Raw genomic sequence first — 72,089 nt, forward strand, 5'->3', positions numbered from 1 at the left:
GGATAGAATTTAACAAATACAGTCATGATGTTGGTTGACTCTATTCCCTGTGATTGGAAAAACAAAATCCAAAGTTATTTTGAAGAGGAAGTTGATTTGGATGACGTTCATTCTTGTCATCGTCCTTCGTACTCTTTCGAACTTATTTGTAAAGGCACTGATGACCATATTATTTTGAATTGTCCCTTGTATAAATTTGAAAAGGGTAGCATTTATAAATTCTTGATTATGTCAAATTTTCATAGGAACAATAAACGTCAAGATACAGTTTGGAGAGATCTGCTTTCACTTACGGAAAATATCAAACCTTTATTCACTTCTTGTTATCTCAGTCCAATTCCCAAAAAAGAAGATCTTCAATGGCGTCTTCTCCACGGTGCGTACGCAACTGGCTCGTTTATGTTCCATTCTGGGTATAGCTCATCCTCTGATTGTATTTTCTGTAGTGCCAGAGATGACCTTTTACACATATTTTTAGAATGCCCTCGTCTTTCTCCCTTGTTCATTCTCCTTCGTAAACTCTGTCACCTTTTTCTTGGTCAGGAATGCAAGATTTTATTCTGGTGGTTTGTTTTAGGCCCATCCTTTGATAAATCATACATGGACAAGAATACTTTTGCGCTTTTAAATTTCCTTTTTACGACAGCTAAAATTGCAATTCATGTAACAAGACGAAATGCAATTAATGGTCATGATCCCTCAATCAGTAATATGCTTGTTTCTGTTTTTAAAAGGCGAGTTTGTGCTCGCATTTTAGAAGAATATAATTACTTCACGCTCAATTCAAACATAAGTGCTTTCAAAAACATTTGTGTATTAATAACGTCATTGCTTCTGTAGACATTGATGGAACTTTTACTATTGATTCAATTTTGTTGTAAAGAAAATGCTTTCACCTCTAAGCACACTTTCCCTTTTGCCAAATCCTATCTCGTCCTGGGCACCGTACTCCTCACGGAATGGAAGGGGGTGGTCAGTTGGGAGGATTCTTCGTAAGCATGTACATGCCAACGAAAAGTTTTCTCAATATACCCTTCTCATTGGCGGTTAGGTGGCTTTTTCTGCAAGATGTAAGGTGTTCCTGTCCTTTTTCCTCGCAATTTTCTGTCACTTTTTCTTGTTTCGGATGTTTGTTTCGCTTTCTCCTATTCAGTGGAGATTTTTCATGCACCTCGCATCTTGCTTTTGTCATTAACAAAATTGTGCTTTTTTTCAGATTTAATTGGTTTCCTTCCCCATGTTGCAAGTGATATAGCTACCTGTTTGACTTTTCACCAGTTCTCTCCGTCTCGCTCCAGCATCAGTATCATAGCCATTTTGCAGTTTTTGCTGATTTTTTACAGTCCAATTTTGTTTAGTTAGTACAAAGCCCTATGGGGCTTGTCCCCTATTGTATTTACTCTGGATCACTTCTTCTTCTTCTTCTTCTTCCGCCATATTGGATAGACGTACAGAAGAAGGGCTCCTACTTGTTTTGATTTTCTACCAGTGAGAAGTGCCATCCTTCGTCAATTGTCATCTGTTTATGTTGTGAGTAGTGTTAAGTTCTTTGGGGTCTTGTTTCCGGTCCGGTTTCATCTTCGACAAGGCGGATTTCCTTCGATTTTATTTTTTGTCATTTGTTAACCCGTGGTCGGCAATATGGCCGCCCGGGAGGACAAGCCATTTCGGAATCTGACACGCAAACATGCTGTCAGGTGTACTAATATTGAAGGTGTTCCCGTTGAAAGCTATGTTGAAGAGATTGCAAAGAAAGTCGGAAGTGAAAATGTTATTGCTGCATCTAGAATGAATAAGTCCGTTGTTGTGTTCTTAGCAACACTCGGTAATGTTGAAAGTATTGTTGAATCCAAGTTTGCTTTGTTTGATGAATTAGTCGATGTGGAACACATGGTGAAACCGGCCTCAAAATTAATTCTGTCAAATGTTCCTCCTTTCATTCCTGATGAAGTTTTGGAGGAACATTTATGGAAACTTGGTAGAGTTGTTGGACATTTAAGAGCAATCCCTCTTGGTTGTAAAATGCTTCGCTGAAACATGTGAAGTCGTTTAGACAACAAGTTCATGTTTTGTTACACAATGAGAACATCAGTGGTGTAATTCAGATCAAATATGATGACCGTTTTTATTCCGTTTACGTTTCTGTAGATGAACTGCGTTGTTTTCATTGTGGACTAAAAGGTCATATCCGTATACGTTGTCCTAACTATCATGATCATAGATCGTCAGAAAACAACGATAATGACACTGAAAATGTTCAAAAAGACAATAATTGCGTGGATGAAAACTCAGGTTTAATGGATGTTCTCGAAAGTGAAGCAAATGCAAATGAAGGTGTTAATCAGCATATCAATACCACAGAAATTAACACCTCAACTTCAAGTAACGCCTCAACGTCAACTCGCTTTGTCGAAAACAATGAGGCACAATCAGAGTCAGCTCACAAAGTCACATCTGTTGATGAAAATTCTGTTGATCAAAGACCTCTCACCAGTAAAAACAGTCAACCCACTGACGCTCAAGAGAACTTAGAAAAAAGTGTTAATTCTGCTGCAAACGTTAACGTCCATGCCGATGAAGACAGGGTACGAACCCCTGCTTCGCCTTCGTATTCTCCGCTCCCCTCTACTCCCGTTTTATCATTCGACCCCCCTTCTTCGTCATCATCTTCACTTATTGAGTCTCAATCACTTGAGTTTCCCGAGACTCCTTTTTCAGATATCAATGTTAATGAGTCTCAGGATTTGTTTATTTCTCAGTCACAGTCTCCAAGAAAAGCTTCTCAAATCAGCTTATTTGGTCAGGAGTGAAAACATCAAACTCCTTTGATGTTCTCAGCGAAATGTCTGATCATGACAATGAGTCTGTTGCGTCTGAAATGTCTGACTTATCAGAATTCAAGAAAAGCTACAAATCAAGCCGTCTAATTTGCTTGAGTTTTTAGAAGACATTAAAGGCTCTAAAAATATGATAGAAAAATGTAAAGATTACTGCTCAGATTTTAAGGTTCTCATAAAGTCATTTGCTAACTTACGCAGGTCAGATATTGTCACTAGTCAACAAAAAGTTCGTATCCATAAACTTGTGGCAAAGTTACAACAACATGTTAGACAATGTAAAAGCTTGGCTATTACGAAACATGGGAAGTAAAATCGTTCTTGTTTTTGCTTGTCTAGTGATGGCAAGTTTCATTTCTTGGAACGTAAATGGTTGCCGTGATTCTTTGAAACGGAATAACATTTTGTCTTCGTTGAAGTCCAATCATTATGCTGATTTTTATTTTTTACAAGAAACCCATTCTACAGTAGCTAATCAGGCGCAGTGGCAAGTAGTTTGGCGCGCGCCTATTTATTTCTCTCATGGTACTAGTAATTCTGCTGGGGTTGCAGTGCTGTTTCCACGTAACAAAAATATTGATGTTGTTTCTGTAAAAAGTGTCGTCCAGGGTCGTCTACTTCATTTGCATATTAAAATGGATGACACTTCCTTTCATTTGCTTAATATTTATGCTCCTTCAAGTGGAGATGATCGTTTTATTTTCTTTGAAAGTCTTCGTAAATTTCTCCTTGATTTTGATCTTGATAATGAAAATATTGTCATAGGGGGCGACTTTAATTGTACTCTTGTTCCTGATTTAGATAGGTCGTCTCATATTGAACCACATTTAAAGTCTTCGCAGTTTTTGCTTCTCTTGTTCATCGCTGTAAGCTTTCTGATGCCTGGCGTTATTTTCATAAGCAGACTCAAAATTTTACGTGGCAGAGAGGAGAGCAAAAAAGTCGCATTGATACTTTCTTCATCAACAAGAGGTTGACTTCGAAAATTAAATCTGTGTCTATTGACTCTCCTACTGATTTATCTGATCACTCTCTTGTTTCTCTTGTTTTAACTATGAATTCGAGTGTCAACAAAAATCCAGTTTGGTGTCTCAATACTAGTCTTCTTAACGATGAAAATTACTGTGCTTTAATTAAGGAATTCTGGGAAGGTTGGCGTAATGAGAAGGATAGGTTTTCTTCTCTTCAGTCTTGGTGGGATATAGGAAAACAAAAGATTAAAGAATTGAGTCAGCAGTACAGCGCTGAACGTGTTCATCACTTTAAACGTTCAAAACAAAAGCTTATTGAGGAAATTCGTACTTTGGAAACATTGATTCATACTCAGCCTTCTCTGGAAACAAGATATCATCAGCAAAAAGACTTGTTAGACAGTTTTCAGAAACTTGATACCAGAGGTGCAGTTATTCGTTCTCGTTTTCAACAGCTTAATGATTCTGATACTAATTCACAGTTTTTCTTTTCTCTTGAAAAATACAAAGGCTGTCGTAAATCCATTACTCATCTCCAACGTGAAGATCATACAATTACTGAAAATCAGAGAGAAATTCGTCAACTTACTCGCCAGTTTTATCAAAACCTGTTTACTGCTGAGCCTGTTTCGCCTGAAGCACAAAATACTTTGCTTCATGATCTCCCTCAATTACCTGCTGACAAAGTTACGCAACTTGATGAACCCATTAGTCTTGATGAGTACACCTTTGCACTCAAGAACATTGCGAATGGTAAAACACCTGGTGTTGATGGCATTCCTTGTGAATTTTATAAAAAATTCTGGTCTCTATTGGGGAACGATTTTCACCAGGTTTTTCAAAAGTCAATTTCCGATGGCCTGCTTCCAACGTCCTGTCGTAGAGCTGTTATCACACTCCTTCCGAAACAAGGTGATAACTCCCTTCTTAAGAACTGGAGACCTATCAGTTTGCTTTGCTCTGATTATAAAATTTTCACTAAAGCTTTATCGCTTCGCTTAAAGCAGGTTTTGCAAGATATCATTCATGTAGATCAAAGTTATACTGTTCCAGGCAGACAGATTTTTGACAATATTCATTTAATTAGAGATTGCATTCATTTTCATAATGACATGAATCTTCCTCTTGGTATTCTTTCTTTAGATCAGGAAAAAGCTTTTGATCGTGTCAGTCATCATTATCTTTTTCAAACTCTGCATGCGTTCGGGTTTGGTGAAAATTTCATCAATTTTATTAAACTTCTGTATACTCAAACTGATAGTCTTGTTCGTGTTAACAGTTCCCTTACTGCTCCAGTTCAGTTTTCACGTGGTATAAGGCAAGGTTGCTCATTATCGGGGCAGCTGTATGCAATTGTTATTGAACCTCTTTTACACAGAATAAGACAAGATGACAGTATTCAAGGTGTTATGATTCCAAATTCAAGTGATCGTAAATGTAAACTTTCAGCTTATGCTGATGACGTTAATACTCTTGTAACTTGTGATACTGATTTTTTGAGGTTTAAATATTGGTTTTCTGTCTATGAGCATGCCAGTAATGCAAAAATTAACTATCGTAAGTCCAAGGTCTTTGGGTCGGCTCATGGCGTGGGCGTGCTGATCATCCGCTTGAAATTCTTTGGAATAGTATTGGTCTCAAAGTCCTTGGTACTTATTTGGGTAACAGTAACGAGTATTTTTCAAAAAACTGGAGTGAGTGTGTTACAAAGATTGACAATAAGTTATCTTGGTGGAATAGATATGCTCCTGCTATGTCATTCCAAGGCCGTGTTATCGTTATTAATCAACTTGCTGCAACTAAACTCTTTCACCGTTTAATTTGCCTCTGTCCTCCTGCTTTTATCATTGATGAAATTCAGCACAAATTTCTTGATTTCTTCTGGCAAGGAAAACATTGGTTGCCAAGTCGTACAATTTTTGCTCCATTGAAGTTAGGAGGGCAAAATCTCATCGATCTCTCTTCACGTGTGAAAGCTTTCAGATTAAATTATCTTCAAAGATACTTGTATTCAGGTCTGGATCATCCTTCATTTTTGTTTGCTGATTTTTATTTTCGGAATGTTGGTAATCTCAAGTACACCTCTCAACTTTTTACAGTGAATTATCAGTCTGTTCCAGATTATCTTCCTAATTTTTATCTTGAACTTTTGAGAGTCTGGAAGTCATGTATTTTCCTGAGAAAAGGTGGACCCCTTTCAATCAAAGATATCTTCCATGAAGCCCTTTTTTTCAACGATTGTGTTAGTTTTACAAACCCTCTTGATAGTACTCTTGTTAATCACTTTATCAGTGCTGGCATTACAAAAGTTGGAGATCTTTTTGACCCTTTCCAAAAATCTTGGCGCTCCCCAAGCTATTTTAAAAACATTGTTCCTATTCATTCGGATAGAATTTTAACAAATACTGTCAAGACGTTGGTCGACTCTATTCCCTGTGATTGGAAAAACAAAATCCACAGTTATTTTGAAGAGGAAGTTGATTTGGATGACGTTCATTCTTGTCATCGTCCTTCGTACTCTTTCGAACTTATTTGTAAAGGCACTGATGACCATATTATTTTGAATTGTCCCTTGTATAAATTTGAAAAGGGTAGCATTTATAAATTCTTGATTATGTCCAATTTTCATAGGAACAATAAACGTCAAGATACAGTTTGGAGAGATTTGCTTTCACTTACGGAAAATATCAAACCTTTATTCACTTCTTGTTATCTCAGTCCAATTCCAAAAAAGAAGGAGATCTTCAATGGCGTCTTCTCCACGGTGCGTACGCAACTGGCTCGTTTATGTTCCATTCTGGCTATAGCTCATCCTCTGATTGTATTTTCTGTAGTGCCAGAGATGACCTTTTACACATATTTTTAGAATGCCCTCGTCTTTCTCCCTTGTTCATTCTCCTTCGTAAACTCTGTCACCTTTTTCTTGGTCAGGAATGCAAGATTTTATTCTGGTGGTTTGTTTTAGGCCCACCCTTTGATAAATCATACATGGACAAGAATACTTTTGCGCTTTTAAATTTCCTTTTTACGACAGCTAAAATTGCAATTCATGTAACAAGACGAAATGCAATTAATGGTCATGATCCCTCAATCAGTAATATGCTTGTTTCTGTTTTTAAAAGGCGAGTTTGTGCTCGCATTTTAGAAGAATATAATTACTTCACGCTCAATTCAAACATAAGTGCTTTCTTTCAAAAACATTTGGTGTATTAATGACGTCATTGCTTCTGTAGACATTGATGGAACTTTTACTATTAATTCATTTTTGTTGTAAAGAAAATGCTTTCACCTCTAAGCACACTTTCCCTTTTGCCAAATCCTTTCTCGTCCTGGGCACCGTACTCCTCACGGAATGGAAGGGGGTGGTCAGTTGGGAGGATTCTTCGTAAGCATGTACATGCCAACGAAAAGTTTTCTCAATATACCCCTTCTCATTGGCGGTTAGGTGGCTTTTTTCTGCAAGATGTAAGGTGTTCCTGTCCTATTTCCTCGCAAATTTCTGTCACTTTTTCTTGTTTCGGATGTTTGTTTCGCTTTCTCCTATTCAGTGGAGATTTTTCATGCACCTCGCATCTTGCCTTTTGTCATTAACAAAATTGTGCTTTTTTTCAGATTTAATTGGTTTCCTTCCCCATGTTGCAAGTGATATAGCTACCTGTTTGCCCTTTCACCAGTTCTCTCCGTCTCGCTCCAGCATCAGTTTCATAGTCATTTCGCAGTTTTTGCTGATTTTTTACAGTCCAATTTTGTTTAGTATTTTCAGTAATTGACCATCATTTGCTAAATTGAAGCATTTGTCAGATTTCATTTTTGCTTTTTGTCTCAAAATTTGAATTGTTTTGATATGTACTTGTCTGTACAGGAGACTAATTTTAGTAATAAACGTTTATTTGAAAAAAATCTTCTTCTTCTTCTTCTTCTTTTTCCTCTTCTTCCGACAATTCTTTGCAAAGCTAGATCTCCAAAACCGTTGCGCGCAGCCTTTTCAAATTTGCAGGGCATATTAAGCATACTGAGTACTGGTGCACCTGACCCTTCATATTTTGATTGGACACATGACCTGGCTGTTATTAATTATTAAAAATTTTAATTTCACCTAATTTGCATAAAAATTGAAAAATCGAAAATCTGTTAAGAAACTTTTTAGACCATACTACCTAGATGCTACATACCAAATTTCAGGAATTTTCACCTTGCCGTTTATGAGAAGAAGATTTTTAAAGTATTATTTTTCTGATTTTTCAATAACCTTTGACCTCCCTATACCTCTGCAGCTAAGCTATACCAATGGCTTATTCTGGCCTATGTGAGAGTCGTGGGGGGCCGGGGCTAGTGACTACTGAACAATGACCTACAGGGGATCAAACTGCAAATCAATATTTTGAGGATGAACTTGACCTATGACCCTGGCATGTTTCTCTACCACATTGATTATGCACATATGTAATTCCAGCCTTCAAACTAGTGCTAGAGTTCTGATTTTTGGTACACAAGGACATGTATCAGTGTTACGGTTTTTTAACAAAATGTCACATGACCAGCTCATCCTATACCTCATTGATTATGCACATATCTAATTCTGGGCAAGCCAAAAGACCTGGAGGTCTGATTTTTGGTATATAGTGATAACCATTGAAAACAATTTTTTTCACAAAATGTCACATGACCTTGTTGACCCTTGACCCCAAATATACATAGCTGTCCATAACTCAGTAACCACAAGGGCTGCACACTTCATATTTGGTATGATGGGAGACCTTATGATACCATAGGTCATGCCTCATTAAATATGCACATATCTAATTTTGGGCAAGCCAACAGAGCTTGAGGTCTGATTTTCGGTATATAAGGATAACTATGGGATACAATTTTTTTGACAAAAAGTCACGTGACCTCGATGACCTTTGACCTCAATTATACATATCTGTCCATAACTCAGTAACCACAAGGGCTACACCCTTCATATTTGGTATGATGGGACACCTTATGGTACCATAGGTCATGCCTCATTAAATATGCACATATCTAATTTTGGGCAAGCCAACAGAGCAAGAGGTCTGATTTTTGGTATATAGGGATAACTATGGGATACAATTTTTTTGACAAAATGTCACATGACCTCGATGACCTTTGACCTCAAATATACATATCTGTCCATAACTCAGTAACCAAGAGGGCTACACCATTCATATTTGGTATGATGGGAGACCTTATGGTACCATAGGTCATGCCTCATTAAATATGCACATATCTAATTTTGGGCAAGCCAACAGAGCTAGAGGTCTGATTTTTGGTATATAGGGATAACTATGGGATACAATTTTTTGACAAATATCACATGACCTCAATGACCTTTGACCTCAAATATACATATCTGTCCATAACTCAGTAACCACAAGGACTACACCCTTCATATTTGGTAAGATGGGATACCTTATGGTACCACAGGTCATGCCTCATTAAATATGCACATATCTAATTTTGGGCAAGCCAACAGAGCTAGAGGTCTGATTTTTGGTATATAGGGATAACTATGGGATACAATTTTTTTGACAAAAAGTCACGTGACGTCGATGACCTTTGACGTCAATTATACATATCTGTCCATAACTCATTAACCACAGGGCTACACCCTTCATATTTGGTATGATGGGAGACCTTATGGTACCATAGGTCATGCCTCATTAAATATGCACATATCTAATTTTGGGCAAGCCAACAGAGCTAGAGGTCTGATTTTTGGTATATAAGGGTAACTATGGGATACAATTTTTTTGACAAAATGTCACGTGACCTCGATGACCTTTGACCTCAAATACACATATCTGTACATAACTCAGTAACCACAAGGGCTACACCCTTCATATTTGGTATGATGGGAGACCTTATGGTACCATAGGTCATGCCTCATTAAATATGCACATATCTAATTTTGGGCAAGCCAACAGAGCTAGAGGTTTGATTTTTGGTATATAGGGATAACTATGGGATAGTTTTTTTGACAAAATGTCATGTGACCTCGATGACCTTTGACCTCAATTATACATATCTGTCCATAACTCAGTAACCACAAGTTATACACCATTCATATTTGGTATGATGGGAGACCTTATGGTACCATAGGTCATACCTCATTAAATATGCACATATCTAATTTTGGGCAAGCCAACAGAGCTAGAGGTCTGATTTTTGGTATATAGGGATAACTATGGGATACAATTTTTTGACAAAATGTCACATGACCTCGATGACTTTGACCTCAAATATACATATCTGTCCATAACTCAGTAACCACAAGGGCTACACCCTTCATATTTGGTATGATGGGAGACCTTATGGTAACATATAGGTCATGCCTCATTAAATATGCACATAACTAATTTTGGGCAAGCCAACAGAGCTAGAGGTCTGATTTTTGATATATAGGAATATCTATTGGATACAATTTTTTTGACAAAATGTCACGTGACCTCGATGACCTTTGACCTCAAATATACATACCTGTCCATAACTCAGTAACAACAAGGACTACACCCTTCATATTTGGTAAGATGGGATACCTTATGGTAAGATATGCTGTACCTCATTAAATATGCACATATCTAATTTTGGGCAAGCCAATAGAGCTAGAGGTCTGATTTTTGTATATAGGATTAACTAAGGGATACAATTTTTTTGACAAAATGTCACGTGACCTCGATGACCTTTGACCTCAAATATACATATCTGTCCATAACTCAGTAACCACAAGGACTACACCCTTCATATTTGGTAAGATGGGATACCTTATGGTACCATAGGTCATGCCTCATTAAATATGCACATATCTAATTTTGGGCAAGCCAACAGAGCTAGAGGTCTGATTTTTGGTATATAGGGATAACTATGGGATACAATTTTTTTGACAAAATATCACGTGACCTCGATGACCTTTTTCCCATAAATATACATATTTGTCCATAACTCAGTAACCAAGAGTCCTATACCCTTCATATTTGGTACGATCTTAGACCTTATGATGCCACATGCAGTACCTCATAATTGTGCACATTTCTAATTTTGAGCTAGCAATAAACCTAGTGTTCTGATTTTTTGTTGACAGATGTAACATAAGGAAAGAAAGTTTTGTTGCAAAAAAGACATGTAACGGTAATGACCTTTGCCCTCTCTGAATACATTTGCCTTCTTTTTCCCACTTGAGATTGCTTTGGCCCCGGCATTGCTGCTTGCAGCTATATTTTTTTCAGTAATTGACCATCATTTGCCATAAAGCATTTGTCAGATTTCTTTTTTGCTTTTTGTCTCAAAATTTGAATTGTTTTGATATGTACTTGTCTGTACAGGAGGCTATTTAGGGACAAAGCCCTATGGGGCTTGTCCCCTATTGTATTTACTCTGGATCACTTCTCTTCTTCTTCTTCTTCTTCTTCTTCTTTTTCCTCTTCTTCCGACAATTCTTTGCAAAGCTAGATCTCCAGTTTGGTGTCTCAATACCAGTTTTCTTAACGATGAAAATTACTGTACTTTAATTAAGGAATTCTGGGAAGGTGGCGTAATGAGAAGGATAGGTTTTCTTCTCTTCAGTCTTGGTGGGATATAGGAAACAAAAGATTAAAGAATTAAGTCAGCATACAGCGCTGAACGTGTTCATCACTTTAAACGTTCAAAACAAAAGCTTATTGAGGAAATTCGTACTTTGGAAACATTGATTCATACTCAGCCTTCTCTGGAAACAAGATATCATCAGCAAAAAGACCTGTTAGACAGTTTTCAGAAACTTGATACCAGAGGTGCAGTTATTCGTTCTCGTTTTCAACAGCTTAATGATTCTGATACTAATTCACAGTTTTTCTTTTCTCTTGAAAAATACAAAGGCTGTCGTAAATCCATTACTCATCTCCAACGTGAAGATCATACAATTACTGAAAATCAGAGAGAAATTCGTCAACATACTCGTCAGTTTTATCAAAACCTGTTTACTGCTGAGCCTGTTTCGCCGAAGCACAAAATACTTTGCTTCATGATCTCCCTCAATTACCTTCTGACAAAGTTACGCAACTTGATGAACCCATTAGTCTTGACGAGTACACCTTTGCACTCAAGAACATTGCGAATGGTAAAACACCTGGTGTTGATGGCATTCCTTGTGAATTTTATAAAAAATTCTGGTCTCTATTGGGAACGATTTTCACCAGGTTTTTCAAAAGTCAGTTTCCGATGGCCTTCTTCCGACGTCCTGTCATAGAGCTGTTATCACTCTTCTTTGGAAACAAGGTGATAACTCCCTTCTGAAGAACTAGAAACCTATCAGTTTGCTTTTCTCTGATTATAAATTTTCACTAAAGCTTTTTCACTTCGCTTGAAGCATGTTTTGCAAGATAACATTCATGTAGATCAAAGTTTTACTGTTCAAGGCAGACTGATATTTGACAACATTTATTTAATCAGAGATTGCATTCATTTTCATAATGACATGAATATTTCTCTTGGTATTCTTTCTTTGGGTCAGGAAGAAGCTTTTGATCGTGTCAGTCACAATTATCTTTTTCAAACTCTGCATGCGTTCGGGTTTGGTAAAAATTTCATCTATTTTATTAAACTTCTGTATACAGAAACTGATAGTCTTGTCCGTGTTAATAGTTCCCTTACTGCTCCAGTTCAGTTTTTACGTGGTATAAGGCAAAGTTGCTTCTTATCTGGTCAGCTTTATGCAATTATTATTGAACCTCTTTTACACAGCATTAGGCAAGATGACAGAATTCAAGGTTTTATGATTCCAAATTCAGGTGATTGTCAATATTAACTTTCAGCTTATGCTGATGACGTTAATACTCTTGTCACTTGTAGTACAGATTTTTTTAGGTTTAAATATTGTTTTCTGTCTATGAGCATGCTAGTAATGCAAAAATTAACTATCGTAAGTCTCAAGGTCTTTGGGTCGGCTCATGGCGTGGGCGTGCTGATCATCCGCTTGAAATTCTTTGGAATAGTATTGGTCTCAAAGTCCTTGGTACTTATTTGGGTAACAGTAACGAGTATTTTTCAAAAAACTGGAGTGAGTGTGTTACAAAGATTGACAATAAGTTATCTTGGTGGAATAGATATGCTCCTGCTATGTCATTCCAAGGCCGTGTTATCGTTATTAATCAACTTGCTGCAACTAAACTCTTTCACCGTTTAATTTGCCTCTGTCCTCCTGCTTTTATCATTGATGAAATTCAGCACAAATTTCTTGATTTCTTCTGGCAAGGAAAACATTGGTTGCCAAGTCGTACAATTTTTGCTCCATTGAAGTTAGGAGGGCAAAATCTCATCGATCTCTCTTCACGTGTGAAAGCTTTCAGATTAAATTATCTTCAAAGATACTTGTATTCAGGTCTGGATCATCCTTCATTTTTGTTTGCTGATTTTTATTTTCGGAATGTTGGTAATCTCAAGTACACCTCTCAACTTTTTACAGTGAATTATCAGTCTGTTCCAGATTATCTTCCTAATTTTTATCTTGAACTTTTGAGAGTCTGGAAGTCATGTATTTTCCTGAGAAAAGGTGGACCCCTTTCAATCAAAGATATCTTCCATGAAGCCCTTTTTTTCAACGATTGTGTTAGTTTTACAAACCCTCTTGATAGTACTCTTGTTAATCACTTTATCAGTGCTGGCATTACAAAAGTTGGAGATCTTTTTGACCCTTTCCAAAAATCTTGGCGCTCCCCAAGCTATTTTAAAAACATTGTTCCTATTCATTCGGATAGAATTTTAACAAATACTGTCAAGACGTTGGTCGACTCTATTCCCTGTGATTGGAAAAACAAAATCCAAAGTTATTTTGAAGAGGAAGTTGATTTGGATGACGTTCATTCTTGTCATCGTCCTTCGTACTCTTTCGAACTTATTTGTAAAGGCACTGATGACCATATTATTTTGAATTGTCCCTTGTATAAATTTGAAAAGGGTAGCATTTATAAATTCTTGATTATGTCCAATTTTCATAGGAACAATAAACGTCAAGATACAGTTTGGAGAGATCTGCTTTCACTTACGGAAAATATCAAACCTTTATTCACTTCTTGTTATCTCAGTCCAATTCCCAAAAAAGAAGGAGATCTTCAATGGCGTCTTCTCCACGGTGCGTACGCAACTGGCTCGTTTATGTTCCATTCTGGTATAGCTCATCCTCTGATTGTATTTTCTGTAGTGCCAGAGATGACCTTTTACACATATTTTTAGAATGCCCTCGTCTTTCTCCCTTGTTCATTCTCCTTCGTAAACTCTGTCACCTTTTTCTTGGTCAGGAATGCAAGATTTTATTCTGGTGGTTTGTTTTAGGCCCACCCTTTGATAAATCATACATGGATAAGAATACTTTTGCGCTTTTAAATTTCCTTTTTACGACAGCTAAAATTGCAATTCATGTAACAAGACGAAATGCAATTAATGGTCATGATCCCTCAATCAGTAATATGCTTGTTTCTGTTTTTAAAAGGCGAGTTTGTGCTCGCATTTTAGAAGAATATAATTACTTCACGCTCAATTCAAACATAAGTGCTTTCAAAAACATTTGGTGTATTAATGACGTCATTGCTTCTGTAGACATTGATGGAACTTTTACTATTGATTCAATTTTGTTGTAAAGAAAATGCTTTCACCTCTAAGCACACTTTCCCTTTTGCCATATCCTATCTCGTCCTGGGCACCGTACTCCTCACGGAATGGAAGGGGGTGGTCAGTTGGGAGGATTCTTCGTAAGCATGTACATGCCAACGAAAAGTTTTCTCAATATACCCCTTCTCATTGGCGGTTAGGTGGCTTTTTTTCTGCAAGATGTAAGGTGTTCCTGTCCTATTTTCTCGCAAATTTCTGTCACTTTTTCTTGTTTCGGATGTTTGTTTCGCTTTCTCCTATTCAGTGGAGATTTTTCATGCACCTCGCATCTTGCCTTTTGTCATTAACAAAATTGTGCTTTTTTTCAGATTTAATTGGTTTCCTTCCCCATGTTGCAAGTGATATAGCTACCTGTTTGCCCTTTCACCAGTTCTCTCCGTCTCGCTCCAGCATCAGTTTCATAGTCATTTCGCAGTTTTTGCTGATTTTTTACAGTCCAATTTTGTTTAGTATTTTCAGTAATTGACCATCATTTGCTAAATTGAAGCATTTGTCAGATTTCATTTTTGCTTTTTGTCTCAAAATTTGAATTGTTTTGATATGTACTTGTCTGTACAGGAGGCTATTTTTTAGTAATAAACGTTTATTTGAAAAATCAAAATCTTCTTCTTCTTCTTTTTCCTCTTCTTCCGACAATTCTTTGCAAAGCTAGATCTCCAAAACCGTTGCGCGCAGCCTTTTCAAATTTGCAGGGCATATTAAGCATACTGAGTACTGGTGCACCTGACCCTTCATATTTTGATTGGATACATGACCTGGCTGTTATTAATTATTAAAAATTTTAATTTCACCTAATTTGCATAAAAATTGAAAAATCGAAAATCTGTTAAGAAACTTTTTAGACCATACTACCTAGATGCTACATACCAAATTTCAGGAATTTTCACCTTGCCGTTTATGAGAAGAAGATTTTAAAGTATTATTTTTGTGATTTTTCACTAACCTTTGACCTCCCCTATACCTCTGCAGCTAAGCTATACCAATGGCTTATTCTGGCCTATGTGAGAGTCGTGGGGGCCGGGGCTAGTGACTACTGAACAATGACCTGCAGGGGATCAAACTGCAAATCAATATTTTGAGGATGAACTTGACCTATGACCCTGGCATGTTTCTCTACCACATTCATTATGCACATATGTAATTCCAGCCTTGAAACTAGAGCTAGAGTTCTGATTTTTGGTACACAAGGACATGTATCAGTGTTACGGTTTTTTACAAAATGTCACATGACCAGCTCATCCTAACCTCATTGATTATGCACATATCTAATTCTGGGCAAGCCAATAGAGCTGGAGGTCTGATTTTTGGTATATAGTGATAACCATTGAAAACAATTTTTTTTCACAAAATGTCACATGACCTTGATGACCCTTGACCCCAAATATACATATCTGTCCATAACTCAGTAACCACAAGGGCTACACCCTTCATATTTGGTATGATGGGAGACCTTATGGTACCATAGGTCATGCCTCATTAAATATGCACATATCTAATTTTGGGCAAGCCAACAGAGCTTGAGGTCTGATTTTCGGTATATAAGGATAACTATGGGATACAATTTTTTTGACAAAATGTCACGTGACCTCGATGACCTTTGACCTCAATTACACATTTCTTTCCATAACTCAGTAACCACAAGGCCTACACCCTTCATATTTGGTATGATGGGACACCTTATGGTACCATAGGTCATGCCTCATTAAATATGCACATATCTAATTTTAGGTAAGCCAATAGAGCTAAAGGTCTGATTTTTGGGGTATACGAACAAGTAAGGTATACAATTTTTTTGACAAAATGTCACGTGACCTCGATGACCCTTGACCTCAAATATACATATCTGTCCATAACTCAGTAACCACAAGGACTACACCATTCATATTTGGTATGATGGGAGACCTTATGGTACCATAGGTCATGCCTCATTAAATATGCACATATCTAATTTTGGGCAAGCCAACAGAGCTAGAGGTCTGATTTTTGGTATATAGGGATAACTATGAGATACAATTTTTTTGACAAAATGTCACATGACCTCGATGACCTTTGACCTCAAATATACATACCTGTCAATAACTCAGTAACCACAAGGACTACACCCTTCATATTTGGTAAGATGGGATACCTTATGGTACCATAGGTCATGCCTCATTAAATATGCACATATCTAATTTTGGGCAAGCCAACAGAGCTAGAGGTCTGATTTTTGGTATATAGGGATAACTATGGGATACAATTTTTTTGACAAAATGTCACATGACCTCGATGACCTTTGACCTCAAATATACATATCTGTCCATAACTCAGTAACCACAAGGACTACACCCTTCATATTTGGTATGATGGGAGACCTTATGGTACCATAGGTCATGCCTCATTAAATATGCACATATCTAATTTTGGGCAAGCCAACAGAGCTAGAGGTATGATTTTTGGTATATAGGGATAACTATGGGATACAATTTTTTTGACAAAATATCACATGACCTCGATGACCTTTGACCTCAAATATACATACCTGTCAATAACTCAGTAACCACAAGGACTACATCCTTCATATTTGGTGAGATGGGATACCTTATGGTAAGATATGCTGTACCTCATTAAATATGCACATATCTAATTTCGATGACCTTTTTTCCATAAATATACATATTTGTCCATAACTCAGTAACCAAGAGTCCTATACCCTTCATATTTGGTACGATCTTAGACCTTATGATGCCACATGCAGTACCTCATAATTGTGCATATTTCTAATTTTGAGCTAGCAATAAACCTAGTGTTCAGATTTTTTGTTGACAGATGTAACATAAGGAAAGAAAGTTTAGTTGGAAAAAAGACATGTAACGGTAATGACCTTTGCCCTCTCTGATTACATTTGCCTTCTTTTTCCCACTTAAGATTGCTTTGGCCCCGGCATTGCTGCTTGCAGCTATATTTTTTAGTAATAAACGTTTATTTGAAAAATCAAAAATCTTCTTCTTCTTCCGCTCTTTTTTGTCGACCTACAACTCAAACACCGCTTACCGCAAACTTCTGAAACTTGCAGGGCTAATAGGTACCTATGAGATCTCGTGCACCTGGGTATAGAAATTTCGAATAGTCGCGCGACCTGGCGGCCATATTGGATTTTCGTAAAATACCAATTTAATTTTAAAAATCTTCTTCTCCAGAACCAACACACCGATTTAACTGAAATTTTACTCATGTCATCCTTAGAGTGATCTCTCTCAAGTTTGCGAAAGACATTTGGATCGGTCACGTGATTTGGCCGCCATCTTGGATTTTACGAAAATCGCAATTTAATCATTAAAAATCTTCTTCTCCAGAACCAACACACTGATTTAACTGAAATTTTACTCATGTCATCCTTAGAGTGATCTCTTTCAAGTTTGCGAAAGACGTTTGGATCGGTCACGTGATTTGGCCGCCATCTTGGATTTTACGAAAATCGTAATTTAATCATTAAAAATCTTCTTCTCCAGAACCAACACACCGATTTAACTGAAATTTTACTCATGTCATCCTTAGAGTGATCTCTTTTAAGTTTGCGAAAGACGTTTGGATCGGTCACATGATTTGGCCGCCATCTTGGATTTTACGAAAATCGTAATTTAATCATTAAAAATCTTCTTCTCCAGAACCAACACACCGATTTAACTGAAATTTTACTCATGTCATCCTTAGAGTGATCTCTTTTAAATTTGCGAAAGACATTTGGATCGGTCACGTGATTTGGCCGCCATCTTGGATTTTACGAAAATCGCAATTTAATCATTAAAAATCTTCTTCTCCAGAACCAACACACCGATTTAACTAAACTTTACTCATGTCATCCTTAGAGTGATCTCTTTTAAGTTTGCGAAAGACGTTTGGATCGGTCACGTGATTTGGCCGCCATCTTGGATTTTACGAAAATCGCAATTTAATCATTAAAAATCTTCTTCTCCAGAACAAACACACCGATTTAACTGAAATTTTACTCATGTCATCCTTAGAGTGATCTCTTTTAAGTTTGCGAAAGACATTTGGATCGGTCACGTGATTTGGTCGCCATATTGGATTTTTGACAAAAACCAATTTAATCTTCAAAAATCTTCTTCTCTGGAACTAACACCAAAATCTTTTCGCAAACTTTCTAGGCCATACTACTAGATTCTATATAATAAATTCAAAGGAAATTGACCTGGCAGTTTTTGAGAAGAAGATTTTTAAAGTATTATTTTTCTGATTTTTTCAATGACCTTTGACCTCCCCTATACCTCTGCAGCTAAGCTATACAAATGGCTTATTCTAGCCTATGTAAGAGTCATATCTAATTCTGGGCAATCTAATAGAGCAAGAGGTCAGATTTTTGGTATATAGGGATAACTACGAAAAACAATTTTTTTAACAAAATGTCACATGACTTTGATGACCTTTGACCTCAAATATACATATATGTCCATAACTCAGGAACCACAAGTGCTACATCCTTCATATTTGGTATGATCGGAGACCATATGGTGCCATATCCGGTACCTCATTAAATATGCACATATCTAATTTTGGGCAAGCCAATGGTGCTGGAGGTCTGATTTTTGGTATATGGGGATAAGTATGGGATACAATTTTTTTGACAAAATGTCACATGACCTCAATGACCTTTGACCTCAAATATACATATATGTCCATAACTCAGGAACCACAAGTGCTACATCCTTCATATTTGGTATGATGGGAGACCACATGGTGCCATATCCTGTACCTCATTAAATATGCACATATCTAATTCTGGGCAAGCCAATAGAGCTAGAGGTCTGATTTTTGGTATATAGGCATAACTTAGCAATACAATTTTTTTGACAAAATGTCATGTGACCTCGATGACCTTTGACCTTAAATATACGTATATGTTCATAACTAAGTAACCACAAGTGCTACACCCTTCATATTTGGTATGATGGGAGACCATATGGTGCCATATCCGGTACCTCATTAAATATGCACATATCTAATTTTGGGCAAGCCAATAGAGCTAGAGGTCTGATTTTTGGTATATGGGGATAAGTATGGGATACAATCTTTTTCACAAAATGTCACATGACCTCAATGACCTTTGACCCCAAATATACATATATGTCCATAATTCAGTAACCACAAGTGCTACACCCTTCATATTTGGTAGGATTGGAGACCTTATGACGCCACATCATGCACCTGATTAAATATGCACATATCTAATTCTGGGCAAGCAAATAGAGCTAGAGGCCTGATTTTTGGTATATGGGGATGGGTATGGGATAGAAACTTTTTGACAAAATGTCACGTGAACTCGATGACCTTGACCTTAAATATACGTATATGTTGATAACTAAGTAACCACAAGTGCTACATCCTTCATATTTGGTATGATGGGAGACCATATGGTGCAATATCCGGTACCTCATTAAATATGCACATATCTAAATCATGGTTTGGCCGCCATCTTGGATTTTGTGGAAATCGTACTTTAATCTTCAAAATTGTTCTTTTTCAAAAATAAACCACCGATTGAGCTGAAATTTTACTCATGTCATCCTTAGAGTGATCTCTTTCATGCTTGCAAAAGACATTTGGATCGGTCACGTGATTTTGTGTATAACTTACGTTTACTAGAAAACCAACAGTAACTATGAAATCATGTTCAATTTCCTTCTTAACGAGATGCAAAAGATTTTACCAAGTTCAAATTTTGAACATATTATGATCAGTTGAAGAACTTCAAAACAATGTTAACCGCTTGGGCCCCGCCAACGCTGCTTGCAGCTTTAATTTTTATTATTATTATTATTATTATTATTATTATTATTATTATTATTATTAGTAGTAGTAGTAGTAGTAGTAGTATTGTTGTTGTTGTTGTTGTTGTTTATCTTATTATTATTATCCTTTATTAATCCAACATTAAATGCAAATGCATGTTATACACGGTCTTAGAGACAAAATCACTATAGATAAAATACAAGGCGATCATAAGGATCAACAACACTATTAAAAACAAACAAACACAGCACTTGTCGATCAACAACAGACTGAGTACAATTAAAAATATTGATGACGCATAAACTGTCTCCGCGATGAGATATTTACCTGGTAGAAAACTGTTAAGGATGCTCACTGTGACGCAAAAGAATTTCTAAACTGTTTATGTGGCGCCTAATTCATTGATATTTGGTACCGTACGTCATTTTGAAGGGTCTTGTAAGACAATATAGTCGTAGATTTGTTTTACACGGATTTCATGTACAAGTCGTCAAAACTAGGCAACGGTACGCTTAGAATATTCCTTTGATGACATGATGTATGTGGTTTTGAGTAGAAGGGGTAATACATCGCCTTAACATGAAATACAATAACAAATAATAGACTCAACCGTTTATCTGTAAAACATATGCAAAATATTCCATGATGCATCAAATCAGTGCAACTTACGTAGAAAAGAATCCTTATTGACATTTACGGCGATAGCTTATAGGCGAGCTGACATTTGCCAAGATTTTATTGACTTTACTGTTGGAGTGACTGAGTTTGATAAGGGCCGAGTTGGATCGGGTCGAGTCGGTTTTAGGTCGAGTAATTTGTGAACACAATTTATACCATAGTAGCTCGCCTGCATGAACAAATGACCATAATGTGATCATTGTGAACACTACCACCGGCAGGTTGGCCTACTACGCCTTAAGATCCGGACACTTTTAAAGATTTTTGAAGAATTGTATATTTATTTTTCATCGTTTTTTTTTACTCTGCAAAAGCCTTGAGTAACGTAGCTATTAGGCTATTAATTGACAGGTTATTTATTTATTAACTGGCGTCAAATATGTTTACTGCAAGCCTAGGGCACGAGACCGTGACGTCATGAAACTCTCTTGGGCGATTTCCCTGTCACATGATGACAGTATTTACTAGACCAGTAGTAAACGTTACCCGAAGGCTACTGATCCCAGCAGCCATGAAGACAATCACAGATTTAATAATTGTTTCCAGTCTCCTGTGTTACTTTATCAACTCTGGAACTGTGACTTCTCAAGGTAGGATGGTAGTGACTGCATTGCGTTGGCTATTTGTGGTGCAACCTCGCTAGCCAAAGACGTTGACTTTGGAAGGCTATACCACCAAGACCTATTCAAGCTGTGCGGACCGGACGTTTGTAGCTTATAGTTCTGATACATTGACTGTTTCGCAAAATCATTCACAGCTTTTATGTGATCTTGAAATAGGAACAGCAAAGCATTGGGGCGAAACGTGATGATAACGGGATCAAGATATCATATTCTTAGCTATCATTTTGACTGCTCTCAACGCCGACAGACAAGGTTCCCTGTAGCTAGTCTCGCCAGAAATTGTGTTGTATCGTGACATCAATTTTGTTTTAATTCATCAAAGAAACTATAGTATTATAAAAATGCTGACAATCGATGAGAGAAGTTGCTTATTCCCACATGTTAAGACATAAAGTGAAAGTCTCGAAAGATAAATCACTGGAAAATATTCACATTTCGAATAGACCCCTGTTTGCTTTTATCTTAAATAATTACAGCATAAAAGTGCTTCATCAGTTACATGCACTAAAGAGCATCTTTGATCACCAGGTTGTTCAGAATCCAGACTTTAGCCTTTAGTAATTTTGTTTGCGATCCCGTGCAATGTGTACCATCAAAGAAAAATAGCTTTATGTTTATAGTTTAGGGCTTCAAACTATATCATATACCCTTACTGTTAATTCTCCGGGGAATCATTTTACTTTTAAAAGACTAAGGTTAAAGCCTGAGACAATAAAAAGACATTATGGTGCCACAAACATTCCGGTTGAAAAGAGAGAACCTGGGCCGTGATTCACTACGCAGATAATATACGCTTCTTCTTTCGTTTTCGAGAGTGACGCCTAACGCTTTTAGCTTCCAGGGAACAAAATGGCTGGTTACCTACTGACAAGGAACCCGACAGTAGACAATATGAAGTCATGATTTCCGAGGTAAGTTTGAATATTTTCTATAACCACAGATTTATGGCTATTTAAAAAATTGTGCAAATCCATTGGCTTTAAGTTTTGCACTGTAAACCGTCCTTTCGTTTGTGTCATATTAAAACGAAAGCCTAACGTGAAACTAATGAAAAAATAGGAAGTGCCAAATCATATATCGCTCATGTTTACAACAACTGTTCCATTTGAGAAGCCCACGCAATCAAATATGCCAGTCCTATGATACAAAGGTTATCATTTTATTCAAATGGCATTTCTGATGATGACGTCACCAGTATGTCCCAACTCCTTGAGATGGAACATATTTAGCCGCGGAAACCCATGGTGAAAGAAGCGATAATGTTATTGAAGGTGAAGCATAGGCAATACGCCTCCATCAAGAATGTGGAGCATTATACATTCATATTTCCAATTTTACTGAAAATACAAATTTGTATCCCCATGACACTTACATATCTTTGTCTTTTTACTCTCTCTATATATATATCAAATGCAAGCCATGCTTAAAGAATAGCAGCTAATTAAATTCTCATAATCTTTATCCACTGATCATTATGGCATTATGTAATTTACATTGTTATATCGTTATTATACCTACTCGTCTGTGTATCTATGTTTGTCTCGGTGTCTCTGTCTCTACCTGTCTTTCTCACAAAAGGACACCAAAAAGGCGCCGTTGTATTTAAACCACCGACGGGTGTACAAAACCTTTCTAAAAAGTTGAGTGATTCAGGTGCCTTAAATCATCAAATCCAGGGTGGAAATAAAGTAAGTGAACACAATTTTTATTAAATTTAAGTCATGTATATTACAGTACAAAAATACAAGTCTACAGTCCTCATGTGTTAGAAAGGGTAAAAAAGCAGGTTAGAACGATATGACATAGCTAACTTCTTGTCCGCTAATACTTGACTATACTTTTTACTCGTGAGGAAGTCCTGCAACCTTAGAGTAACTTTACACTAAAGTGTGAATTTAATGACGTTATGTCATAGCAAAGTTAATATTTTACTTCAATGTTTGCTTGGTATAAGTGAAACGGGCTAGAGTATTCTTGAGAAAACTGGCCGTCATTACAATAATCAGGGTTGAGATATTTGAGAATGACAACGACAAAAATTCATCTCTTCTAGCTATTAAATCGACAGGGGATAGTTTACATGTCCGTCCCAGGGATGGGGGCGGGGTAGAGGTGTCTTGGTCTCAGCAAAGGCTTTTTGTAACTATTGTTCATATTTATTTTAATAGTTCGACTTTTATAAATTGCCAGTAAAGATTTATGCTACCAACCTCGGGTATCTTAGTGCTATCTTAGCACAAGTTTTGTATTATATAGAGGTTTCTTTTTCTCCTTCACTGTTTCATCTATTTGTCCTTTTACCATCTTACGCGAAGTTTTATCACTGTGTTGCATCCATTATCTGAAGCGTTTGATTGCCTAATGCGTTTAAGCAAGCAAGGGTAAGTAACTAATCTGTGGTCGCTGCCATCGGATTATCACCGGATTAACTTTGACATATTCCAACGATGAATGCACCAGTAAGGGTATAAACAGTCGTCTGTTATACGCTTGCTGGCCGACTTTTTTTTTGTATTTAAGTTGTTTTATTGGTAACATTTTCTTTAGTAACAGTAACTTAAATTAAAATGAAGTACAGTGCTTAGTTATCTACAATTTTGTGTAAAATTGAAATCCATTTGCTGCAATGTCTCTCTAATTTGTCTTTTTCCAGAGCTATGTCGTACTCTAGATGGTAGTTGAATTTCACTTGCAACATAAATGCTGCAAAGTGTGGTTTACTCTGTTTCATTTTCATGGCATAGATGTGTCTTTTGGCTAACAGTAGCAAGTGATTATGAATATCAGAGCAACCGTCAACACCAAAGAGCACTTCATTTAAGTTATGTCTCGTGAACAAACTGAGAGATTCCTCGAAAAATGTGTGAAACTCGTTCCAGAAGGTCTCAGTGAATTTACAGGTGTAGAAAAGATGATCTAGTGTCTCGTTGCTGTTTTGGCAGAATGAACAGAGCGGTGATTGGTCCATGCCTCTTCTAGATAGATCGTAGTTTGTGTACAGAATATGATGAAGAAGTTTGAACTGGAATTCACGTGTTTTTGTGTCTATGGCTACCTTAAATGGTAGGCTATATGTAGGAGACCATGGTCCAGTAAAGTCATATTCTCTTTCATAATAGCGTTCATTAATTGGACTTAAGTCCTCTTTACTGTAAATGGCGTTTCTGATGCTCTCCCTTGTAACTTTGTGGGAGGGTCGAAAGTCACAATTAAAAAACACATATTCGTATTCATCTTTAAACACCGGCTCAACCAGCAATGGTTTTGGCCACTTAATTCTGAGACATGTGATTGCTCCATAAAGAAGGAGAACTTCGTTCCCTTGGAGGTTTTTGTTGGCTAACTTATCCCATGATAGATACCCCTCCTCGGTAAGTAAATCAAATATTAAATCAAACCCTTTCTGTCTTAGCTTTGGATTATAGACAGAATTCCCTCCAATTAGAACGTTTCTGTTGTTCCAAATTGTCTGACAAGTAATGTCAATCTCAGAGTCATTGACCGCGACATTGCAGGCCGACCAGGATTCAAGCATTTCTTGGTAGAATCTCGGTAGGCGCAGGCTGAGTGAGTTAATATCGAAGTTACACTTGAATAGGTACTTTCCACCCACAGATTTTAGGCGATGGTCTAGAAAGAGTTTCCAGGGGTGCTCTATGTTTTCATCTAGATACCTTTTAATAAGGTTGATACGCATAAGCTTGTGTGTAGTTTTCACATCGGGGGCCTTTAAGCCCCCCTCGGAAACCCCTCTGACCATTACCTTTCTGGTTATTCTATCTTTCCCATTCCAGAGGAAATTGAAAATAAGCTGTTCAAATCTCTTAAGAATTTCAGGTGTTATTGTGGTCATTCTCATAACGTAATTAAGTTGTGATAGGGCAAAGGTTTTCAAAATCTGAACTTTGCCAATGAGTGTCAGGGATCTCTTTTTCCATGTTCCCAGAGTTCCTTCGATCTGCTTGAGTGGTGTTGCATAATTGAGAGTGGTGTTTAACTCTTGGTTATACGAAATGTAAATTCCTGCAATTTTGATCGGTGATGTCGGCCATTTGATGCCAAATGGTTTTTTCTTACGTCTTTTCCACTTGCCAAGCCAAATAGCTTCTGTTTTGGTGGGGTTGACCATCAAGCCTGAAAGTGAGTGGAACTCGTGCAACATTTCAAATATTCTCTGACATGACTGTTCATCTGTTACAAAGGTCGTCAGGTCATCCGCAAATGCGGCATATTTGCATTCACCTATTCCTGTGCTGATACCCTTGACATTGGCATCATCATTCAAGTTAATTAAGAATATTTCTAGCGCTAGGATGAACAAATAGGGTGACAATGGATCTCCTTGTCTCACCCCCTTTCAATGTTAAAATATCCGGTGCTGAAACCATTGTTCATAACGCAACTGCTCAAGTCTGTGTAAAAAGTAATGAACCATTGTTTAAAGAGTGGGCCAAACCCGTATGTATTTAAACATTCCATAATGTAATCCCATTCTAAACTGTCGAAGGCTTTCTCAAAGTCTATGGCAAGCAGTATTCCCGGGAGGTCGTTTTCGTCTGTATGCCAGAGAATTTCCTCTATCAGCCTGATGTAGTCACTTATATCTCTGTCTTTGACAAAGGCACTCTGCTGACAGTTAATGAGGCTAGGCAAAACATTTTTAGACGATTGGCGATACATTTTGCAGCTACTTTAGCGTCGGCGTTGATGAGAGAGATCGGTCGCCAATTTTTGATGTATTTGGTATCTCTCCCTTTCTTTTCTATTAGTGTGATCACACTTTGTCTCTGGGAGTTGGAAAGACTCCCGTTTTCGAACCCATAGTTGAGGGAGTCAACTACTGTTGGCCCTATTGTCGGCCAAAATGTTGTGTAGAATTCTGCTGGCAATCCATCATTGCCAGGGGTCTTATTTCTTGGCATCATGGTGAGGGCACAGTAAATTTCATTTTGGGTTATTGGTGACTCACAATTTTTCATTAGCTGATGCCCGAGTTTGGGGATGTTGACATCAAGTGGTGGTCAGTAATATCCCTTTCTGGGTTGGTTTTAGAGGAGTAGAGAGTACTATAAAATGTCTTCAGCTCAGAAAGAATGTCTTTCTGCGATGTTTTCAGTACATTGTTTGCGCCAATGATTCTTTTAATATGCCCTTTTCTCCCCCTCCTCTTCTCCAGCCCTAGAAAATACTTATTGTTTTTCTCGCCCTTTTCATGCCATCTAACTCTTGAACGAATAATTGAACCTTCAGTTAAGTAATTATATTCCTTCTCGAGCTCTGCTTTTGCATTTTGGAGTCTGAGGATGTCGTCCTCTGGCGCATTTGGCCTGAGGGAGGTCTCTAGATCGGAAACTGCTCCCTCAAGTTCATTAATACGTTCCTTTTTGAGTTTCGCAATTTGTTTTGAGTATGAGATTGAAAATTTTTTAATCTCATATTTCAGGAGGTCCCATTTGAGGCCTTTGTCCTCTATTCCGTCTTATCTTGGAGCCATAGGGTAAACTTTTGGGAAAGTTCATCAATGTAAACACTGTCCTGTAATAAGCTGGTATTTAGTTTCCAATATGACGGACCAAATGGGGTGGTGACAGGGTCAAAGGTCAGAGTCACTGCTGAATGATCTGAGCTAACAGAAGGGATAATCTCGGTGGAGCTGATATCTTGTTGCAGTGAATCGCTGATAAGGAAGTAGTCTAAACGACTTTGTATAATGGAAGGCCTGTGTCTACGCCAGGTGAACTGAGTAACCCCAGGATTACATACTCGCCATATATCAATCAAAATGTGATGTTCTAACAGTTGCAATATGCACTCCTTGGCTTTTTGCCAATTAGGACCACTGGAGCCCGATCTGTAGATTTCATTATTAAATGTAAAATTAAAGTCTCCGCCAATGACAATTTCTGTGTCTGGTTGAACTTCATGAGACGAGAGCATCTCAAGAAGTTCCTGTGTGAATTGAACATGTGATTTTTCATCATTGGGTGCATAAATATTTAAAAGCAGGAAGTTTCTGCTATCAATTGCTACATCTAGAAAAATGTACCTTCCATGCTCAGATGTTAGTGTTTTGTTCACAGTATGATTACAGTTGCGCAAAATAGTCATGACACCTCTACTATTGTGTGTCCCATGAGAATAAAAACAGTCGCCCGAAGTCTGAGATGACCAAAATTTCTCGTTATCTGACGTGCTGTGTGTTTCCTGAAGAAAAACAATATTTGGCTTTTTGTATTTTAACCATGTTAACACCTTCTTTCTTTTCTTAAATTCCCTGAGACCTCTCACGTTAAGTGACAAGAATTTCAACTTCTGCATGTTTGATGAAATTGGAATATTTTAAAAGCACACTTACTTTCATTATGTTGGTTGTTACCTTTTTTGGGATAGAAAAGTGAAGAACAAGGATAAGAAAAGGACAAAGGGAGAAAAAACAGTTCCTACTAAATCTAATAAAAAAAGTTCCGGCAATAGTTAAAGATAGATATTGTCGCATGACTTGAGTGAAGATTATGTGGCAGTGTAGCTCTCCAATCTGCTGGTCGAATGTTCATGCAGTCGCATGGGTGGTCTGAGGCGCGGTTCTTTAAACCACATCGAGTGTTGGTGGGGGTCCTGAGTACTTTACTCCGTCGATGTACAGCATTCCATTCCGGAAGATTGGTTTCTTTCCATCCCTGTAAGCTTGCGCCATGATCTTGTGGTGCAGGTGTTTTTTTCTTGTAATCTGCCGGGAGCAGGTCTTGTTTGATGTAGATTTCTGTGCCGACTAGGGCTTGCTTGGCTTTGCGTAATATCTGTTGACTTTTCGCCAGTAGAGTGAATTTCACAATGATAGGTCGTGACCGATTGTTGGTGATACTCCCTCTTACTGGGGCTCGGAAGGCTTTTTCTATTCCGTGATCACTTACTTTGAACTTGTCCATTAGCAATTGTCGGGCAACCTCCATTGGCTTTTCGTTTCTTTCTTCCTTTACACCGTAGAAGCGGAGGGAGCATTCTCTTAGTCGACGTTGTGCTCGAGTACTTTCCTCCTGAGTATTTTTTAAGTTTTCTGTAAGTTGACAGACTTTCTGTTCGAGGGAGGCGATCCTGGTTTCATTGTCGTCAGCTTTGGTAGTAGCATATTCACACGGTTTCTCGAAGTCGGTTTGTCTCTCCTCGAGTTTTGTTACTCGATCTTCGACATCTGATAATACCAAGAGTTGGGTTTTGATCGTGGTGACATCTGCTTGCAAAGTGTCCAGTCTGCTGTAGAGCATTTCCATGGTGATTTTATCTGGAAAGGTTCCTCCCCGTTGCTGGCCTCGTGTTCGTGTAGCTATAGGGTGTCCGGTTGGTCTGAAGCAGTCCCAGTGAACGATGTGATGCTTCTTTGCTTCATATTACTGCCTGAGGGTGGTTGAATTTTCGGCATTTTCGGTCTGCGGGGTGACTGGGTATTTACGGAGGTTATGATTGAGTATTGGTACTCAGACTTTCTGAGATGAGCTGAAAACTGTGGCAGATTTGGAGAGCTGAGGGGTTAACGCACTTGCCTAGTTGCACATGGTCACGTGACTCCGCTTGCTGGCCGACTTTCATCGTCGAATGGCGCATTGATATATTTATATCACTGTTATGCAGTTTATCGACATTTTACCGTTGCGCATATGAATGAATGAATGAATGAATGGTATTAATCGTCATTGAACTAACGGACGAATAAATCAATAGATAAATAAGTGATTAACACTGTTAGTTTTTGTTTTCTTTCAAGAATCAACGTTTCCAAATAAACCAAACCAATGGTGATATTATCCTTGCTGGTTACCTTGACTACAACATTGACCACTTTACGAGCTACACGTAACATTGACGTCATTTCCAGTAGGTGATTGGAACAATAAATTTTCTAGAAGTGTCTTACAGTACGTAAGCTAACAATGTCGTGCATGTACACACAGTCGATAGAATAGTGACACATGTTGCATCAAAAAATTACATTGGAATGTACATGTACGTAGTAGCTATCATTAAGTTGGAACAAACTTGCTCATTTGAACGTTTCCTCTGGAACAGCTCCACCACTATCAAACATTTGGACGAAGAAGGTTTTGGCAAGTGGAGTATAATCTGTTGCTGTTTACGGTCCATAAACATTGTACCTCTTCGAAAATTTTAATATCTCAATCAGCGAATTGATAACTTTGATTGTTTGAAATCGGTGGTTTTGCTAAGTAAGCCGAAAGTGGCGTTCTCCTTGCTGGAGTGAATTTGTCCAAAATGAGTTCAATCTATCTTATTTTATATGAATTTTATCTTTAGTGAGGTTTTCCAGAATGACGAAGTCTGTATTCAATTTTACACATTTTTAATCGGGAAGGTAAAATACACATTACAGCTACTCTTGTCGAAAGCGATCACCTGGTTTAAGCACTTCACGTGACCGAAGAATGCCAAATCACATTAACGTTTTTTACAATACTGCTTTGTAACATATTGGTTCTATAGGCCGTAAGCATTTATTTTGCTATCTATCTATCTATCTAGAAAATTTGTATAGCGCCTAATATCCAAAGTTAAACAATGCTCAGTGGCGCTTAGAGTTACAATGAAAATGCTCTCTGGAAGATGTAAGTTTTTAAGCGTCTTTTGAAAATGTTGACATTAGGAGAGGTTTTTATGTCCAGGGGCAAAGAGTTCCAAAGGACAGGAGCTGCTACAGAGAAGGAGCGGCGACCATAGGTAGTCAGATTCCATCTAGGTGTGTGCAGAAGGCATTTATCAGATGAACGAAGAACACGTGATGAGGCACATGGTGTTATTAAATTCCTGAGATATTGTGGAGCTTGTCCATTTAGGGCTTTGTAAGTAATCAGCAAAAGTTTGTATACAATGCGATGATGTACTGGAAGCCAGTGAAGTTGCATAAGTATGGGGGTAATGTGGTCGGATTTCCTGGTCTTTGTAACAATTCTAGCTGCTGTGTTTTTGGGCACGTTGTAACCGCTGTAATTGTGTATCGGGCAAGCCATATAGTAGAGCATTGCAGTAGTCAAGTCTTGCTGAAGATTATATATCTTATACGTTGTTTGTCAAAATCGTTGACGTCTCAGCATGGCCACTGATCTACAATGAATCATGCAAAACCGAGACACGTGAACAAAGTGACTGGGTATGTAAGTCGATGATTTTTTAAAATAAGTTTCCCTTTGGTCTTCAATTTGTTCATTTAAATATCTTTTCTTCTCTATATTTGCATTCCTTGGTCACAATTCAGACTCAAAGATGCCCCAAGATTGGAGAGGATTTACAATTTCTTGGAGTCATTAAACATATTTTAAACGATACGAGTAGCATCTTAGGCTAAACAAAGATATGTGTGTCCAAGGAGCTCGACCTACTCCATTTACAACCCTTCCACCTTAAACTTGTTTTTACTCGTTTTAAAGAATGAAGCATAATTTTGCATAATTATTTCCGATTTTTGTTGATTTTGACGGGTCACAACCAAATAAAAATAAAAAGTCTTTGACCTACCTACCCTATTTGAAGAGGCTTTGTTGTTAAGAACACGATTGGAACTAGTTTGGAATAATTGGATTTTGATATTTTTCAAATTCTCAAAATTGCTAGGTGTTTTATAACTGAATGTTGCAATATTACAAATTATTCATAAAACATAAAAACAAGTGTATCACTAAAAAAGAAGTGCAGATGAGGTTACATTTGCAGATGAAACTGACATTACTTCAATTATCCCAAATTAGCTCCAATCGTGTTTAAGGGAGCACACTCTGTTTTTCTTACGCTTTCACAACACAATATTGTTAGCATCAAGCTGTGAATGCTATCACGGGTATTGGCCACCATAAGTTACAAACCTGTTATCAGTAGGAAACGCTATATGCATCAGTGATATTACAAATATATCATACAGAGTAATGTACCTCTATCTTCACCTTTTCTTTCAGCCAGCGTTTTTAGATGTTATTTGGGAAAAGAGAAACTTCCCGCAGATGAGCTAGTTTATAAACGTGTTGACGAGCCCCCCACTCAGTTATTTCGAAGGCGATATGGACAATGATCAATGTAAGTAATGAGTCTTGTGGAAATATCAACTTGTAGGCACATGCGATTTTAGGAATTGCCAGTTTCAGATCATCTTCTATGCAAAACCATGTCTGATGAAGTAAATAACACAATATTTCAAGCTGCGGAGTTAATATTCAACTGAAAATTTCTTTACTATAGAGTAAGCTACTTTGTCAAAAATATGACCCATTTAATTTACTACTAATGTAATACAATTGGTAATTATACCTTAACCAATAGCCAACATTGTGACCCAACAAGATGTTTTCTATATCTACATCTACATTTTTTCTATATCTATATCTACAAATTCACTGACATTGCCGAACTACAAAAGAGTAGCAAATACTGTAGCAAATAATGTACTCCTACAGGCTCCTCCTACAGTAGGGGGTACAACATTGATTAAATATAATACAGTACAACACAGTACCTTATATCATGAAACAGTAATTAATTCAGCGCCACACATAAATGTATTTGATAATGTCACAAATTCAGTATTAATGATAATGCACATAAACTGGCTGCAAGAATTAACGATATTTTTTCTAACAGGTCATCTTCGAGCATTTGCTGAGGTTAGGGACGACTATTTTCCGTTTCAGAGTGTAGCGGACGCATCAGTTCGCTGTTCAAACCACAATTTTCGAAATATTCGTGTTCTTCGCCACTACAACAAAGTAAGTTATTCTTTTTCAGATACTTTTGTTTACATCCGTTCATTGTTAATTTGCCATTCTCTCTGCACATGATTCAAAGGTGTTAAATCGACAAAGGGGCAGTAATCGGTGAGGAACCGGGTAAATCTTTGATTTAGGGCCTCAAGTTTTGACGTAACCGATATAACCCAAATGCTTTACGGAACCTTTAGTAAACTTGGCTACAGAAAAAATTAACGATATTCCTTGGGCAAAATAATTGTATCATACATGATGCTGATCTTTTTTGCAGAAATGGAAATCTAACTTTTAGGGTTTTTAAACCCCTAGAAACCCTCGCTACCGAAACAGATTCGATGATAAGTTTGATCAATATGTACTGAGCGTCAAAACCAAGTTTGAATAGCAGCTAGATATAAGAGAATGATATCTTGACCAGCCCCTCTTGAAGAAGTGCCTAAAGCTGTTCAACACTAATATCTTAAGAAAGCAATGGGAGTTGAAATATTTCTATATGAATTTCTCCAAAACCTCGATTGAAATTGAACTACTTCATTAGATATTACAAAATACCATGTATATGTGGGAAAATCAATAATACAACAATACCAAAAAATGCAATCCTTAAGTTTAGGTAATAAGCCTTCTTTCTACTGTAAGCAATCTGTACACTGCAATTTCAAATAAGAAACTTGTTCAATATTTAGATTCAGACAATTATTCGTCGAGGCACAGAACTGGTTCAGGAAAGTGAGAGCATGCATTAATCTATTTTTGTCTTCCACCTCGTTTTCAATGCATTGGAACTATTGCGGCCCTATGATTTAAATCTTCACCTTGGAATTCCATTCAGTGATGAAGAAATAGGTATTCTTGTGTATGCTAATGACATGATAGTTCTTTAAGCAGAAAATGAGGACAGTTCCCAAAACAAATTGACAGTTCAAACTTTGAAAAACAGCTTTGTCAAAATTGACGCTTGGTTATCAATAGCCAACCCCGCCCCCCCAAAAAAAACCCCGGCTATCCCACTTTAGAAATCATAGTATGCAAAGATAAAGGATGTGATTTATAAATGCAGGGGAAATATTAAGTAGCATTTCTCCTCACGAATATCTTTGGTTTGTCACCAATGAATGTTCAGTCTAGGGGGCAATCCTCTCAAATGTTCATAAATTTAAGGATTTTCATTGCAATCCTTTCTCTACCCTTTTTAACTCTTGTGCTACACATATTTTAGACTGATAAAGCTAATAGGATTGGTAGAAAACTATTTTTGATTAATGTATCATGAATTCAAGAGGTGAAACTTTACGTCTGGGAAACTGATGAAACTTAGCATATGATGAGCAACAAATATCTAACATGTCAAAACTTAATTGAATACTCGTCTGATTGCTGCTGGTAGTGTAGAGTCTGTATACTTTGCTGTACTTTTTAATCTATCGCGATTTCCTGTCATTACCTCCTCTTTGGCATATGAAATATATGTGGAAATACAACTGTTTGGGCTGCAAGAATGTGTACATTCTACATGTTAATACCTACATAAAATATGTATGTACACATCTGTGTATATTTCAATCGCCATGAAAATATGTGACAAGGAAATAGTCATTGATTTTGTTATGACAAATACACTTCAGGTAATTTTTCAAAGCAATGCAGACAAGATTAGAGGCATTTGGGAAAACGATATATTTCTTCCACATATGTTTGCAATGGAAACGTGTGCATGACCCGGTTTTTATTACGACCCAAGAAACCAACGTCATAGTAATCAAATCTATTTTCTATTGGACTTGGGAAAATTGATACTTTCAACCCTAAAATGTTTGCCGTGGAACAGGGCCATCAAAACATACATATCTGAAATACCTTTTCGCTGAAACTTTCGTAAAGGGAACCTATTATTTTTAGTTATGATATTATATCATTCTTTTATTGAGTACTCAATTGTTGTCATTACTATTTATACTAAGGTTACACTACTACTACTACCACGATTGGTACATGATGCATATAGGCCTCAGCCCAGGCATCATATATGACAAGTGAGTCAATTTTTAGATATATGCCCATGCGATAAGAATGGACGTCGATCGTTCATAAGGCCATACTGTATTGTAACTGTTACAGGAAGACTTCCCATCCGATGCCATTGTTAGTCCCTACTGGTTTCGACAAGAGGCAGGAAAAGGTCACTATAGCCTGCTTCAGCTCGACATTTACAACATTGAAACAAGGAAGCAGCCTTTTGCTAGCAACTGTTCCCTGTATCTTCAAAATCATCTCATATTTGCAAAAGAGGGTTACTTATATATACTAGGTAAGTTGACCTGACATCAAATCAGCATATTACACAGCCATTTTGCTGTTAGGGTCTTTTATTCAGGGAGTATTTAGACACCTCTTATTCAATAGTAAATACGGACCCGAAGAGCAAATCGGCAGACCCTTGCTTGAAGAGTGAAAGTTCCTTCTTACTGGTCAATGTTACTTTTGGGTTATCTCATTTGCTGCCTTCCAGATGGAGGCAAAAATTAAATACAGTCATCTCATCCAAGGTCGAACCCGCCATGAGATCCAATATTCAATCAGTTCTCAACCTTCACAATAAACTATCAAAACACTGGAGAGGGGCGAGAGGGAGGAGTGACATGTAAGCAGAAGTTATCTCAGAAAGATGTTTCCTGGGGGCTACTTTCACACTGCTTCATCCTCCTATATACTTAACTGTCATTGTTACAGTAGGTTTACACAGAATCAAAACTGAAATAGAGGAGGGTACATCAAAACAAATTTCCTCAACCTAGGTAAAACCTCATCTCAAGAACCTGAAGAAAAACCAGCTTCCATAGGCACATTCCTGAGGTACAAGTTAATTAAGGTATTTTATGAAGCCCAACAACCAGCTTTCAACTGAAACACTTTTAAACAAAGCCCACGAGACAGCCAGAGCTTGCCTATCATGTGCTCTGATGGAATGCAAAGCCTATGTTAGCCATCGGAAGAATCATGGGCAAGTAGGATTGTATCCCTTAACCATCTAGAAATAGTATCCTTCGATGCTGGTCCATGTTGAACTGCGGTCACCTAAATGAACAACTGTTCTATATCACCACGAAGTTGTGCATTCCTATTAATGTTGTAGAGGAGAGCCATAAAAGGACAAATAAGTTTATCCTGTTGATCACTAGACATATTACCAAGTCTCGGAATGAATATATCTGTACCAACATGAGATACAGTTTCAGTATTGGAAGGAAGACCTGCCCTGGGCAACAATCTAACACCTGTAGCCTCCCTCTGAGATAGCAGTGTTGATAGACAAAGTATGAATCTCACTACCACAACGTCCAGATACCAAAGCTATGAGAAAAACAGCCTTCATAGTTAAATATTTCACTAACGAGATCCACTATCTCGTAAGAAGCATGATTTTAATGAATCTAACACTAATGGAAGACTCCTAGAAGGCGACAGTCTCCTCTGAGGAGTAAGCTTAACAAAAAGCCTTTAATCAGACTATCCAAAGAGGATGCTGACCTACACTATGTTCACCATAAATCGGAAGAAATTAACTCGACGCTGAACGATATGTTGAAATAGTTTGGGGTTTTAGACCTCTAGACTCAAAAGAAAAACCAAAAAGTCACCCACAGAACTTAGAGGTGGATGAATGGGATCGACATCATATTCTTTGCATCAACCACTGTATACTCTGAATCTAGCTGTAATTATATCATTTTATGATGATCGACGACGAGAGTTTGCTGCATATTCTGCAGCTCTCACTTAAAATCCCTGAGCGAAAGCGTTTCCTGACATTTACCAAGCAGTCATCTGGATGACTGATCGATCTGGGAAGAAAACCTGACAACGGCTGGCTCAGAATGTCTGGGGTCTCTGTTAGCTTTATTTGAATTTCTTTTAGCAACTGCAGCAATAGAGGAAACTATGGTTGTCTCTGCCAATTTGACGCTATCAGATGACAACACTCTCCTCGTGTCTTATCTTTCATAGAACTCTAGGAATCAGAGACACTGAAGGAAAAGCGTACGCAAACATGTTTGTCCAGGGAATGGGAAAGGCACCCACTGCCTATGCTCTCTGGAACCAGAGAACAATACACCTGCAGATGGGCATTGTGTGCTGTGCAAACAGATCTATATGAAGCCTGTCTAACACTTTAAAAAGGGACAACACTAGCTGATGCTTTAATGTCCACTCTGTCGGGATGGGTAAAAAGTTTGTCTACGTGACAGAGCATTTGCTATCAGATTACACCTGCCTGGTATGTGAGCTGCCCTGATCCTCATATTTCTGACAATGCACCAATTCATTGGATGCCATGTAAGGACGCACAGAGACGGGATCGTGTTCCCCCTGTCTCTTCAATTCGATACTACGTTTAAATTGTGATTCATAATTCAAAGCGGTAATGAAACCTACAGTACACAAGAAACCAGCACGTTAAATATCATACACTACAGTACACATTGCACGAGCAACTGACTCACATACAGCTCCAGACTGACCAAACACGTAAAACACGTGCAATTCAAACAATGGCAACGCACCTGCTACGTAAACTCCAAGGAGTACTTCAAACGGTCCAAAAAACTACCGTCAAACAAAACTGACTGCTAAAATACAAAAAAAAGGAATAGATAAACAGAAAAAAATAGACAAGAACTAACTCACGTTCGCAGGAAGGAACTATAGAGCAAAAACGGACGTCAAAAAACTAGATACTTGAAGTCTGAACAACGGTGTGTGTACACACACCACACCAAGACAAATGAGAACAGATTGAATATGGAATCTCATGACGGTTCCCGCCCCGGATGAGATGACAGTATTTAAGTTTTTCCAACGTTCTTGAAAGGCAGCAAATGAGATAACTCATAAGTAACAGTGACAGGTAAGTAGGAGGATGAAGTAGAATGGCTTTGTCAACATTGCTTGAGGTTCATAAACAAGTGTCGTTGTACATACTAATTAAGGGCACGGTTAGTTGCAACAGGAACGAGCATGAGGAAGAAATTACAAATACTTGAAGTTTAAAATACCTCGGATTGATTAGAAGTACGGACATTGACGTGGAATCTCAATGAATACACAAACATACATGTCCGCCTTTCTGCTATTAAGGCCTGCATTTCCTTCCAAGGTACTATCTGCTGTTCGTTCAAGGTCACTAGGCTATGCCAATCTGCAGTTTCTTACATGCCTCGTATATGGAACTATTTGCCCTCCTGACGTCGGCCAATGGACACCTACGTTTCGGGCACTTGTTTTGGCTATAATATAAATTATGCAATAATGATTTCAAACATATACAATTTCTGACCAATCATTGAACCTCACAACAGATAAACAAATCATTAATATGAAACTTAAAATCAATAACATTGCGAAGTATACTTTAAATGTATCTCATTAATACTAATCATACAACTAACTTATAGCATGTCTTCTTCATTATGATTATCAACGAAAATTTGGTTATTCATAATTAATTATCGTCATAACATTTCTTAGAACTCTTTGAATACTGGGCGTTTTAAATGGCTGCTTATTCGATCTGGTAAGCTCAATTAGATGGTAATGTTGATGACAAAGTACCTTATGCTTGCAGATGCGTTTCAAAATGTCATTACAAAATGTCATCGCTTTGTCGATAAGAGACCACATACATTGCTTATTTCAATGCCTTGTTCCTTGTGCTGGACTTTTGGGGACATTATCAGAATGGTTAATGGTTTATATTGCTTGATCGGTTTATGCTATCAACAGGTTGTCCATCTGGTAAGTACGGATTAAAGAGTGAGAAAGAGTGTATCTGTCATAATGGTGCCAGTTGTCACGTGTTTAACGGGGCTTGCAAGTGCACGACAGGTTGGTATGGACCGGCATGTGATATCCGTAAGTGTCAGTTGTTTATTTGTCACCATTACGGTAAAATAATGTAATACAAAACAATGATTTTCTTTGCTGTAAGCGTTGAAATAAAGATGTACCGAATCAATGATCTCTAATTGAACGAGGCTTTGTCTCATATCTTGTAACATTTTGAATCATGTTATTCTCAATGTCTTTAACAGGTGTAATGAACCAAGTAAAAGATATAGTACCAATCAAAAAAATAATGAATTCACAGTAAAAAACATCTTGGCCTCTAACTAAACGTGACCACGTCCTCCGATGCCTTACGTTATTATTTTACATATCAGCCATGCTGTATCCACTCTATGCAAAGCAACTGAAATTATGGCTTAGACTAAGGATAAGGCGCAGACTATAGTCAATTCAGCATATTTTACTTTTCATCAAATGTTCGTTTATCGTACGTCGCGAATGATTCTGCAAATACATAACCAAGAATTCTATACTAGGATTTGAATAGGTAAGATGAACTGATTTTACATATATCATATTAATCTATAGTTTTATATAAAAAATATTACATCTATTTGACAGCGAGACCTTCAATTGTTTTGTCTCCAAAAGACGAAGCGGCCAGTTTTGGTGGCATGCTGGAACTGTTGTGTGAAACTGACAACATCAAGACTGTAAATACGCCACCTATTAGATGGTTCTTAAATGGCCAAGAAATTGTTAAAGAAATAGGCGACAGCTTTGCCATAATAGGCGAAGAGAGGTATACCAGGTGATTGCTAACGAAATTTGGATAGACGGATTTCGTAGTTAAGATGTCAAGAGACATACATCACTAAATGAAGTTAAGAGACATAGTACATACGAGGCGCCAAATGTAAAAAAATTAATTGTATTAATTGTAAATTAAATGTATGTTTGTTTGTATGTATGTATGTATGTATGTATGTATGTATGTATGTATGTATGTATGTATGTATGTATGTATGTATGGCCACTGTATATGTGTGTGTGTATATGTACATAATATATATATATATATATATATATATATATATATATATATATATATATATGCACACACACACACACACACACACACACACACACATATATATATATATATATATATATATATATATATATATATATATATATAATATATTATTAAAAATTACTCTCTATATACATTTCCCAGCTGTTCTATCTCTAAAATAAGGGTGATTGTGTAAATTATTTTTTTTTACATTTGGCGCCTCGTATAGTACAAATACATGAAGTAGCACGTAACTTCAGCGTGACTGATAACATTGGATCTGTCCTTTCCAAATTTAGCTAATATTTGTGGTCAGGACAGTTGTAATACCAATATTATGGATATACATCTGCAAGAGTATATTAGATTGCGATTATATTGTCGTTTCTGGGGTGGGCTGCTGCTATTTTCAAACGATTGGCATGGCAACATTATCAAAATAAGTTTTGGGTTTTCAATTTCTTGGCTCGGTATTATACTGAGCAATAAAATTAAACGTCTTGTTTCATTTTTATATGCAGTTTCAGCGAACTTCAAATTACAAATGTATCAGATAAATTGGCTGGGGTGTACACGTGTCAAGTACAAGATATCAATGGCAAAATTTACAGGGATTCATCTACCATTGACGTCAGTGAGTGTACTTGATGTAATTCGTAAATTATTGTGAAAAGGGGAACACGTGCAAAAGTAGACTTAAGGTAGAACGCACCTCGGGGACAGATATTCGGACTCTCAAACTTTTACAATTCTCCTCTGATATAACACATGTGGGGATTCATTTTAAAGCTCTCGGTGAAAGAAAACTTTTCATCAGCTTAGTTTTCCGAAATTCCAAAATTTTTACTTTTCTCCTTAGAGTTAACACAAGAATGGCGGTCATTTTCAATTTCTAATATCGGTGAAAGTCGGGTAATTCGATTGTCCAGTACCAAACTTTGCGCTGTGACCCCCTAGCTGTTAATCTTGATATGGTTGAAAGTTATGAGGAAAGTTTGAGCAAAAGCTTTCACTTTCGAGGCGCGTACTACTTTAAGCGCCGTAACTGTTCCTCTGAGACACAATTACATCTTTTTCTGTCCTATTTGAGTCTATATCTCATTTCTCTATCTCAAGGTCAAACTTGTTCTATAGAAAATATACCAACTCGTGGATAATCATTGCTTGTTGAGTTGATGTTTGAAGACCATAAGATGTTTTACTTTTTTATTTAAAGCTAGTTCTAAACATTCCATCTAATAATATGACTCGACCTCACACGGTCCGGATAAGAGACAGACCATAACCGGAAGGCTCGAGGCTTTTAATACGACGACGACGTAGTAACTCATCCAGTAATTACTGGACTTCTGTATATTGGATGATCCAATGAATTTCAGAATAACACAATAGCCAAATCAATTAATTCATAAATAAATGAATAGGTAAATAAATAAATGGTAAATAAATAAATAAATAAATAAATAAATAAATAAATAAATAAACATCTAAATTTATGTTCAATGATCTCGGTACGCGTTAATATTGGTGCCCTATGTTTCTTTTAAAATCATATTGAGCCACTCCACGAATGATGAAATTTGGACCAATGGCTTAGAGTCGCATTATTTGCTACAGATAGGTTTCTGTTGAGCAAAGTTTGTTCTTTCGATGTGTATTTGTTAAGACATTAATTTTGACAAAGGGATACAGTTTTTAGCTGTTGTAGTTGTTGTTGTTGTCGTCTTTACTATTATTATTATTTTGTCATTATTATCGTTATTATATTGTTGTTGTTGTTGTTGTTGATGCCGTTGTTGTTGCTGTTGTTATTGTTGTTGCTACAGCTGCTGCAGGTATTATTGTTATCATCATCATCACTATAATCAGCATATTTACAGGCATGTATCATACACCACGCAAGTGTTCAAAAACCTCATATTTCTTTGGACACTATCAAAAATTATTTCTAGACTTCTTTTTCCTTACAGTATGTGTCGATAATACATACGGTTTTGCTTGTCAATCGCCTTGTAATTGCCTACCCAAGACATCAGTATCGTGTGATCGAATATCGAGGTTGTATTTGCAAAGAAGGATGGAATGGAACACACTGCCAGATAGGTAATGAGAAAAAGAAACTAATTATAGCTGCAGAGTAGCAATGACCGGGTTTCGAGACATCTCGTTGCACAGGGGCAACGGGGAAATAGATACGCAAAAAGATGAATAGCCATGGTAGAATTTGTGAAATCAAGGTCAAAGGTCATCGAGGTGATGTGACATTTTGTCAAAAGAATTGAATATCATAGTTATCCCTATACACAAAAAATAAGTCCTCTAGCTCTATTGGCTTGCCCAAATTAGATATGTACATATTTGATGAGGTACCTGCAGCACTTGTGGTTACTGAGATCTGGACAAATACTTATATGTGAGGTCAAAGGTCATCGAGATTACGTGACATTTTGTAAAAAAAAAATTGGGATCCCATAGTTATCCTATAATATATATACCAAAAATGATGCCATATCCGGTACCTCAGTAGTTATTCAAATATCTAATTTGGGCAAGCCAATAGAGCTAGAGGTCTGACTTTTCTGGTACGGGAACCTCTCAGTTAGGACAAAATGAGATTAACACAAGTTGTCAATCTGGCAGGAAAGATTGTTGGTATATAACAACGGCAACTTTCAGTAATAGATTACCAATCTTTGAATAGAAGGCCTTCAGATCAATCAGGATCAAACACATCTACTCAGCACAGAACTCAAAACCCTCCCGTCAGTCGACGACTTAAGGTACCCTTTGCGCATAAAAACGTGTACAAAAAGTATTTTATTCCTTCAGCTGCGGCAGTTTTAAACTCGAAATTGTATACGTAATTTATTGAATTTTTTTAAAGATTATGTATAATGTGTGTGTGTTTATAGTACGTCAGGCGCTTTGTGGTGCCTAGAGAAAATTTTCCATTTGTGCATGTTTCATTAATGGACAATAAAGTAATTTGAATTGAATTCAATTGAAAATTAGACAACTAGCCATATTGGCTTGCCCAGAATTAGATATGTGTATAATTAATGAAGTACAGGATGTGGCGTCATAAGGTCTCCAATCATTCCAAATATGAAGAATGTAGCACTTGTGGTTACTGAGTTATGGACAAATATGTATATTTGAGATCAAGGTCATCAAGGTCACTTAAAATTTGGTGAAAAAATGGCGTCCCATTGTTATCCCTATAAACGAAAATCAGACCTCTAGCTCTATTGGCTTGCCCAAAATTAGATATTTGAATAATTAATGAGGTCCAGATATGGCATCATAAGGTCACCCATCATACCACATATGAAGGGTGTAGCCCTTGTGGCTACTGAGTTATGGACGTATATGTATATTTGGGGTCAAAAGTCATCGAGGTCACGTGATATTTTGACAAAAATTGTATCCCATAGTTATCCCCATGTACCAAATATCAGACCTCTAGTACTATTGGCAAGCCGAGAATTAGATATTTGCCTAAAAAATGAGTTGCAGGAAGATGCCAAGGTCAAAGGTCTGGAGGAATCCCAAAAAATTGTGGAGTCCAATTTGGTCCCTGCTGGTCATTGTCCAATAGACGCTGGCATTCTCAGACTTTAACATAGGCCAGAATAAACTATTGCCATAGCTTAGCTGCATATGTATAGGGGAGGTCAAAGTTCTCTGAAAAATATGATAAATAATACTTTTAAAATCTTCTACACAAAATTGGTAGGGCCTATGACCTTGGAATTCGGCATTAAGGAACCTAGCCTATGGTCTACAAAAATTAAGACAGAATTTTGATTGATTAATTTTATGCAAATGAAGTCAATTTGAAAATTTAATTTAAATATGGCCACCGAGTCACATGACCCATTGTTATGGTCTTGAATAATAATAACTATACCTGCAAAGCAGCAATGACCGGGTTTCGGGACATTTTGATGCACAGGGCAATAAGAGAAATAGATATGCAAAAAGATAAAAGGCTATGGGTAAATTTGTAAAATCGAGGTCAAAGGTCATAGAGGTCATGTGACATTTTATCAAAATGTGTATACCATAGTAATCCCCATATACCAAAAATCAGACCTCTAGCTCTATCTTGGCTTGCCCAAAATTAGATATGTGCATATTTAATGAGGTACAGGATGTGGCGTCATAAGGTCTCCAATCATACCAAATATGAAGGGTATAGCACCTGTGGTTACTGAGTTATTGACATATATGTATCTTTGATGTCAAAGGTTATTGAGGTCATGTGACATTTTGTCAAAAAAATTGCATCCCACAGTTATCGGTATATACCAAAAATCAGACCTCTAGCTCTATTATTAAGCGTGATAAAAAACAAGCAAAACTAATAACGCTTTCGAAATACATGTATTCTTAGTGGCTATTTTTAATAAAGTTTTTTTCCTACATATCTTACCACAGATAACATGAAACCGACAATACAGATGTGCCCGATAAATATCACACAGTACGTAGATCGTGGCAAGGACTTCGCTACCGTCATCTGGAATAAACCTGAACCTTTCGACAACTCAGATCATCTGAATTTTACGGGTCCAAATGGACCGAATGACAGATTTAGAATCGGAAGAACTTTGGTAACTTACACAGCCGTTGATGGCAGTTACAACATGGCGACCTGCACTTTTTACGTACACGTCGTGGGTAATGTGAACTACTAAACTTCTGAACACAATTATTTAACATTTTATCTGTCATATTCAGTTCATTTAATATTTCATGATTTTGATGACCATACTAAAAGTATGTTTGTATTGATGGATGGATGTTGGACTGATAGAAGTAACCTTTGGTTTGAGAGAATTATAATATCATTTTGCACGGGTTTTCTTTCTACATGTTTTACGTGTAATTCCATCTTATTACTTTTAACAGCAAAATCAATCGATGTGGGTATAATTGCAGTACTAGTCATACTTACTTTCATCTTCCTTGTGCCCCTGTTCATTTACTTCGGTTATAAGTACAGGCTCAAGGTATATCTAGCCTTTTCACTTCCCATCGAAGAATATGATGATGATGGTACGTACCCATAAATCAATAGATACATTCTGTGTCCATAGCCGCTAGAGCTTCCACTCTGTTCATGTTTCATATCTAGCAGCCCTAACTAAGCTGTCTTACTTTTATTGATATTGCGTCATACATTTTCAGCATATCCACAACATTGAATCTTTCCCAATTTTTTTCGATGAACCTTTACAAACTGATGATATATGATCTTTTCCAATTGATTCTACGACGATTGCCTTATTGTAGGGATTCCATGGATTGTAGGTATCGAATAAAATATTTGCATAATAATGACCACGTTTATTTAAAAACTTGCAGATGAAAAGGAATGTGACGCATTTGTGACGTATAGCAGCAAAGATGAAGAGTTTGTATGTGATGTTTTGACAGATCTCGAGAAAGATAACAGATACAAGCTTTGTCTGCATCAACGAGACTTTCCAGGCGCCAAAAGTAAGTACCATGTATTCAATCATTAGATAATGATTTAAACCAATCGCCAGATTTAATATAAAGGATGGGGGAGCGGCTTTTTCGATTTAAATGAGAAAATACTGTAAAAGCATAAATTATTCACTGGGATTTAATTTCACTATTGTAAGGGCATTAAAAAATCTGCTAAATTGTATCCCAGTGAAAATGTTAAATAACAATAGAATCTATTGTTTTACTGGCAAAAACAGTGAACTTAAATCCTAGAGGAATGTCTCATACATCAAAAAAATGAAATTAAATCTCCTAGAAAAATTAATGATTTACTGTAATGATATCACCTTGACATCTTGGTTCAAACATCGGCAATGAATTTGAGCAGCTGTGTACTCTGGGTTCCGACTCGCAATAACATTGTTGACAAATGTTATTTGGTTATTGGTTGTCATAAAGAATACATACATACATACATACATACATACATACATAATACATACATACCTGCATACATACATACATACATACATACATACATACATACATACATACATACATACATACATACATACATACATACATACATACATACATACATACATACATACATACATACATACATACATACACACACACACACACATACACACACATACATACATACATACATACATACATACATACATACATACATACATACATACATACATACATACATACAATACATACATACATCGTTCACTTGTGCATAGCTAGGTACACAATTCTGCAGAAAAATTGATGAATAGCAAATATTGAGGTTTCTAAAAAGCTATGAAATAGTTTTGTTATCCATGAACTATGAAATAGTTTTGTTTTCTAGGCAAATCCAGTACAATGGTTGTGTGAAGTGATTTGCACTGCCCTATCCTTGTTTGTGAAGAGGAATGACGATTCTCAAATTAAACTATCCTTGAAACTAGCGGCGTTTGTTAGGATGCAGAAGATGACGAACAACTCCATAGCTTGCAAGAATATTTCGAGCCCAAGTTGATTCATAACACTAAAATAGTTGTATTTTCTAGATAGAGGGGAATATAAATAATCAATTGTATCCCTCACAGAGTTGCATGGCAGCCTGGCGCAGTGTGCAAGTCCGACAACAGTACTATCACATGATCAGCACCCTTGCAATCTAGTTATGTGATAATATCACCATCAGATGACAGCTTCCTGATCGGCAATCACAGAAAAAAACGAATCTATCCTAGAAAATACCCTTACTTTTAAACCTGATGACCGTTGCACTTTTACTAAAAACGTTTGTCACAATTTGAAGGCTTGTTTTTTCAGGTATATTTTACAACATCGAAGAAGCATTAAACAAGAGTAGATGTACCATTTTGGTACTCTCTCCAGCATTCATAGAGAGTAAATGGTGCCAATTTGAGACAATGTCAGCTATGAGAAGATTAGTAGACAGTGGACAAAGGCTGATACCAATCATGAAAGAAGATGTCATGCACCTTGAACTACCTCTTCTAATGAAGAGGATTCTGGATTCTGTTACTTACATAAAGTGGACACAGAATGGAACGGCGAAACAAAAAGAGAAGTTTTGGAATGAGCTTAGTAGTGCTATCAGGAGACGAACAAGACATCCTGAAGAAGGTCGTGTGAGGAGGATAATAATGGCCCGTCGCCGACAAATTTTAAAGTGTGTTGCATTTCGTTTAATAGACTGAATAATCATGAAGATGTTGCATAGCTTAATTTGAAGCCATTCATTTTGTAAAATCGTAACACTAGTATGATATCAGTAACACTGGCATTTTGGAAAATGAATGCGTTCATTCGTACCAGTCATGGAAACAAGCCTGAATTTTCAATCTCTCTGTCACAATACATATATTTAACACTATATGCTGCATTGACACTTTTCTGTTACATTATTGCTATGAGTTTTACCATGTCAGTAAAATAATCCAGGAACGATATTCGTCGTGTATTAAATTAAATATGGATTAAATATGCGAATTATAACACTAAAGTGTGAAAATGCAAAACTGTTTTTATCACCACTAGGTATTTTAAAATTGTATCATCAATATACACAACACTTTCACACTTGTAGTCAAGTCATTCAAGTTATCACTGACCGATAAGGTTTATTAAGTATGCAAGTTAACAATTATTTGATAAGAGAATGCAAAATGTATATCGTCATTTTGTCATAGCTGCTTTCACAACTTTGATCAAGTCTTACCGTTTAATGTGCTTAAACGGGAAAATTCGCTAACGCAAATTAGCTGACATAGAAATGCGAGATGTCTTTTACTGCCACGATATTATCGTCTCATGAATATACAAATCAAATTTCCTCAGCTTTCGCCACGCCCTTTCAGTTTTTTTTCAAAAATTGGTTAAGGTTGTCAAATATGCTGAATATTGATTAATTTGACAATTCCACAACATAACATTAGGTATGCAGCTGTGAAACACTGGAATTCCCTGCCTGGCTATCTCAAACAGTTGTCAAGTAGACAAATTTTCAAGTCCGCATTGAAACATCACATACTGAATCTACATTAAAACTGTTTGTTTCTATCCTTCATCACACTTAAGCTTGTACTGAATAATTATTAGTATACTCAATGGCCATGAACTCGACTAGTCCTTTTAGACTATTTTCATGGTCTCCGCCAGATTATGCAATACAGCAATGTTCTTTCTTTTCTTAGACTTTGTAAGACACCGTTTCTTCTTATTTTCATTATTGTAGAAGCATCTGGTGAAATAAGGCATTCATTCAAAATTATAAATGTCTTTCACTACTATTAAATCGTCATTACATCATCAACATGCTCAACAAAGATCACCAACGTTTGTCAAGGTCTTACAGTTTTATTTCTAATTGAGAAATGTTTGTGCAATATAACAATTAGTAATAAGCTTATGTGAAAATGCCAAACGACTTTCATAAATGTCATATCATAATATCTTCAATATACATGTACATAGCATCCTGAACATTCCCATTCCTCAGTGGGTGGCGTTGGCATGATACGCTCACAAAGATTTACACATGGTATAAGTAGTACAGAAAGTGTTGTTACATTTTTATCTAGACCAGGACTTATCCATGGTGTCACCTACCTCAACAGCTGCTGTTGTCATCTCCTCTGTAGATTTCGTCATCTGGATATGCTTATCAGTCTCAGTATTATCAGTATCCTTTCATGACAATACTATTCCGTACTTTTGGTAAACCATTATTCGTGATATCCGACTGTCATCCAAACATTACATCACTTTTTCCCGCCATACCATCCACTCATCTAATCCAATACACAATACTACAGACTTCCTTTCCAGACAGAGTTGTATTATGTCATTCAAGAGCCACGTTGCCTCACATTTCAGTCACGCAAATCTGCGCCCACCATCCCTTCTCCCCAGTGGCCGAAGGTAATTATCATAGGTAAATTACCATTCCTGCATACTTGAACAAAAATCACAGAGCACGGTATATTCTATTTCAAGAGCAGCTTTTCAATCATTATTATCATCATTTGTATTATTATCCATCACTTCTGGCATCACCGTTATATAATCCGAGATCTGCAGAGCCAAAAGTTAATGTTAGAAACTCACAGTATCTTAGCATCTTAGCAGTGGTTTACTTCAACCCCTTGGCAGGCCTTATCAACAAGCCTTCAGTTTATCGCAGGTATATAGATCATGTGCTATACCTAACAACTCAGACAATTTCTGCTTGTTCGAACTATGAGAACAAGGTACAAGTCGTTCATTATGCTTCGGTGTGATTTTTTCGGGGATGGAAATTAGTTAATGTACATGTATATGATGGGGGTGGGTTCCATCGTGCTAATAATTGTATAATTCGTTATTTGGCCACTGAAAACATTGAGTATCCTACAGTTTTGGTTGATTTCTTCAAAACTATCCATCTTTAGCTTACATGTTCACATGCGATTTATTGTCGTACCAACTTTTGTCTGCCCATCCCTACCTGTCTGTCTGGCTATCTGTGTGACTGTCTTTCTTCCTTTTTGTCAGTCTATCTGTCTAAAGAACCGCTTATCCGATTGGAATGAAACCTGGTGCATGCATACAGTTTGTCAATTTAATATGAACTGATTGGTCTTAGGTAAGCAACATTAATTAATGAAGTCATTTGGTATTTTTAAATCTGCTGATTACCAAGATGTTCAATTAACGAAAGTTCATAATTTGGGGATATATATCTAGATGACTCGACCAAACTTTGAAGTTACTGATATTGAATGTTAATGAAAGACGCTTAGCAGTTTTACATCAGCTAATTACTATTTTGCATATTAAACAAAACTTTCCTGATTAGGGTATAAAACTGGAACAACCTGACCAAAGTTGATAACATTTGATATAATATATATATATATATATATATATATATATATATATATATATATATATATATATATATATATATATACATGTATATATATTCTGTTATTACATGCCTCGATGTGAGTGCAAATCAGTGCATTGATTTGAATAGGAACATCCGGGATGTTAGCGGGCCGGTGAACGATGTACTGACCGGTTTCCATGGTTACCCGGTCCAGTGAAGCCCTTCGACATTTTCGACGTCAAAGTAGACGCTTAACGCTAGATGTAAAATATCCATGCGCGCTGCTATTTTGACTTTCGTTAAATATCTGTTTGATGCTGGTCGATAATGGTAAAATTGTTTGAAAAGGCCCTGCATGTAACTAAATGTCATATAGCATTAACTGTGAAGAGGCATGTAATAAAAATATAGCTCGCACAAAGGTAACTAACTCTTCACTATTTTCATTATTGACTTTGTGAAAAAACATCTTTTTTTTCCTAGATGAAAAGAAATCTGCCTGTTATGATGTGTGCTATCCTCAAAATTCTGAAGTATTGCCGCATCTTTCACCAGTATTTTTATTATATTAAGAAATGCGGTCTTCCCTACTTTTTATAAACTGTATAAATGTGCCCTTGCAATTCCATTCACAAGAGAAGCTACAACGCTTACAGGCAAGCCTTGCCACTTCGATGCCTGGTATGCATGTTTTTTTGCACACACTAAACGTTTTCATATCATTAACAGGAAGGAACCTAATGACTGGATTGTTTGTACAGGATAAACAACAGAAAACCCACACCCAAATATATCTGATATGTAAGCCTTGAGACAGATTACAATCACCAGTCTGGGGTGTAAATTAATGTCTTTACGACCAGATGGCTATTGACAGTCATTAGGTTCCTTCCTGTTAATGATATGAGAACGTTTAGTGTGTGTAAAATAACATGCATGCCAGGCATCGAAGTGGCAAGGCTTGCCTGTAAGCGTTGTATGTTAATTACTGCAGGCAAATGTATATTTTGACCTTCCTCTATGAATTCCTTGAGAAGCATGTTTATATTAGCCTTTTTAACTATTTGCATGTGAACCATTTGATTGTTGAGTCCCAATCTGGCTTCAGAGAACATCACTCATGTCACACTGCTCTGATTAAACTGACGGATCACCTTGTCTCTAACATTGATTCCGGTCTTTCAATGGTTTGTTGTTTTGAGATCTATCTAGAGCCTTTGATTTGGTTGATCATGATATTTTCAATGGTAACTCGCTATCTATGGTGTTTCAGGGTCATCCTTTCGTTTGTTACCTAACAGACAGCTTCTTCGCTATCTTAAATGTGAGTTGGAGGTCCTGCCAATTATTAATGGCGTCCCTCAAGGGTCTATTCTCGGCCCAAAACATTTTTATCTTTATCAATGACCCCCACCCCGTCTCAATACGAGTGAGTTAGGGAGCGTTCAGTTTTTACGGCCTGTGGGGGGGGGGGCGGCAAAATCTTGTCGCCGGTGTTCAAAAAAATATAGACCCCCCCTGCATTTTTTGTGAAAAAAAGATGACCCCCCCCTTTGTCAGACGAAAAAAATTGATGCCCCCCCTGAAAAATAACCAAAACCCATATGTCAAATTTACCCGCATGGTTTGGATTTGAACTCCGGTACGCGGCGCACTTTATTCGTGTAGCAGAGATGCCAGTGCACAAACTTCTCAGCCACATCTATTGAAACGTCTGTTAATTAGGACGACTGTAAGGCAATTTTTAACTTCATTTCCATAGACAACTGATGTCCATGGACATTGTATAAAGTTAACTTTATTGGAGTGGTTCGCCAAAGGCAGCCCTCGGTTAAGAGGGTCATGGGCCATTACGTAAAGTCAACTTTATTCTAGTGGGCCACCAAAGGTGGCACGCCGGTAAAGAGGGTCGATCATGGCTATTGCATAAAGTAGACTTTACTGGACAGGGCCACTGAAGGCGCGCGGCCATTACCATATTCAGTGCGTGATTCCAGGGGTCCCTCAAAAACGTTTCTAATACAAGCCGCGGCTTCAATCGGGAATTTTACGGTAAGATTGCCGTGGGGTATTACATAAAGGCAATTTATTGTATTGGGCCGCCGCAGGTGGCCCGCCAGTAAAGAGGGTCAATCATGGCCATGGCATAAAGTGAACCTAATTGGAGTGGGCTGCCAAAGGCGTCTGCCCGTCAAGAGGGTCATGGGTAATACATAATGTATATTTATTGTAGTGGGCTGCCGAAGGCGGCCCGCCGGTAAAGAGGGTTGATTATGGCCATGGCATAAAGTGAACTATTGTTGGTATTATGTTTTTGAAAATGTGGTGACCCCCCCTTTCCTAACAGTGAAAAAGCGATGACCCCCCCCCTTTGCAGATTCCAAAATTATGATGACCCCCCTGGATTTTGCCGCCCCCCCGGTCGTAAAAACTGAACGGTCCCTTAGATATGTATACCGACAACCAGACTCTGTGTGCTTCTAGTAATAAAGTATGGTCGTTACCTCTTGCCCAAAACATAATAGACATATTACTAACACTGAGGTATCTATTTGTATCACAATACATGAACCAAATATCTGTTAGTCTCTACACATCCTCTTAGGCGTTGCGATTGATTCTACTCTAGGTAGGTATGTTTTCGATAACCTACCTATGTAAGATACTTTCTGTCAGACTTGGTATCTATAGCAAAACTACATCTAAATTACCAATCAAAACGTGTACCCTGTTGGTTGTGTGCAATGCACTGTTCCTTCTTTGATTGATTATTGTCGGACTGTTTTGGGCAATAATTCAAAGTCAAGTGTTCACCGTATTTACAAACTCTAAAAAAATTGCCGGAAGAATAATTTTAGGGATAGACATGTTTGTTCCGTCACGAACTTTCTATTTTTACTTTACTCTGGTTGCCGATTGACCTATAGGTATTGTCTATTTTACTATGTTGTTGCCATTCAAATCCTTGAATGGTCTCGCGCCCCTTATTTGACTGACGTTTTTCATCGAAAGTCAACACCCGTGATGTCAGCCACGGTAATTTGTACCTTCCAAAATTCAAGACCACCCACAGGTCAAAATATTTTTCTTTCAGTTCTACGAGTACTTGGAATACAATTCCCCTCTTCGATTAGAAACAGTTTAACTTTATCCACTTTCAAACTAAAGTTACGTAATTATCTTATGATGAAGTTTACAAGCAAGGGCTCAGATTAGATTACAATATTTCCATCGTGATACAATGAAGATTTTACTCTTCCTTATTTTGAACACTTGCTTTATGTATATGTACTTGCGATTTATATGCATGCACTCTTTCGAGCTCTAAGGGGGCTCTAAGGAAATTACAATTCATTTGTAACTCAGACTTTTCCTATTTTATGAGATGGTCAATATTGCGAAAGATAGGAAAAGTCACTAATTATTACTTTTTTATTCACATCTCTATCTTTCGCAATGTTGACCAACCCATAAAATACCTGATAAGTCCACGGATTAGCATAATTAGTTGTGTTGACTAATTAATTACAAGATGTGTATATGAGAGATAAACGTCCTTGTAATGGGGTTTAAAAAATAGTCAAGAGGCTAGGTTAAGTACTAGGTTATATAATCATTTATTTTATTTACTCCGATCAGTCAGAGCATGAAGAAAAGGAGAGGAACTAATAGAGAAAACAGTGGGAAAACATCAACACGTCAGGGCCGCCTGTGCTACTACTTCTTCATAAAACACCATTTATGATCCCCGCCTTCGTAGATGCTGGAATTACCACTATCGGTGACATCTACCATGTAATGGAAAAGTGCTGGTTTGGGTCGGCAGACCTTGCCAATCGCGTCATGATCCGTTATCAACGAATACTTACCCTCTCGCTGAAATACATTTTCCAGGCGATTCCTGTTAAACTGAAGACTGTTATGGACGACCACTTCAATGATGAAGACTTTGACAACAATTACTATTTTAAGTTACGACATTCAAGTGACCTTGAACTACCGTTATACAAACTTAAAAGGAAGGCTATCTATAGGTAAGCGGACGAGTAGGAGGCGGTTTACGGAATTTAACGGTACAGTTTGACAGTAAAACTCCGAGGCCCGCAGGGCCGAGGAGTTTTATGGCAAACTGTACCGTTAAATTCCGTAAACCGCCGACTACGAGTTCGCTGGACCGTGTTATACCACGAATTTGCCGAGTTTTAGAGCCTTGTTTGCACGCCGAAAGTTTTTATTTGTAATTTTAGTGCAGTGCAAGTTGAAACTTTGGCAGGAAAACATTGACGCGTTTTGACACCTTGTTGAACGAAAGTATAAAAAAAATAACCCATGATTGGATAAAACAAAGTTGACATGTGTTGCTATTGTAGTGCGATGACGTGGTTGAGCACCTGGTTTGATTTGAATTGTATGAATTAAGTTTGATTGATTGGTTGGTTGAATGAAGTGAAAAGGTGTTTGCAGATCAACGTTAGAGTCACGCTTTGCTCATTTGGGTCGAAAACTTTGAGCAGCATACACGCAATTGCCGAATCGCTCTACGTATATCGATATGGCGGATGAAGTACAAATGAAAGCTGTATCCGGTGCACTTCAACTACCAAAGCCAAAGATGGAAAAGAAAAGTCCCCCTGTCACGCCAGTGCTAACGGCCACAATCGGAAGACCAAGCTACACAGCTGCAGCCACGTCAGAGAAAGGCGCAACAGAAACTGCAAGTACAAAAAAATACGTGTAGATCCATAATGACTGTGGTACTGCGTGTGTGTTTGCCTGTAGCTAGATTTAACCTTACCAAAGACGACTGAAACCTTTACATAGCAATGCCAACCAATTATTATGCTAATGAGATACCTGAAAAAAGTCAGTTAAATTTGGGTCACTTACACCTGAAAAGTGAAAATATGACAGCTATCAAACATTGATTATGCACGACTTTATTTTTTCACTGTATTTTGGGTCCACATGCAATGTTTACAAATTGCACCATTACACCCACAAATGACATATTTGTTTTTCATGTATAAAAGAAGCTATTTCATTGCATTTGTAGCATTTCTATGTCTAATCCCATTTTGAGTATGAATCCACTTGGATTATACGCAAAATTACGCTATAAAAATATGATAAAGGTCAAAGGTCAAAATTAGCCAATCACATCCTGTTTTTAAAAAGTCCTTTCATTGAATTTCACAATTAATTATGCATGCCGCTGTGCATAACTTTCACAACTAATTATAATTTGTTAGTACAACAGACGTAACCATAGAGGATGTATGTCGCAATGGCACCACTATGACAGGTTTGCACCCACATGACATGCTCCGTGTGTGCGCGTACTTGCAATGTTATTTTCCAGGCTATGTATATGTTGTACACGGTACTTTCTACGCGGCAACTATAAGTTATTCAATAATTCATACAAATTTATCACTTATTGAATGTTTCACTGCAACTTTGGCAGGTAGCCTTTTTTCATGAATTTTACGGAATGACACGGTGGAATTTGGGATCGGAAATTAGGTTCAGCCTGTTCGAGTAATGGTGATGCCACGTGTAATTTCAAAACACGCGTACTCATGGCGTGTGAACTATAATAACATTATGAACATTTCAACTGCTAATCTCATTGAAAGAACTTTCCTTACCTAGTCAATATACAATTGGTACATGAAATTGATAATCAAAGCTAGCACTTGAGTCGCCAACGATGGCAGTACACCTTCTCAGTTTCGCACTAACAGCCGTTCTGGTAATCTGATAAGAGAGGTCAGTTTTATGTCAGCTTTAATACCTCAACCTGCAGCGCCCCCAACGTCAGTTAGCATTGCTACTTTACATTCAGTGTTGATAACTGACTTTGAAGTCTTAAATTTCAGCTTCGAATGATCGTGATACCAATAACTTTAACACTGAAGTGATATTTGCAATCAATACCGTTATTTCACGGTGACCTGTAATTGATTTTGAGATGTACAGTCGTGCAAAATTAATTCAGTCCGGTGATTCTTTTAAAGTGTCTTTACTCTGTACTTAATGGTGAAATAAATTTCTTCTGGTATAATGTCTCGCATTTGTTTTGGTTTTTTTTACTCGTCGCCACGTGACTTTCTTTTGTTTAACAAGTGTCCATTGTACAAGTTCTTTTGTTTAAAAGTGTCCGATTTACTAGTAAACTGGACAGTTTTTAACAAAAGAACTGTCCGATTTACTAGTAAATCGGACACTTTTAAACAAAAGAACTTGTAAATCGGACACTTTTTAAACAAAAGAAAGCCAGGTGGTATATAATAAAATATTCGGTTATGGAAATTAGAGAGCATGGTTAGAACAATGGGCACGAGGCGGAGAGTGGTATAACTACAAGTACCTAATCGTAGCCCAGCACATTTCTATACTCCAGAAAAACTTGATACAGTATGGAGAGATATTCTCAGTCTCCCTGAAACTATAACATCTAATTTTGTTGCCTGCTACAGTTGGCCTATCACAAAGAAAGAAGGTGATCTGCAATGGCGCATCATACATGGTTCATATCCCACCGGATCATATCTATTCAAAATTGGTATTGGTCCAAATCCCAACTGTCCTCTTTGTGATGACAAGGATTCTCTCATGCATGTTTTCATCGAATGTGTCCAAATTCAGAAGCTTCTCGCTTTCATCGCTAGAATATCACGTCTGGACAATCCAATAATTTATGACGAACACACAAGTACAGTTAAAATCTCTCTCATGGTCGCTGTCCTGGGATTGATGGCTTACCAAATGAATTTTACAAAATTTTCTGGTCGGTAATTGGTAGAGACGTTGATGAAGTTTTCCTCAAATCCGTTAGCGATGGGGAACTGCCATCGTCGTGTAGACGAGCAGTCAGAAGTCTTTTACCGAAATCAGGGGACAATTCAAACTAAAAAACTGGCGGCCAGTTAGTCTTCTTTGCAGCGATTACAAAATACTAAGACCCTCTCCCTCCGGCTTCTAATGTTCTCGGTTCCATTATTCAAAATGATCAAAGCTGCAGTGTCCCTGGTCGACAAATTCACGATAATATTGCTATGCTCAGAGACTGCCTTCAATTTGCAAATGCTGAAAATATTCCTCTCGCTATAATTACACTTGATCAAGATAAGACATTTGACAGAGTGCACCATACTTACCTTTTTCACACTTAAGAGGCTTTTGGTTTCGGCCAAAATTTCATCAACTACATCAAACTTTTATACACCAATGCAAAGAGTTTAGTCCGGGTCAATAACAACCTCACTGCCCTTATTTCTTTTAATCGAGGTATCCGCCAGGGCTGTCCCCTTCCGCACAACTTTACATTATTGCCATGGAGCCCTTTCTCAATAAAATCTGGACTAAAAGTGACACCAAAGTTCTTACCATACCAGAGTCTCATACAACTTGTACTCTCTCCGCGTATATGCAGATGACGTTGATTTTATAATAACTCGTAATGGTGATTTTAGTAAACTTTACCGCTGGCTTAATACTCATAATAAAGAGTCAAACTCTAAGACAATTTTTTGTAAGACGGGGGGGGGGGGAGTTATTGGAAGTTGGCGGGAAGGAACGGTAGCCCTCTCAACATCACCTGGAATAGCAACGGTCTTAATGCCTAGGGGTATATCTTGGTAATGACCAGCATTTTAAAACAGAAATTGGACTGAGCTGGTTGATAAACTTTCAAACGATATTGACTACTGGAATCAACACGCTCCAAACATATCGTATCGTGGGAGAGTTTTGATTATCAATAACTTACTAGCAAGCAGATTTGTGTACCGTTGTTCCTGACTTTGCCCTCCTGCTGGCACGGTGGCCTACGTTCAGTCTCGCCTCCTTGATTTCTTTTGGCAAGGAAAACATTGGATCCCTGCAGAAAAGTTATACCTTCCTATCAATGAAGGAGGACAAGGTCTCGTTCATCTACCGTCTCGTATCAAATCTTTTCGTCTGCAGTTTGTTCAAAGATATCTCTATTCCGACTATGACCATTCTATTTTCCGTTTTGTTGATTATTTTTTCAGTCAAGTTCAAAGCCTCTGTTACTCTAAAAATCTACCTGCAATTGAAATTGATTCCCATTTCATTTGAATTCCAAAATTTCAAAATGGCTTGCTGACACGCTGGTATTCACTGTCAAAACTTCGTAAAACAAACACAGACAAATATAGATAGACTTGAAACGCAAAATACCTTTTGTTCCATGGTCGTCTCGGTAGACTATTGCCTTTTCATATTAAAATGAGCTTCAAAGGTGTTAAACTTTTTGGAGGCTTTGTTTGTGGTTGATAATTTCACGAGATTATGCGAAACATACGACGAGATGGCATCGTACTGCCAGTCGCGTAGCAACCATAGTTACTTTGTGAGCTCTCAGGCCAGAAACACTGCTTCACGCCAATCAAAACATAACACGCCAGCAGTTTCATAAACATGTCCTTCCTTGACGCACGTGTAAAAGACGGTATGACTGACCGTAAACCATTGACAGTATCGATAAAAGACTTTCAAATTTGGTTCAAACACATATGTATTCATAAAAATATGAGAGGAATTTTTAAAACGGTAAAACTCACTTTCCTGAAGCTCAAAACACTCCCGCTTTCGCCAGCACGTCAATTCCGCTCAGCATCACACGACAACAACAACACAAACTTTGCCGAACATACTTTCGCTTAACAATTGGCGAAAATCCGAAAATTACCGAAGGATGCATGGTCGGCACTCTTCGGAAAAGAGAGGTGAGAGCAGCCTGAAGCGAGGCGAACATGATGGGTTATGTAACCGCTTCACGCCTTAAACAATACCCGTTACAAGTCTGTCTATATGTTTGTCTGTGAAACAAATTTTAAAAACATTGACGAGGTCCTTCAAGAGCCCCTGTTTTACAATAAGGAAATCCTTCACCCAGACACGAGAGAGACGTTAAAAATAGATTATTTTATCAACTCTGGCATCACAAAGATTGGCAATTTAATTGATCACCAGCAAAAAACATGGTTGACTGATACAAGACATCTATTCTAAGATTGATATCCATTCTCGTCGCATCACTAAACTCATTTACAATGACATTTGAAGGCAGTTCCTTCACATTTTTAAAAATTACGATCACTCCTATCTCAGGGGAGAAAATTCGATAACTAGGACGCCAATATATTCACCATTCTAATGAAATCAACTACCCGCTTTACAAAATCCAGAAAGGTGCCATTTACAAATATCTTATCAAGGTTCTCCAAACAGAGCGTCTTCCTAATGCGTCCGACATGTGTTGACGGAGCATTCTACAACTCTGTCTCTGTGATTCCAAATTTCAAGGCTTGTTATTCTCCTCCACTTCTTCAAAAGAAGGAGACTATTTGTGGAGATTAATTCATGGTGCATACGCAACAGGCATGCTGCTTTTCAAAATGAGCTTTTGTCCGTCTCCAAATTATCTTTTCTGTGGCGAGAGCAATACCTTGTTACACACTTTATTTCAATGTAACTATAATAATGATCTCTTCAACAATCTTACGTTTGTCAAAGCAGCTTTTAAGCGATGAGAATACGACTATCCAACGCCACTGGCTTATTTAATCCTCCACATAAATCCGGTAAATTTCTCTCGAAACAAGCAAACCGTCTCTTCGTTTACATCAATGCTGTCGCGAAAACGTCCATCTACATAAGCCGTAGAAACAAAAGAAACAAAAATGATCTTCCCAATGAACCTTTGGAAATTTTCAAAACTCGGGTTAAAACTCGTCTTCAAATTGAATTTTATTTTAAACTTAGTCATCAATTTGAAATCTTCAAAAATACCTGGACAATCAATAATGCCCTTTGAATGCAGTGAATGCAGATGATACTCTAAACGTTTCGCATTTACTTAATTAGGGGTGGACCATTTGATATCCTGGGGGGGGGGGCTTGGAAGATTTGGGGAAAAAAAGATGCCAGGTGGAGTTGCTCGAAAAAAAAATCTGGCTTTAAGTGGCTGATGGAAAAACAATTATGGACCATTGCAACTCGGAAAACAAAAATCTTGGCAATTGTTCGATGCACACTGCAGCATCAATAAAAATCAAGCAGTAGCTCTGGAGTTTTATAAAGCATAAACCATTTCAAGCTTGAGGAACAATAACTTAGAATTTATTAAACGAGGAACTGAAATAAATACACAAACAAAAACACTGAAAAATTGTCAAAAGTTACAGCTACTATCACTGTAGCTTTCAGCAACTGAAAACAAGAACTCGTCTGGAACAAAACCAATAAATATTGTCAAAAAATAAGCAAAACACAAAACTTTAATAAAGTCTCAAGGACACTGTGCTCTTTTGGTTCGAATTGGTAATAGTACATACAAGTTCTCATACTGATTGAGTTCAGCAGACATCTGGTCAGTCAAGTGGACTGTTCAACTTGATAATATCACTCAAACCTAGATACTTGTCAGACAATGACATATTTTTTTCAAGCACAAGTAAACGCCATAGATGTACATGATTTTACAAATATATGTAGGATACCATCATCTCTGCTGATGACACCAGTGATGTTCTCAGAAAAGTTTTCACTGTAAGTTTGTTAATGCTTAATGTAGAACTCAGTAATCAGGTTGTTTGATTTGTATTTTCAGTGTGTTACCCATGGTATAAATAAGATCTATAAACTGATATTTTTGTAAAGTGAATCAAAAATGTACATGTATTTACATATCTTTATTTAGTTTCTTGAATATAGTCTGTGTGCGATAGAACAGCATATTTACTGGGTGTGAAAAACCAAGCAAACAAACATTGCACCGAAATTTGGTAAAAAAAAATATATCTCGAAGAAGGAAAGTGAAAAAAAAAGTTGCCAGCATATGCCCTATAGAAAAAAAGTAATTCATGGTGAAGCAGGTGGGAAAAATAATGGCTCGCCACAAATCTTCCAAGCCCCCCCAGGATATCAAATGGTCCATCCCTTAGTGGTTTTTTCCTTCCTGTGATTATTGCTCCGTCGTTCACATACAGACAGTTCCATGTTTCCTGGTCGTTGTCGTCTTCGAACCCTGGGCACAGTACTCCTCACGGGATTTTCGGATCGGTCGAAGTTCGATGGAGGGACATACCTGCACATAACGTTTCTAGTCTATTCTTTTCATTTACAGATCGTGACCTTTTACAGTCAGTCTGATCATTCAAGAAACTTCAATATGGGATGTTTTCGACGAATATACTATGTCCCTCGTCCACCTTTCTACCGCGCATACAGCTTCTGGATTAATCGATATTTCACCGTTAATTTTGTAGAAGTCCTGGATTTTATAATTTTGATTTCCGTTGCTTTTAACAGTTTGATGGATCTATGTATATATTTTGATGCAGTTTTGTAAATAGTTTATTTTCATATTTAATAAATGATTTGTTGAAAACTAAATAACTACTACTACTACTACTACTACTACTACTACTACTACGCATGTGTACACGTCGTGGTAGTGTGCTCTGAGTTTTGCTACAGCTTTTGAGTCCTCCAGTGTTTTCCGGACTTACATCGGTGTTTCATCTGATTTTGCTCCGGTTGTGGACTGCTGCTGTCAAGTTTTTTGTGTGTTTCAACTTTCGATTGAAGAGATTTTTGCGGATTCCCTCAGTGGTTTCCGTGTGCTGTTTCCTAGGCCAAGATGGCCGCGCCATTCATTGACAATGGACGCTTAGCTACGTTTGGCGGTCTCACGAGGAAACATGGTGTCAAGTGTGAATCCATGGAAGGAGTCTCCGTTGAAAAGTATCTACAAGCTATTTCATCGATTACTGGTCCACAGAATATTATCGCTGCTTCCAGAGTTTACGGTTCAGTTATCGTTTATTTCAATTCCGTTACCTGGGTGGAAAACGTGTGTGTCAATGGTTTTGAACTGAACGGTTACTCAATTCAAGTTGATCCCGTTGTAAAACCAGCGACAAAAGTCATAGTGTCTGGCGTTCCACCGTTTATTCCGAATCATGTGATCGAAACTGAACTTCTTACATTTGGTAAACTTGTCAGCAAAATCAAAACGATTCCTCTCGGATGCAAGAGTGAACAGTTAAAGCATGTAAGATCTTTCCGAAGACAAGCTCTAGTACTGATTGATGCCGACTTTCACGGTACATGGGAAGGACCTTTGACTGTAGAGTACGAAGGTAAAAGATACAGAATTTATCTTTCAACCGAAGAAATGAAATGTTTCAAGTGTGGTCAAAAGGGACATGTTCAGCGTGATTGTCAACAATCAGCCCAAACCGAATCAACTGCTGCATTGCAAGAAAAGACAATACCACCGTAATTAACGACGGTCAATTTGAAAGAGGTGTCAAAATTCCGACCAACAACGATGAATATGTTCAACGCCCAATGGAACCAATCTGTGGTGATTCGTCTACTGTTTCCAATCAGGGCACAGATGTACATCAACGTGAAAATGAAAACACAACGATGGCTGATAATGTTGATGGTCATAACGTCGCGGACTTTTCTGATACACCGCAAGTCAACAGTGATGGCCATGGTACTGAGAAACAAGAAAGTATAGTTTGTGATGACGAAACTGACATTGTTCAACGTGAACCGTCTTCAAAAGTTGATACAGAAACTGTCTTGAACACTGACAGAATGAATGACAACGAAATTTCAAAGGTAAATGATGTTACTGATGATGAGAGGGTACGAACCCCTCCATCGCCTTTCCCCCCTTCTCCGGACCTTTGTTTTACGCAAGCTTCAGAATCCTCAGTTTCTTCTCCGGCTTGCACTCCATCGCTTGTTCTCTCCGGACTTTCTGATTTCGTTCAGGATTCTCAAGACATTGCAGACAAGACCAATGCATCGATGGATATGGATATGTCTACAGATGTTTCTCAGAGCATCTCATTCTCACCGCTTTCTTCTCAACATATTGCTAGCCAGTCGACAGGAGACAGTTTGGAAGATTCAACGCCAAAGGAAACTGATGACAATGAATCTGTGCTGTCGGACGTTTCAGATTCTTCGTTTTTCCATGATGTATCGACTCAATCGATTGCAGACTTCTTGGAAAATACAAAGCATTCAAAGAAGTTTATTCAAGATTGTTTTGATTTCCATCCAAATTTGAAAGAACTTGCGAAAATGTTGCTGGGATATCGCTCTTCACAGCCTGTAAACACTGCAACGAGAGCCCGCATCTACAAACTGGTTCGTAAGATCAAAGACTATATCAGAACTACTGGTAGGTCAACTGCGACTGAGTCTTGAATTAAATTCACTTTCGTTATGTGGAAGCATCTTCTCTCAATCCTATTTACAGGCATGGCTCTGTCCTGTGTAACGCTTAATGTTCGTGGGTGTCGAGACTCGATGAAACGCTTCCAAGTTTTTGATTTCCTCAAGCATTCCAACCCGGCTTCTTGCTACCTTTTACAAGAAACTCACAGCATACCCAGTGATGAAAAATTATGGCCTTTGATTTGGAGAGGACGTTGTATTTTGTCACATGGTTCGTCAAACAGTGCAGGCGTCGCTATATTGTTTTCACCCTCCTCTACAATTGATATCATTCGTACATCAGAACCAATTCCTGGACATTTACTGCACGTCCAAGCAAATGTTGATGGCAGCCTAGTCAACATTATTAATGTGTATGGACATACTACTTCCAATGACGGTTGTGGTGTTTTACCAAGCTGAATGGTCTGTTATCAAGTTTAGATGTTGACAGTGTAGTTATTCTTGGTGGAGACTTTAATTGTACTCTGAACGAAGAATTGGACAGAATCAATTGTATGGAGTCTGACATGTGTGCAGTTCGCTATTTTAATAATTTAATCCACAAGTACAGGCTTGTTGACAGTTGGCGTCACTATCATGGGGACAGCCGTAATTACACCTGGCACAGAAATGACAAAAAGGCCCGTCTTGACAGGATTTACATCAACAAGTGGATGAGATCTCGCATCACGGTGGCTTCAATTCATCATTCTGCGCTCACGTTTTCTGATCATTCATTGGTAAAGTTAAGAGTTACACAGAAAGAAGTCAAACATCGCAACCCGATATGGTGTCTTAATACAAGTATCTTAAAGCATGAACTCTATAAAGATATCATTTCGCATTTTCGGTTGAACTGGAGACAGCGACAGAGTAACTATTGTGAATTGTTGACATGGTGGGAGATAGGAAAATGGAAAATTAAACTTTTAACTCAGCAGTATTGTGCTTCGAACCAGTACAACCTGAAATGGGATAAATTACGCCTAGAAATGGAAATTCAAGAACTTGAGAAAAGGTTACATGAAGACAAAAGTCTCTTCGATGAATATCAACAAAAGAAAAGTTCTCTGGTTCAGTTTGTAGATTTGGAGATCAGAGGTGCAGCTGTACGATCTCGTCACCAATTACTTACTCACAGTGATGTTTCGAACAGTTTCTTCTTTTCTCTTGAGCGAGAGAGGGGAAGGTCAAAGCCCATTATTCACATGAAACGTGATGACGGCTCAATAACGGAAAATCCCGATGAAATTCGTGACATTTTTTACAATTTCTACAAGGAGCTTTATTCTGCTGAAAATGTTGACTTTGATGCCCAATCTGCAATTCTCGACAATTTAGTACAATTGAACGAGGAGGATCGTGATTACCTTGATGGTGAAATTACTCTTGATGAACTTACCTTTGCTGTTAAGCAACTTTCAACTGACCGTACTCCAGGTATGGATGGTTTGCCTAATGAATTTTACAAAACATTCTGGTCTATTATTGGTCAAGACCTTCATAAAGTATTCATTGAGTGTTTTCGTAATGATCTGCTTCCTATTTCTTGTCGGAGAGCAGTGCTAAGTCTTCACCCGAAAGCTGGAGACAACACTTTAGTCAAGAACTGGAGACCCATTAGCTTGTTATGTAGCGACTATAAAATTGTCACGAAAGCTCTCTCAATTCGTTTACGTAATGTCCTTTCCAAAATAATTCATGTTGATCAGTCCTGCTCTATTCCAAATCGTCACATATTTGATAATGTGAATTTATTACAAGATAGCATTTTCTATGCCAATGACACAAACTCACCTTGGGTATTGTTGCTCTAGACCAGGAAAAGGCTTTTGACCGTGTCAGTCATGATTACCTTTTAAAACTCTGAGCTCTTTTGGTTTTGGCCCCCGCTTTATTAATTACATTAAAACACTCTATACAGATATTCAGTCAGTGTTAAAGATAAATAGTTCCATTACCGCTCAATTTCAATTCGTCAAGGTTGCTCTCTTTCTGGTCAACTTTATGTGATTGCCTTAGAACCATTTTTGGATAAGATTAGGAATAACTGTAACATAAGGGGAGTGACAATACCAGAAGCTCCTAGTCCTACATGCCTTTCTGCATACGCCGACGATGTTGAAGTTTTCATTACTAGAATGAAGATTTTAGTAACTTAAAATTTAAATCCACTCGTGAGTTATATGAAAATGCGTCTAATGCAAAAGTTAACCTTAAGAAATCTGAAGGTCTCTGGGCTGGTAGTTGGCGAAATCGTACTGACACGCCATTAAATATCAAATGGAACTCAACAGGGTTAAAACTGCTCGGTGTGTATGTTGGTAACTCAAATAATTATTGTCAGAAAAATTGGTCTGAATTAGTGAACATCACTGAAAACAAGGTGAAATTCTGGTCGTCTTTTGCACCTGGCATGTCTTACAGAGGTCGTGTTTTAGTCATTAATCAGCTAATTGCATCAAAATTACTTCACAGATTGACTTGTACAACTCCCGATGATCAAACAATTTCTTACCTTCAAACCCTTTTTCTGAGATTTTTCTGGCAAGGACGTCATTGGATTCCTTCGGAAACTCTGTACTTACCTCTCATTCAAGGTGGCCAAGGCCTTATTCATCTTAAAACTCGTTGTATTTCTTTACGTCTCAGTTATATTCAAAAGTATTTGTATCAGGATGTTCATCATCCGTCGTATTATTTTACAGATTTTTATTTTAGAAGAGTTGGTGGTCTCAATTATGACAAACAGTTACTTCTCACGACTGACATTGATTTTTGTAATGCTGCTATTCCTGCTTTTCATCGTGATTTATTACATTAGTGGAATTCTATCGACAAAATTCGTAAAGGAATCCCTCTGAGTGTTCCTGACATTCTTAAAGAGCCTCTTTTTCAAAATCCACTCATTTTACATCCCATTCATAAGTCTCCTTTTACTGTTTCAGACTTTGTCAATGCTAAAGTTACAACTATAGGTGATCTTTTCAATACTGTGGAAAGTCGTTGGTTAACTTCTTCAGATTTGTGTGATAGAGTTGCAGTTCATTCACAGCGTATTATTTCTTTGTCTTTACAATGTATTTACAAGGCTATTCCTGTTCGTTTAAAATCTGCAATTGAAAATCATTTTTGTAACAACAATCCAAACAATGCACCAGATACTGTGTATTCATTTCAGCTGCAACATTCTACAGAGCACAATTATTTTCTGTGTAAAATTGAGAAAGGTGCAATTTACAAGTACTTGATAATGGCTCATCATTAGCATGTTTACCGGACAGATTAGACACCATCTGGAGGGACATTTTGAGGATTCCACATTCCATCAAACCAAACTTTGCTTCATGTTATTGTGATCCCATCATAAAGAAAGAAGGGGATTTACAATGGCGCATTATGCACGGAGCCTATCAAACCAGTTCTTTTTTGTTCCGTGCTGGTTTTCGTTCAGATGCCAACTGTTCTCTCTGTAATGACATTGATTCACTTTTACATACTTTCCTTGAGTGTCCAAACATTCAACCGCTTTTACATGTTATTTCCACTATAGCGTCTCGTTTAGTTTTACCTGGGCAAGCTGTAAACATTGCATGGTTTTTCATTAATCCTCCTGTTAAAAACTCTGTATTTATTCATAGACATGCAATATCTTTGTTTGTTTACATTTCTACAATGGCTAAGTTGTCTATTCATTTAGCAAGAAGAAATGTGTTTAGCAACCAAGGTTCAGTTGATCCTTTGGACATATTTAAAACCAAGATTTTCTCCAGAGTGAGACTTGAATTTGAGTATCATCGTCTTAATGAAACTTTATATTCTTTTAATACTACATGGGCTTTTGATGACATTCTTTGTGACACTCATGATGGTCAACTTAATTTTCTCATATAAGAAACTTCCCTGTTTTTGTCCATCGGTAGGTTGTGTCACCTTTGAATTATGAAGTGATGAGTTTATGATGTGTTTTTCTTGTTGATTTTTAATTATGTCATGACGTTTCCTGTTCAATGCCGACTATCACTTTGTAGTGATTTTTTTATTTGTATCTAATATTTCCTTTGGTTCCTGGCAATGTAAAAATTTCATTTTACAGTTTTAGTATGTAGGGACCTATGTGAAATAAAGATATTTGAAAAACTACTACTACTACTACTACTACTACTAATTTATTATTATTATTATTATTATTATTATTATTATTATTATTATTATTATTATTATATATTATTATTATTATTATTATTATTATTATTAATGACAACAAACAGCTGGTGCCAAGGATTAGGTTTTCAAAGAGCGCGCTCAACGACGACCATGTCAGTTTTTGTTTCGTGCTTGCTGATTGCAGGTAACTGAAAAACGGGTAGTGCATAGCGCCCTCTATTGTTTTTCACTGTCGACACTCCCTCACTCGACGGAGTGCGTGCACTTATGTTTTCTGTGTATGCGTGTCTGTATGCATGTTCCCTTGTACGTACATATAAATTCTCGGGTCAGTAATTTCGGATGAATTCATCCTAACTAACATTTACTATCTGTTAGTATTGATAACGCGTGATTTCAGATACGGCTGACAAGCTAGTTGTCTTAGGATGGACCATGATACTCATTCCTGGTTTATCCACAACGTACTTAAACAATTAGTGTGCAATTTGGAAAGTTGTGACTGGTCATTGTTTTGCGTTTTGGAAGTAATTTGTCGGTGAATCGTTCTTTAAACAAACTACTTTTCTCGTTTGATATCACACTGAAGACCTAAAATCAAAAGTAGTATTGTTTTAGCCGTTACATCGGAATAGAAAGCTACCATCTGCAGCGACAACAAATTCAAATTGCTTTCTCTAATGTGAATGCATAATCGTGAGCGCGTATTTCAGATATTCTGCTGTACATACTTATTCACTGTGGAAAACGAACCTAAACCTTTCAAAGACCAAGCTTAAGAACTTAATGATATTAACTTCAAGAGTCGAGAGATATTCTGAGATGTTATACTAAATATCGTGCTGTTATTAGTAATATATTCCCCAATAAACTGTCTTAAAACAAGTATAAGATTTCATACAATTTTAGAGATGCCCATTCAACGTTTGCCCTCCACAGACAAATTAAATGCACTTCAGTGTACTCTGTGCATAGCGCCACAGGCGACGGATCAGTGAATCTTTTCGCAGATCTGTTAGTGGGTTTGTCCGTTGATCTGTGTATCAAATAAAACAAGTAAGATAAAAAATAAAATAAAATCTCTCGTCACGAGGTGGCATTGTTCCGTCATTGACGGATTGCATGCTACGGAATTACTCCATCCTCCATGATAACACTGACAAAATATTACTATGAATTTTAAAAAGACTTTCGGGCGGCAATGCTCAGTGGTGATGTTTTCCTGCTTGCCATGCAAGAGGACAATTATGAGAATATCTTGAAATGTAAAGAAAAGCAACACATGTAAAATCCTTATGGATATACCTTCAACGTGAGGTTCTAATCACCATAGTTTCTGTATATCTTTGAAATACTTCATTATTCATCAAACTAGCAAAATATATGTTTGTCTTTGTTCATCATACAAAGTACTGCACACTTCTTTCACAGCTTGCGATATGAAAGTTTGAAAACCATGTTCAGTCTTTTGTCTTTGCTGGCCTGCATGCGAGTCTTGATGGCTGACAAGCTAGTTGTCTTAGGATGGACCATGATACTCATTCCTTGTTTATCCACAACGTACTCAAACAATTAGTGTGCAATTTGGAAAGTTGTGACCGGTAGTATTTCATTTGCATCGTTACATGTAGATGTCTTCAGTCTTCAGTAATTTGCAATATAAGGAACATCAGAAATGCTAGAAAATTTGGAATGGCAGAAATGATTGTAGACTGAAAGATCCGTCACGCGAAGACGCTCCCCCATGCCCAGGCCTTCTCCTACCCGGAGTGTAGAGAGCGCCCTCGAGCGACGGATCTTCCAGTTTAAACATGTTTGCGGTGTACTTTCAACATTCACCAGAACACCTCCCTCAACCTATAACAGTTGCTCAACAATAACAAAGAGGGGAAAGGTGGCTGGCTGTGTGGTTTTAATGAGTATTGACAGTGACAGTAGGATATAGTTTGCGAAGAGCTTTTCTTTCAGCTTCAGTTTTTAGATGCAAGCTCCCAACCACTGATCCCAGGAAATTTAAAACCACAACACTGTTTTCCGAGGCACATATTTTCAAAGCTTATGTTATGCTTGATTCTCAGCATTGTCGTTGTGTAACTGTGTGATTTCCAGTGAAACACTAACAGTGCGTCAGTCAGGGAATAACAACTATTACTAAGCTAACAAATTAAAGTTGATTCTCGACTTGTATCCGTATTCCAATAACTGTAAATATGGATTGCGTTGATGGAAAAAAGGATGTTTAATCCTCTTTACGACAGAAACAATAGTCCAGAGATGGAACAAGTATATACAGACAACTCGAATAAAGTGGCACTCTCGTTGACGGTCAATGGAACTTTGCCACTGCTTCTTCTGGTCGGCATTGAGGGATTGAAGGACCTTGTGTCAAAGCTAAGTTTGCTGAAAAATCTGTTGTCCCCAATTTTTGAATCAATTTTAAAAATGATATACATACAATGTATACAAACACAAGAAAATATCAAAATTCAATTGAATACCTTTTAGGCTTATTTTAATTGTCCCAACTTTGACATAAATCGGAAAGACATGTTGGTGATACATGAAACAGTGAGATTATTTAGTACTCAAAAACCTTGATATTTGTATTGTTCCAAAGGTTTACATGTTCATGTATGTGATAGAAGCATCGACAGACTTGCCATGTACCAGCTGTTGGTCTTCTTTCATGGTCCTTCCACACACAAGATCACCCACATTGAACACGATTGGAACTAATTTGGGATAATTGGATCTTTATATTTTTCAAATTTCTCAAAATTATTGGGTGCCCCATAAGTGAATGTTGCGATATTACAGATTAATCATAAAAACAAGTGTGTAACTTAAAAAGAAAAGCAGATGAGCTTACCTTTGAAAACATTACTTCATTATCCAATTATCCCAAATTAGCTCCAATCTTGTTATTGTTACTTTAGGGGGGTCAACACAAATTCAAATTGAGGATATTTCTTTCTGTACATTCCTTTTCTTCGGATGACAGATTGTAGAGACGACCTTGAGATACAAACTTTGCCTTCCGAAAATCAACAATAGATTTTAACCAGGTTTTATGTCTCATTTAAAGTAAAATGTTATATTTTTTAACTCAAAATGGAGGAACTCTTTTCATGGAGATGAGCTATTGCTTCGGCTATTAATTTAGTGATATAAATCCAGTCTTGCAGTTCCTTTGGTATAAATTGATTTATTGAGATGTATTGAGATTGCATGTCGGATTATCAATGAAGACACAATTTACCCTTACAGGCCCTTGCATAAATACAGAGTGGTTTATAATACTCCTATTGTGATAGAGCGTACACACAGAGAAACTTATCCGTCAGAACCTTTTTACAAATATCTTCGACTGTCTAAGAACTGTTTCGAATGAGTCATTTCTGATAAAACTTGCTTCAAAATGCTCTAGATATTTTGATAAAAATATATTTGAATGTGCTACAGAGGTCAAGTACCAATGCACAGCAAAGGACACTTACAGAGACAAACAATATTGTGTACGAACTGCTGACCGAATGCTCGAAGTCGCAGCGACGTCTGTGTTTGCCATGTGTTTAGCCACTACAGAAATCGAAGTCAAGTACCAATGCGCAACTAAGGACAAATAACATCGTGTACGAATTGCTGACTGAATGCTCCAAAACTAAATTATTCTGCCATCACATGTTGAAGTTATGAGATTACTACGACTTGCTCGTGTGTCCATGCACGGCACATGAATGTGACAACGGGGAGGTGCTGATGTCGGTGCCATGTAAGCTTATGGATGACGCGGGACGAGATTTTCTCACACGCATAGCGGGTTTCGTTCAGCGAACGACTACGTACTCGAGATGTGATCCTGTTAGTAAATTGCTAAAAATTACGACAATATTGTGTAAAATATTAGATCCAACTTTGCATATGCCGTGCTGGAAGACTGAAGACTGGTTAATTCATTGTTAAAGAACTCCGAACTATAAACTTGTCGCGGTACACGGACTGTCTATCAATCTCTTACATTACGGTGTACAGATCATTATGTGGCCGAACGACTGCTTTCCAAGCTATTAAGGAATAAAAGTATGTTATGTTAAGATGAATAAAACGTGCAATGCAATGAATATTCTTTTTTGTTAGTTTGTAAGTTTATGCATCTTATCTGCACTATCATCATGGTTAATTCCAGAACCTGTTCAGGCAATATGAACGCCTTTCATTATGAAACATTTCAATGAACATATCTCCAAACTGAAGCATAGAGGGCTTCATCTCCAACCTCGAAACAAAATGGTATCCTTGGGGCCCCATGGCTCCTTTGAGCAGCTATAGGTCGTATTATCAACTGTGGTTCCGGCATTCTCAAGTCTTGCCGGACAGTTTTCAATCATTGCATATCTACCTCCAATGAACATCGTAGTTGTACTCCTTTCTCAGTTATTTTCTGTCTTTCATCAATGATGCAGCTATTGACGTTTGCCAAGGTCAAGAAAAGGATAAACGAAAAGTACCCCTCAACAATCAAGTCCGAATAACCCATTGTCATATTTGAATGTGTTTTGCTGGGGCATTCTGTTCGACAGTAAAAGTTCGTGCAAAGATAGTGCATGAACTGTGAAGGATGGTTCTGAGAATAGTATTGTAGTCTTATGCTGCTTATTACACCCATGAACACTCGTCAAAATACTTAAGCTTCACTGATGTATCTGTGATCATTTGGATAAATATTGCAAAATGTATGTAGTGTCCACGAGTTTGTTATGGATAACGACTTAAAGCAATGTGGTTATGGTGTGACGTACGTCATCTGTTCTTCATCAGTGTGGTCCCCTACCCTATTTCTACGCTGGCTGCGCTGCTCACGAAAGTAGGGTCAGGTATGGGCGGATGTCCCCCATTTTAGTCAGGATTTTAACTGCATATCAATGAGAACAGTCACCTGACAAGATCATGTGATCAGCACATCTGTACAGTGGCAAGCTTTGAAATAAGACGAAACATCGAACGTTAAATTTGTCTGTGTGGCTTCACTTTGAGTCTCCAACTCTGTACTTTTTTTCATGGCATTTAGTGGTGTGGTGACCATTATAGTGTATGTTTTTTTTTCATATTGACAGGCTATCCCTCGTTTCGCATGTACGGCAGTGACTCGAAAATAAGTGATTTTCCGTTTTTCATTTCATGTTGACATAGGATGCTTGGAGGTAAAGTTACACCATGGGAAAACGAAATCTGAATCCGAAGGTAGCTCCACGTTGGAAATAATTCAACGCAATCTTATTGACCAATGACAGCCATGGTTACGCCCATATATGACCCTATTTTCGTGAGCAGTGCAACCAGTGGTAGAAATGGGGCAGGGGACCAGACTAGTTCTCCATCTCTGAACCATGCTGCAACTGACGCTCTCATTGGTCAATACATGCCTTCCTTCCTGGAGGACGTCTTATTGCCTATGGTACTGATATGTAGAAACCTATCTCCTGAATCGACATATACCAATTCCTTGAAAAGGACCTTAAAGTTGTTTAGA

General features: G+C 37.5%; 1 protein-coding gene across 1 annotated transcript; it reads left to right on the forward strand.

Annotated features, from left to right (window-relative positions):
• Positions 1-29,709: 29,709 nt before the first annotated feature.
• Positions 29,710-46,731, forward strand: LOC139115116 (uncharacterized). Its single transcript, XM_070677024.1, has 9 exons — positions 29,710-31,635; positions 32,197-32,321; positions 34,440-34,629; positions 38,103-38,231; positions 38,787-38,976; positions 39,762-39,874; positions 41,211-41,343; positions 43,681-44,745; positions 46,054-46,731. The coding sequence occupies exons 1-8, from the start codon at positions 31,620-31,622 to the stop codon at positions 43,682-43,684; spliced, it is 900 nt and encodes a 299-aa protein (XP_070533125.1). The 5' UTR covers positions 29,710-31,619; the 3' UTR covers positions 43,685-44,745; positions 46,054-46,731.
• The last annotated feature ends 25,358 nt before the right edge of the window (positions 46,732-72,089 follow it).

The sequence above is a fragment of the Ptychodera flava genome, chromosome 17 (genome assembly GCF_041260155.1).
Source record: "Ptychodera flava strain L36383 chromosome 17, AS_Pfla_20210202, whole genome shotgun sequence".
NCBI classification, from domain to species: domain Eukaryota; kingdom Metazoa; phylum Hemichordata; class Enteropneusta; family Ptychoderidae; genus Ptychodera; species Ptychodera flava.

What these genes read in the sequence shown, in the direction of transcription:
- LOC139115116 (XM_070677024.1), top strand. An exon ending in GGGTTACTTATATATACTAG is followed by an intron (nt 34,630 to 38,102) that starts GTAAGTTGACCT and finishes TGCTATCAACAG; the next exon opens with GTTGTCCATCTGGTAAGTAC. An exon ending in TTCATCTACCATTGACGTCA is followed by an intron (nt 39,875 to 41,210) that starts GTGAGTGTACTT and finishes TTTTCCTTACAG; the next exon opens with TATGTGTCGATAATACATAC.